General features: G+C 41.8%; 1 protein-coding gene and 1 non-coding gene across 3 annotated transcripts; both read left to right on the top strand.

Annotated features, from left to right (window-relative positions):
- Positions 1-27,414: 27,414 nt before the first annotated feature.
- Nedd1 (NEDD1 gamma-tubulin ring complex targeting factor) lies at positions 27,415-68,849 on the top strand. Of its 2 annotated transcripts, none has more exons than NM_001106779.2 (15): positions 27,415-27,451; positions 29,853-29,996; positions 33,242-33,336; positions 36,930-37,046; positions 39,855-39,995; positions 50,884-51,113; positions 52,575-52,776; positions 53,152-53,347; positions 58,277-58,405; positions 60,758-60,805; positions 61,646-61,845; positions 63,139-63,295; positions 64,064-64,220; positions 66,607-66,673; positions 67,070-68,849. In NM_001106779.2, the coding sequence occupies exons 2-15, from the start codon at positions 29,861-29,863 to the stop codon at positions 67,172-67,174; spliced, it is 1,980 nt and encodes a 659-aa protein (NP_001100249.2). In that variant the 5' UTR covers positions 27,415-27,451; positions 29,853-29,860; the 3' UTR covers positions 67,175-68,849. The 2 variants fall into 2 exon arrangements, with proteins under 2 accessions (NP_001100249.2, XP_038934621.1); XM_039078693.2 differs by having other exon boundaries at positions 27,448-27,564.
- On the top strand, positions 64,868-65,010 carry LOC120094015 (small nucleolar RNA SNORA79). Its single transcript, XR_005487708.1, has one exon. It is a non-coding gene; the product is annotated as a small nucleolar RNA SNORA79 (small nucleolar RNA).
- Positions 68,850-72,089: the final 3,240 nt, after the last annotated feature.

Below are 72,089 nucleotides of genomic sequence, written 5' to 3'. Positions count from 1 at the left end.
TGTAAGCTGAATAAACTCATTCCTCCCTCAAGGTTGTTATGATCAGTGTTTTATCACAGTGACAGAGAAGCAAGCTGGAACCATGTCATGGTTTCTTTTCTGGTTGCTTCCATTAAGTACACTGGCAAAAACATCCCCAGGAAGAGAGTGCTTCTTCTCTCTTAGTCATTCAAGAGCATAGTCCAGCTTGGCAGGGAAGTTAGGAACAGCAACTGGTCACACTGTGTCCCCCAAAATGAAAAGAGTATAATGAATGCACGACTGGCGTACTTTCTCTATTTCATACTGGCTAAGATCCACCATCTACAAAATGGTTCATCCCACAACAAAGATGGGTCATCTCACATCAATTGATATAATCTATGTAATCCTGTATACTTGTGCCCAAAAGCCTATCTCCTAGGTGATTCTAGATTCTGTCAAGTTGACAGTTAACTCATCTCAAGATTTTATGAGTGAGAAGACTGAAATTACATCTGTATTTTATAACTGTATTCATTAAGAGACTTTGAGATTTGTATAGTAGAAAATAGACCTCCATCTGACCAATGCAATAAAGGGTCTCTCTCAGGACTTAGAGGTCCAGAGGTAAGGGGACTTCTAGCTTCACTCAGTGCAGGGGTATCCAATCACATGTGAGCTCTGACCCACTTCTGAGAAAGTGGCTTAGTAGTCATCTTCCTTATGGACTCTCACCTGCATGCTGGTTTCCCTCACTGTACCTGATAACAGTGATGCCCATAGAGGCTCCAAGACTCTCAGGCTCACCAAACACCACACATCAGCTAACTTCTTCTACAAAAGACCAGATAGGAAATATCTCAGTGCCTCTGCCTGATGCATGAGAAGAAGTCCCATGGAACTGCTACCAAGACCATAGGGCCACACTGTAGTGAACCGATCAAGCAATCACAACACCCCACCCCCTTTTAATACATCCATGGGACAAATACAATGGAAATCAATCAAAAATTTGACATCAGACTGAGAAACTCCTCAGAGGCTTGTATCAGTCCTAGGAGCTGTGGTAGGAAGACACAATTATGTTCAGTGTCCTGTAGCAGAGAAGCTTCCAGATCAGACTTAGGTCTTGCCCCATCCAAATATGCATCCAGATTCTCCAGGCTTTGCTCTGAGTTTCTGTTGCTATTCAGCTGTAACCCTGTAACTTCGCAAGTGTTAGCTCCCAGGAAGGTGGCCTAACTACCTCTTTCCGTAGTATTTGGAGGTCTGTACATCTCTTCTGCTTGGCCTTAGTTTATTCGCCTGTTCTATTTTCTCCCTGCAATGGCTTGGCTTCCTAATACTCTCCTGTGTTTTGAAAAGAATAAATTTTCAAACAAATTAAAGCTTAGCTCTTATAAAAATAAGTCTGCATGAAGTGTTCAGACTTTCTTTCTCTGAGAGTTTCTTAGACATGCACTTTTTTTTTTTTTTTTTTTTTGGTTCTTTTTTTCGGAGCTGGGCATCGAACCCAGGGCCTTGCGCTTCCTAGGCAAGCGCTCTATCACTGAGCTAAATCCCCAACCCCCACTTTTTTTTTTTTTTTTTTTTTGAGCACTACTCCACACTAGACACAATGCTGGGCCCTAAAGAGATGAAGATCCGTATGCTGCAGCCCAGCATGCAGGATGTTCATAATGTATGAAGGGCGACCGATGCGTACATTTACAATTTACAACATAACCTTGTAGACAATAGAATAACCTGAACAGAATGTTAAAGGAAGAGAGGGACGTAGCAAAGATTCACAAAGGAGTTGACGGAGCAACTCCATTGGGAAAAGAAAACAGGGAGAAGGCAGAAAACACAAACAAGAATCCCTGGTCCAAAGTCTCCCGAGTTGAGTCACAAGATGATTACTTCCGGAAAGAAATATTGGGAAGATGGATTGGGTAGATGAAATGCCTAATGAGTCCATAAATGAGGAGAATTGCTTCTTACCGTGTATGAGAAGATAATTTTTATCAGATAATGAAATTGTTTTCAGTCTTCGGAATGAAAATGAATCCCTTGCTATGCAGATCACACTAATAAAGGGAGCGGGGGAGAATGTTGAAATTACACTTGGCTGGTCGTAGGCAGAAAGCAACCTAAATAGTCTAGGGGAAAAAAATGAAAGATAATGAAGTAATCAAAATAATTGCTTAATAGGGAATGTGAAAGATCTGCGGTGTTAAATTATAAATGTACATTTTTGAGAAAAATGAGGTGACCTTAAGGAACAGATTAGAAACTCAAACCCATGCCGGGGAAAAGAGATGCCTTTCATTAGCAGAGTGAAAGATTAATTAAATCTGGGCAAGCTCTTTGAAGTCTGCGAGTGCGAGTCACATTAGAACACAATGCAACCAGTATATTGGTATCATAATTAATGATTAAAACGGGGCTCGTTATTGAATGCATTCTGGCATAGTTCATTTGACAGATGTGAAACGAAGAGGATGAAAACATGCTTCTTAAAATGCAAACTGACTTTAGGACTTTAGTAGTATCTGCTGACAAGAATGTGTGGGTGTGTGTCTGTGTGTCTGTCCCTGTGTGCCTGTGTGTCTGTCCTGTGTGCCTGTGTCTGTCTCTGTGTGCCTGTGTCTGTCCCTGTGTGCCTGTGTCTGTCCCTGTGTGCCTGTGTCTGTCTCTGTATGCCTGTGTCTGTCCCTGTGTGCCTGTGTCTGTCCCTGTGTGCCTGTGTCTGTCTCTGTGTGCCTGTGTCTGTCCCTGTGTGCCTGTGTCTGTCTCTGTGTGCCTGTGTCTGTCCCTGTGTGCCTGTGTCTGTCTCTGTATGCCTGTGTCTGTCTCTGTGTGCCTGTGTCTGTCCCTGTGTGCCTGTGTCTGTCTCTGTGTGCCTGTGTCTGTCCCTGTGTGCCTGTGTCTGTCCCTGTGTGCCTGTGTCTGTCTCTGTATGCCTGTGTCTGTCTCTGTATGCCTGTGTCTGTCCCTGTGCACCTGTGTCTGTCTCTGTGTGCCTGTGTCTGTCTCTGTGTGCCTGTGTATATATCTGTGTGTGTGTGTGTGTGTGTGTGTGTGTGTGTGTGTGTGTAAGCCTGTGGACGTGCCTGTGTGAGCACTTGTATAGTGTATGTGTTTATGTGTGTACCTGTTTGTGTGCCTGTGTGTATGTCTATGTATGTACCTGTGTGTGTGTGTGTGTGTGTGTGTGTGTGTGTGTGTGTGTGTGTGTGTCTGCAGGGTAGTTTATCTAGGCTAAATACGTATTCCTTCCCTCTCAGAGGTTGCCTAGAGACACATCCTCACCACGATAAGGGTGATGCAATGTTGACCCTTTATCAACTTCTCAAAGGTATTAGGTGGGAGAGGGAAAAAGAGAAGGGGATGGTTTATCGATTATTTTCCTTTATTTCTGAATCTTTTGTTTCAGATGAATGATTTTCAAGATTGATGTCAGAGAAAGGAGAGAGAGGTTGAAATTAAGAGTCTCTACATTTCTGCTCAGGATAAGGAAGGAAGGATGATGATGATGATGGTGGTGGTGGTGGTGATGATGAAGGCCCATTTCTGACGGCATGTAGCATATAGGTAAACGGAAGCCTTGGGCAAGCAGGTGGTGATCCAAATGGGTTTTCTAGGACCAAGTAAAAGGTAAATTGGTTTCTCAAGGAAGACTGTGCAAGAAGAAAGGAGAGAAGGCAGAGCCTAGAGAGGGGAAGGTCAAGAAGCAAGAGGGATGTATAAAAGCCGCCCCTCCACCTCCCACCTTGGCATTCACGTCCTCCATGACATCATAAAAGGGGAAATCAGGGAAAGTGTCTGGTTGGCATCAGGATGAGGCAGGGCAGATCCTGCATGAGGAATGAAGACACATGCATGGAGGCAGATGCATGCAGGATCACAGGAGCTCTGAGCCTACAGGAGGTTAGCTAAGATGCTGGCCCAAGATACTCAAATGAGAGAGCAAGTTGCAGGAACTCTTGTTTCATGGAAGAGACTGCAGTCATACTCGCTATTTATCAGTGGGGTAACTCATGAAATACTATGTCCCGAAATGGGATTTTTCTTTTGAGTTTGGCTGTTACTCTGCCTCATGAATGTTTCAGGTTTGAGCTTGGTCCATGGTGCATCAACTTTCGACCATTTATAAATGCTGCTCTCAACTCATTTCAGAAAGGGATCTGAATCCCGTGACACACATGCCTTGTCTTGCCTTAAAAAATGAAACACAGCTTCCAGACTTTGTTCTGAAAAGTCCTAGTAGGAAGTAGGTGTCGTCTCACGTGTGATTTCAAAATGCATTTTCTCAATGCAATACAACGTTATCTTTTGACAACTTGGATGGGAAGTCTCAAAGTGATTTCATTGATGTGTTTTATTTCTCTCATTATCCCTTTGTTGCACAAATCCCCCAAAAGACATAACCAATCTTATTACATCGCCCTTTGGCCAAGCTCCCTTGGCAATCCCTTCCACTCCATGGATATATTCTTGCCAAGAAGGACACTATTTCCTTGTCATTGTGAATATTTGAACAAATCCTATATGAAAAGGTTGAGGTTTGCTGTCAGTTATTACAAGAGACAGCCCAGGATGCGTCATATTTTCAAACTTCCATCCAATTAAAAACCGTCTTTTCTCTACATGCTGAAGAAGCCTGGTGGCCTGCAGTGAGGAGGAAGCCAATCTTTCTTTCTCACTTCTTCCCAGTGCTTCATCTGGACACTTGTAGATGTTTCTGACACCTCATGTTTGGGGAGCCCTGGTAGAAGGCTGGTAAGGTAAGGGTTAAAATGTCACATGTTCTCTGCCCCTGTTGTTTGCCTCTGATGGCTGAGTAGCAGTACCCCCTTCCCCCAATGTGGAGTCCTCAGGCACCCTTATACTTGACTCATACCACACTTGCAGACACCGAACAGGGAGAAACAAGAGTCAGAGAGCTGGGGTTGAATGGATACTGCTCCATTCTCTGAAGCATCATTTCCCTGGGCAGTCTGAAGAACCTAATTGCTAAAAAACGTGTCTCTTCAAGGGTTATTATGAGGTCACGTGGTCAGTTCTCTAACACATTTAATGTCCTTTCCATTTTTTTTTAAACAGTGTCTTGCTTTCACATGCCTGCCCTCTCCAGGAATAAGCAGCACCGATCTCCTTCTGTATGCTCTGTTGTCTAGGAAACCTAGCTTATGACAACTTTTAAACTAAAACCGGTACTGAAGTAAGAAATGGCCTCCTGAAGATGGAAGATAATATTCTAAGTGCTGGGAATTCCGTGTTTGGAGGTCTTAAGGCAAATTGGCATGTGCCTTTATGGTTTGGTCTTACTCCAGAGAGTTATGTCATGAGTGTGTGGCTTATAAATAACAGGTATTTACCTTTCACAGCCGGGGAGGCTGGGAAGCCCAAGCCCAAGGTGCTAGGAAAATTGGCACCTCTTAAAGGCCCACACCCGGTTTCATGGATGGTAAGGTTTATCTCTGTCTGTATACACCAGAAGGGACTTCCATCCCCTTCTGGGTTTCTTCTAGTTATTTTTCCTTAAAGACACTGATTCAGATCTAATCTAATCACTTCTTAAATTCCCACTCCCTAGTCCCATAACCTCTGGAGTCAGGATTTCAACATATACTTTGGGAAGGGGCTGACTGGGCATCCAGCCCCTTCACTGACCTGGACTTTTCAAGATATGTGTCAGTCAGAGAACAACAGCTCTGTTCAGCTGGGATGATAGTGCAGAGATTGTAAGAGAGAGAGGCACATGGACAGATCCGTCTACTCATGAGTTATGGAATGGACTATGGTAAGGATTCTACAGAAGGACTCAGAATGGGAGGCTGATGGGAGATACGAGCAGACCAGGAAGTCATCTTTGCAAATGTTCACTACGACTGTGTCCTTCCTGTGGGTTTTATTCTAAAATACAAGTAGTCTCATATACGCAGTGTGTCATTTTTAATTAAGTAATATAACTTCAATGTCTTCTACCAAATCAAGTATACTAGCTGTTTCTGAAGTTACTATGGGCACGGCTCAGGAAGCAGAAATGGAGGCCAACTCTAGAGAGTTGGATAAGAACAGGAAAACATTATTTTGGACCAATTCTTGGGCTGGACCCTAGCAGACCAGACCAAGATTCAAGATGACTCGTTGATGCTAAAGTTCTGTGGTACCAAATCAAGCAATCACACTGGTTCTTTAACCTGTCAAGGTCACGAAACGAGGAGGCCAGAACTATTTTCCCCTTATGAGCTAGTTTTAGTCAGCAGAGTTATGGAGTACCTGTATTTTAATATTGATGCAAAAAATGGTGGCATTTGAACCAGTCAGTCACTCTCTCCTCTTTGTCTCTGTGACTTAAAAGTGACAAAACTGTGAGATGACCTACCTGTTTTTGTTTTCTGTTGTTGTTGTTGTTCTTTGTTTCTGTTCTTTTCCCCCTTTAGCTGATTTCTAACTTTAAAACCAAGCTCTCCTTGTTTTCTCTGAAATCTTATTCAACTTTATGGACTGAAGCATTGATTGAGTCTAACCCAAACTGAAAACTTATACAGTGTTGTAATTATTGTTTTTTTGACAGGTGTGAATGAATAATTAATGGAAATTTGTTAGAAATATACCTAACTGTATGGGTTATCTAGGGAAAAAATGACTTAAAATTGGAAATAGACAAATTAAACTATTAGAGCCCTTTCAGTTTTTAGTTCAGTGATGGGCAGTGCCAACTCAAGGCTTCTTAAGCTTTTTAACTTGTTACTACCCAAGAAATTTTACAAGCCACTGTGTGTGTGTGTGTGTGTGTGTGTGTGTGTGTGTGTGTGTGTGTGTGTGCATGTATAGGCATAAATATATATATTATATGTAACATAATATATAATAATTGTGCCATTTATTGAATATGAAACCATTTGAATACTAATGAGTAAATGTTCTTGTTTTACTCTATATAAAATATTAAATTCTGGCTGAATGATACTCAGGGTATAGAGCATTTTTAATGTTTTTTAGACTTGGTTGCTGTTTTAATTTATAATCACAAATCCTGAGAATGTCTCTTGCCATATACGATAGCAGAAACATGTTTAGCGTCACTTCAGACAGTACTGGGAATTCTGTCCTAATCCCAAGCTGAAATTTATTTAACATTTTTCATGGAGCTCAAATCAACACTCAACCATTTTAAAGGCCAGCCATTCTAACACAATACAATCCAAAGGTATACTAATTTGATACATGCCGAGGAATGATAGGGAGAGAATATTGTCTTTGTTTTCTGTAATTAAACAATAATGTTTCTTAAGAGGGGAAACCTTTGTATGTACAATAACAACGCAACAATTTAGAATACGCCGCAGTCTCAAACATGAGCCAAGCTGTGTCAGGCAGCACCAGTGTGTGTGGCATGCCTGGTACATCTGTGCTGGGAGTTCAGGTTTCAGGGAGGTTGTAGAATGCCACACCGGCAAGCATGCCAGAAACACTTGATCTAAATTCTGCTTGCTGAACATTTAGAACCGTTTACTGTTATCTAATACAGTGTGGTCCCCACATTCTGTTACTTGGCTCCAAATGGGATGATGTCTCCCGTTTTCAGAAGCTTGGGTCTACCTCGAGGCGTTGCAGCCAGAGTCCTCCAGAGAAATAGAACACAGGGGATATATGGGGGTGTGGATGAACTAGCTCACTAGGGGTGAAGCTTAAAACTCTGCAGAAGCAAGGACGAGAACTAATGTTGCAGCTCTAGCCATGGGCAGTCTGGGGCAGAGTCCCCTCTTCCTCTGAGCACCCCTAGTTGTCTCTCTTTGCACCCCCCTCTCTCTGTTTACATGTATGTGTAGGTTTGTATGTACATATGTACACACGTATATAGTAACCTGAGGTTTATGTCATGAGTCTTTTCCAACCATTCTCCACCTTATTCACTGAAACATGTCTCTCAGTTTAAGCCTGTATAGCTAGTCTTACAGCCAGTGTGCCTCTTGGATCCTCAGTGACTTAGGATTTTACTACTTGAACAGACACCATGAACAAGGAAAGTCTTGTAAAGGACAACGTTTAATTAGGGCTGGCTTATAGGTTGAGTCCATTATCATCAAGGTGGGAACATGGCAGCATCCAGGCAGGCATGGTGCAGGAGGAGCTGAGAGTTCTACATCTTCATCTGAAGGTTGCTAACACAATACTGACTTTCAGGCAGCTAGGATGAGGGTCTTAAAGCCACACCCACAGTGACACACCTACTCCAACAAGGCCACACCTCCAAACAGTGCCTCTCCCTGGGCCAAGCACAGACAAACCATCACATTTTATTCTCTGGCCCCCATAGGCTTGTTCAAACACATGAGTCTATGAGGGCCATACCTAGTCATAGCATAATGTAAAATATGTTTAGTCCTACATTAAAAGTCCTGCAGTCTATTACGATCTTAACAATATTAAAAGTCCAAAGTTCAAGGTCTCTTCTGAGATCCATCCAATCACTTAACTGTAATTCCCAAAGCCAGACAGGAAACCAGCTGGGCAAACTCCAAACTCTGCATCTCCATGTCTGATGCCAGAGCAGTTTTTGGATTTCCAACTCCTTTTTCATGTTTGTTAACTGCAACAACACTTCTTTCTGCTGGGCTGGTTTTAGTCCCTGTTATCAGTTTTCCTCAGCAGATGAGCCATGGCTCTGGCATCTTGAACATCTTGGGGTCTCCAAGGCAACTTCAATGTTATAGATTCTTGTTTCAATGTCTGGGATCCACACATAATCTTCTGTGCTCCTCCAATGGCAGACATAACTTCTCCAGCTCAGTTCTATGTAGCACTCTAAGCTTGGTTTGATCTACTCCACTGCCACTGCTGTTCTGTGGCATTTCCAACACACTGAGATCTTCTGCGGCAACTAGACTTCACCCATAGTCTCTCATCGGTTCTCTTCATGGTGCCAGGCCTCAAATCCTTTGCATGACTCCTTGAGTCCTAGGCCATCAACTGCAACTAGGGTTGCACCTTCACCAATGGCCCTCTATGGCCTCTCACAGCGCTGAGCATCAACTGTTCTCCATGACCCCTTGATGCCTTCAAAACCAGCACCACCTGGATGACTCTTACACATCACCAAGTACAGCTGCAGTACAACCTTGGTTATCTTTGGAACACAGCTTTGTGCTCTCAGAAAACACTTCCCAGAAGATTTCACCTCAGTGATGCTGGTCTCTTTTTAATCACCACTATTTCTTAGCTCCAACTATCCAGTATCAATTGTCCCAGTAGTCTCCTTCTCTTGAATATAAAGTGAGAGGCACATGGCTGAAGCTGCCAAGTGCTGGGGCTTGCAGGACCTGGAACATGTCCGTTGTTCTAGTACAGTATCACTAGCTTCCTCTTTTCCAGCTCTTTTCACTGCCTAAGCTTGACTGTCCTGGATCTCACTCTGTAGATTGATTGACCTTGAACTCAGAGATCTGCATGCCTGTCTCCATGCCTGGATTTAAGCTTTTTTCACTTAGAACTTGCTCTGTCTTAGCTGGCCTTGAACTCAGATATGGTTGACTTTATCCCCTGGGATGAAAGGTACCTACCACCATGCCTGAATCTAAATTTAGCTGGGTAGGATCTTGCCTCAAAGCCCCACTCCCTTAGTTTGTTACCTCCTTAAACACAGGATTCAGCTCCCTTTCACTTCCTCGTACCCCTTTAATACTTGAACCATACGTTTTATATTTTTCCTTTTCCAGCTTGCTATGCTTATATAAAATGTTCTTCATGAGAGTTAGCCATGAAAACGCAAAGTCTATGATAGGCATTTCTGAGACTTCCTTTGTCAATGCAATTCATATAAATTCGTTTACCTTTGCCTCATGTAAATTCTATAGATGAGGGCAAAAAGCAGTCACATTCTTCACCAAAATATCACAAGAACTGTCTCTCGGCCACATATTAAATTTTTTCTCCTCTGAAACCTCTAGAGCCAGGCTTCTGCAGTTCAAATCACCCTCAGCAACAAAGTCTTCCATATTCTTATGAGAATAGTCCATTAAACCCCACTTAAATGATTCCACTGCTTTCCAAATTAAAATTCCCCAATCCATATTCTTTCATACAAAAGCATGGTCAGACTGATCACCATAATACCCCAGTTCCTGGCACCAATTTCTTAGTTAGGGTTTTACTGCTGTGAACAGACACCATGACCAGGGTAAGTCTTATAAGGACAGCATTTAATCGGGGCTGGCTTACAGGTTCAGAGGTTCAGTCCATTATCATCAAGGCAGGAACATGGCAGCGTCCAGGCAGGCATGGTGCAGGAGGAGCTGAGAGTTCTACATCTTCATCTGAAGGCTGCTAGCAGAATACTGACTTCCAAGCAGTTAGGATGAGGGTCTTAAAGCCCACGTCCACAGTGACACACCTACTCCAACAGGGCCACACCTCCAACTCACGCCACTGTCTGGGCCAAGCATATTCGAACCATGACACTCAGTGTCTGCCTTTGGAGTGATGGAGTTGCATGGTGTCTGCCATGCCTACCTGATATTTACATGGGTTCTCAGGGTTCAAATTCTGGTCCTCATGCTTGCAGAAAGTGAGGTCTAAACCACTGAGCCATCTCCTCACCGTCTTGACCATCTCTTGAGGCTGTCAACTGATAGCACAGGTTAAACCATCACATGAAGTGATCAACACTACTCAGATGCTCCTGATATAATGTTAATGTAAAGAAAAGCACATTCCCAGGAGCATCCACACACACATTTGAATGAATGGCTGGGTACTGATAGAAGGTCTCACTGAGGAGCAAAATGGGTCAGAGGGAAGAACTTAGTGAAAGCAAGAAAGGATGTAGAAAGAACAACCCATCACTCCTAAGTCAGGCAGGATCTAGTCATGGGATCGGTAACTCTCAAACTGAGTTTCATGTTGAAAGTAATGGCTTCGACTTCCCATATCATATCCGACTTTCTAACCTGTACCTTGCAGGATAGGAAAAGGAAATAAAACATTCCTTATCAAATTGCCCCAGTCAGGGGGCTGGAGAGTTGGCTTGGTGGTTAGGAGTGCTTGCTGCTCTTGCAGAGGACCTAAGTTTGGTTCTTAAGAATTCCATGTCTGGTGGCTCACAATTGCCTGTAACTCCAGTACTAGGGGAACAGATGCCGTCTTCTGGCCTCCGTGGGCATCCACACACACTGCATGCACTCATGCACAAACACATTTATACGTATGAATAAAAATAAATCTTTAAAAAATCATATCTTAGTCAAAAATAACCTATATATCCCTAACTCTCTCTAGAAGCCTGTAATGTGAGACTCTTAAGAAGGCCCGCCCCCCTTCCATGTGTACTTTCACTAATAAGTAAAACATCCTTTTATGTGGCTACTGTTTCTTTCATCTGGCTCTGAATTCTTAGTGTGATGGTGACGTGAATCTGAAGGTACCATGCCAAGGGCTTCTCCCTTCTCCTTGTCGTCACATCCTCTGCAGCCTTCACTTACCTGCAGTGGTGCCATGGTCTAGCCAAGTGGAACCCCAAATAGAACTATCATGCTGTGTCCTCTGATTCCATAGAAACTTCTTGCTGGGCATCATGTTTACTCTTGATTAGGAAATTTAAAAACTGGTAGTGATTGGAATGATTTGTCTCCATTATGAATAAATTTTAACTCCAAAGGCTGAAACTATTGAGACATAGCCTAAATTTTGTCATTGGATATAACCAGTTTTGTATCTAGCTTACAATCCTATTAATTTTTACATGTATTTGTCTCATCATCATCATCATCATCATCATCATCATCATCATCATCATTATTTGTGTGTGTGTGTGTGTGTGTGTGTGTGTGTGTCCCTGTCTGTATACCATGCTACATGTGTGGTGATTAGAGGACCACTTACAGGAGTTGGTTCCTACAATGTGTGAGTGCCAGGGATCCAACTCAGGTAGTTAGGCTTGTCAACAGTTCTTTATCCACTGAGCCCCTTCACCAGTGGGTACCAACCTCACTCTAAGATTTGAAGAGTGCTATTGGGAGCACGTTTGCTGTCTTACTTTAGTGTGCATCCTTTTTAGTGTGTTGAATAACAACTCTTGACTCGCATTCATTTTGAATTTTCTGACTATGATGTTTTCAAGTTTTGAAGATTATGCTTTGACAGTGAACAAATGTGTACCATGCATATAGGATTCTCCAATATGAAATATTTACTTTCACAAGACAATATATGGAAATTAATAGATATTATCATCTCCCTCTCTTCATTGTTCTTGATTGACATGGTTATTAGGTTCAAGACATGCACAATAGCTCTCCAAACATCTCTTCAATTCCACTCACTCAAATCTCTTCTTTGAGGACTCCTGTAAAGCAACCTTTGGATTTCTTTTTGTATCCATTCTGTTTCTTAATGCTTCTCATGTTATCTGTCCCTCTCCACTAAGCCTTTCTGGACAATAACTCCATTTTGGTAATACTCCTTTTTAACTGTATCAGACTTTCTGGACAATGATTCCATTTTGGTAATACTCTTTTTAACTGTATCAAACCTCTTAACCTATTCATTTAGCCTTTAATTTCAAAACCTACACTTTCTCTCATTTGTAGGTTTTCTGGTTTGACTTTTACTAAGTCTTCCTGTTCTTGCCTCATACCATCTTGCTGTATGAGTGTGATTATTTTCTTTTTGTTGCTAGTTATTAAAAACTATAATTGTTATCCTTTCTCTGTGATACTTTCTCTAATACATTGTGCATTTGGTGTATCGATCTTGATGTTTGCTATGCCTGATCATTTTTGTCTTCTAGTGGGTTCTATTATTAAATCTCATTGGTCTCTGAGTTGAGAGGGAGAAAGGTGTGCAGAGACAGGACAGTGTACTGAGACCGGCAGACCTTCTTCTGAGGAGAGGAATAGCCAGAATGTAGTCTTTCCAAGCTCTGTATCGAGCAGTGCCTAGATTCCAGGATGGCTCCACAATCACTAAATATTTCAACCTTTCCTAAGAGGAGCACTTGTTTGAACTCACTTGCCATTCCAATCAGTGCTGGTTCCTGGTCGGTAGCTCCACAGAGTCACCATTGCCCATCAGTAAAGTCAGAGAACCTGGCTTCACAGATAAACCCAGCTGTTGATTAGCTGTTTGACTCTGATGAGACCTTTCAGAACTTCAGTGTGTCCAGAAAAATGGATTTCAAATTCCTGACTCACAGAAGCTAGGAAAGATAAGTGTTTATTTTTGTGTTAGTCCATTAAACCATTACACCTTGGAGTCATTTGTTACACATAAATATGTAACTAATATTTTATCACATAGCCCTGCTTTCCAAGTCAGGTTTCTAATTTCTATTATTTTACTGGGACTTTCTGAAAGCTATTAGGACAAAAAATAATAGTGATTTTTTTTTCTGGTTCTTTTTTTCGGAGCTGGGGACCGAACCCAGGGCCTTGCGCTTCCTAGGCAAGCGCTCTACCACTGAGCTAAATCCCCAGCCCCAATAGTGATGTTTTAAAGTGGAATTATCTTGAAACATTTTTCTTATTCTCTTCTATTCATTCTTCAAGAGTCTAAGCATAGTTTTTATTACAATTAAAATTGGAAGAAAAATTAAATGGACCAAATTGTACATATTCTTTTGGGCACATCGGCTTTCTCTGACTCTTATCATAACACAACGAAAGTTTACAACAATGCTTCTCAACCTTCACAATGCTGTGGTCCCTTAATACAGTTCCTCATGTTGTAGTGACCTCCAATCATACAATTATTTTTGTTGCTGCTTCATAATTGTAATTTTGCTACCATTATGAATCTTAATGTAAATATCTGATATGCAGGTAGTCTTAGTCGACTCCTCTGAAAGAGTTGAACATCTTCTGGGGGGTTATACCCACAGGTTGAGAACCACTGGTTTGCAACGTGGAGGAGAGGTGCTTTACTACACTTCGTACTGCAATCTTAAGCTTACTGTGGTGGTTTTAGTTTGTCTCCCAGATTTCATGTGTTGGCAACTATTAAAGCCAGACTTTAATAGTGTTTGAAGAAAAGAACTTTGGAGGGTATTTGGGTCATGGATGCTCTGTCTATGTGAGTGCTTTGACATATTAATGGGATTTCTCAGGACTGTTGTTTCATTTTTAATAAAGGTGAACTCTCTCTGGCTCACTCACTCGTGTCTTACCATGAGATAGATATTTTTGCTATGTCATGATTCATCTAGAAGATTCTTCTCAGATGTGCTGCAAGGCACATGAATCTTCCAAGCTTCCAGAAGCATGGGGCAAAATATACTTCTACTACCTAACAATTAGTCAACATCTACTATTTAATCTTTAACAAGAACCAATAAATCAAACACCTCCTCACAGAACCAACCAAACAAACAAACAAAAACCCAACAGCAAGACACCTCTTGTCTTACTCTACAGTATTCTAATTACAACATTTCAAAGACCATCTTGAAGTAACGGAGATCTTGTTCCTTCTGGAATATACTTGGTAATACCAAGGAATAGCCTGGTTTGCTTGGTCAAGTATTATATTTAGCCCTTACTGTGATTATGAGGTACAAACTCCCCATAGAACCTGGACATTGTATATGATAATCATGCACATTGTATATGATAATCATAAAACATAGATATGTTTTACAGAATAGAGGATTATGATTTACTATATTCCATTTGAGCCTATGTTCTTTAGTTGTATCATTTATTCACCTTCTAGCTCACTCCTTTATTCAGTCCATGCCTATCTAGTTTCTTCTGTGTGCTACCTCTGACATGGTGACTGCTGAAAAAGACATCAGCCCTGCTGACGAGAGTTTGAATTAAAGAAATAGAACTTAGTGTTTAATAGGAAAGAGACTTGAAACAAGCAAACAAACAGAAACAAAGCAAAACCAACTCCTTTTCAAGAAGGAAAAGTGCGCATGTGTGCAGGCATGCTTGTATGAATACAGGTGTGTATATTTTTAAGTTGGGAGGCAGGGTTTCCAATTCTATTATGTTCTAGTGCACTGAAGTATAGTATACCTACTGAACAAATTCCCAGCATACGGTCTACCGAAGTTACTAAAATTAGTTTACCTACTAAACAGCACTCATTAAAGAAACAGCATTTGCAGGAAAGCCTAAGATGCCCTTTATGTCCTGTAGTTGGGCAGGGCAGGGGGATAACTCTATTAAGCAACTTTCTTGTCTGTTTCAACAATCCACTAACGTAGCTCTTCCTGCATCGAGAGTTACCTCTGAACCACTACAGCTAGCCTTAAAGAACACTTTGCTTGAGTCCCTCCCCCTCCCCTGCAGATGAAATCCTTGATGAAAGCCAGGTGAGCCAGAGGGAAAGAAAAAAACTTCCAGCTGTCAAAATAACATCTCAGAAAACACCTCTCCCCATCACAAAGGACGTGTCCAGACTCATAGGAATTAGAAGGGGAAAACCCTTTTGGTCATCAGGTGAAGGATAATGCCTTCTGACATAGTTGGATTTTCCTCCAGTTTAAATGAGTTATTTCTACTCAAAATCAAGCCACATGCATTAAACACGCCTAATGCACCTTTTATCACAGGAGTGGAGAGGAAGCATGAGTGAAACCAATTAAGTACTATAACTTCATGATGTCGTGTTCAAAGCTTTGGGACGTTATTTGACATAGGTGGCACAAACACCTTTCTTTAGAAGCCTCGGGACTGCTTTCTGACCCACAGGCAATCCTCCCCAGTGCACGATGACATAACCTTCTCCATCTAGATAGAGCAGCCCAGAGCTATGGTGAGAGAGCTCCTGAAGTGTTAATATCAACCAGTAGCTACAAGAGATGCAAAGACGTCACTTTTCAGGTACAATCTTCCTTTCACCACTTGAATAGTTTTATCTCTGTTCAAACATAGCAAACATGAGTAAGAATGAGCAGTCTGAAGTAGGCAAAATCCCAGGCCAGAACCTCTCAGAACATCTATTCCATGCTCTTCTCCTATGAGATTTGAAAAGTAAACTCTATTGTTTATAATTTTGTTCAAGAAACTTGAAATCTACGTTCACCCAAGAAATCTGTGAACTTCCTTAGAGGGGAAAATAACCCAACAATCTGTCTGTCTGTCCATCTATGTACTTTACACTCTGATTGAAGCTCCCCTTCCTTCCACTCCTTCTGGTCCCACTCCTTCCCTCCATTACCCCTTCCCCTTCTCACCAGAGAAGGGAAAGCTCCCATGGGTACCAATCCCCCTGGCATGTCAACTAACCTGGACTGTGGAGGCCTACAAAGACTAAACTACCAACTGAAGAGTATGCATGGGCTGGACCTAGGCCTACTCATTTGTAGCAGATGTGCAGCTTGGTCTTCATGAGGGTCCCCTAACAATTGGAATGGGGGGGGGGCATCTCTGACTCTGTTGCCTGCCCTTGGAAAAGACTATTTAGTTTTGTTTTGTTGTCAGCCTCAATGACAGCTGCTACGAGCTCTTGGGGCAGAAGTAAATATTTAACATTGACTAAATGACTGTGTGGAAGTTTGCACTAAAAATGACAAAGGGCCACCAAAATATGTTCAAACAGGGACAGATGTGAATATGTTTGTTTTGTAGGATGGTCTGTCAGGCAGTAGCAGGGAGCATGCTAGGACAGGCCTAGAAGTGAGATGATGCATACGTTATCCCTTCAACTAGGGGAGATGTGTTAAGGGGAAAAGTAGCAGCTGGACTGAAGGAAAGTTAGAAAATGAAAGCCAACCTGTATGATCTAGTGATGGCTGGAATGTGGAAGGAAACCAGACAGGAGAGATTGGTTCCGTGGGTGGTATATAGGCCAGCTGGCTGAGGTGCAGAATACAGAAAGACGCAGTAGGAAAAATAGGCTTGGTGTCGGGAACAGAGATCATTGAAACCTTTCTGGGCCTGAGGTGCTTGTGGGATGTCAAGTTTAGAAGGGTAAAGCTAGAAGTTTGATGGCTTTCTCACAGGACGAGAGTTAGCATCGACACAGGAAGGGCTGAAGACAGCAGCACCAGGACAAGCAATATGTAGAAACTGAGGAAACTTTGATAGAAGGGACAGAATTGCCCCTCCCCACCCAAGTGCCCTGGGTATTTTATTCTAGGCTAACTAAACACCAAGCTTGATAATGCCAGGGGCTTAAGTGCTCTGATGCTCAGAGGGATTCACAAAACCAAGCTTTAGTTTGCTATTGGATGAACTGGAGGACCTACATACTAAGTAAGCTCTTTAGATACTGAGTAGCTGGCTCATCCTTGACTCCTCAGCGCATGGCTCAGACAGTAAGTTACACATAAAGTTGCTCTCCTTTATGATAATGCAACTGTTATTTGGTACGAGATAGGATTAGGAAAGAAATGGGTTAACAAATAGGAGGATGTTTTGGGGGTTCTTAGGTCAGGGAGACTTGCATTTATCCTAACAGAGATGCTATTACATAAGACACCCTTTTCTTCTTCTGAATTTGCTTCCAAGTGTGAAAGGCTAAACTTCTATGCATCTTTCAAGGGTCTACTTGAGTTCTGGAAACAATACAAGCTTTCATGTGGTAAAAACAGATGAGTGATTTTCACACTAGTAGTGATCTTCTCAATATTATATTTTTAATTGAGTGGCAAATGTCGAAATAATAGCATTCAGACATAATAGTTTAAGTATCTGTTTGGATTACAGTTTATCAGTTTCTCTTATTTTTTTCCCCACACATAGCTGCTAGAATGTTGAAAAATCACACATGCTGTTTACATCGTAGTAATACTGACAGTGTAAGCAATATGAATATTGCATATATGAACCTTTCTTATGCGCAAAGTACATCTGGATAAAATGTTGAGCCTGCACCAATAAAAGTCTTGCAAAATAAAAATCGTCCAAAAACAGAATATTATGAGGACAAGAGGAATAAGCACAGAATCTAGTAAAATAACACTGTTTCCCTTTTTTCCATTTTTATGTGTGTGTACATAAAAGTATGTGATATGTGTGTGTGTACATGCTGCATGCTTATGAGAACATATGTGTGTGAGTGCATATGTGTATACAAGCACATGGAGGGTCAAAGATGATGTCAGAAATTATCTTTCACTGGTCTTCTACTCTATTTCTTGAGGCAGGGTATCCCAATCAAACCCAGAGATTACTGATATGACTACTCTTATTTTAGGGAAACTGTCTCCACCTTCTGAAGTCAGCACCTCACTTCCTGAGTCAGGCCACCATGCCCACCTGGCTTTTACCTAGATTCTGAGCATCTGGTCCTTTCACTTACCTGACAAGCACTTTAGCCAGTGAGCAATCTTCTTAGCCACAAAATGATTAGCCACTGATTATATTTTGACACAGGAGAAAAGCAAAGCTCAGGATATGTGTAAACTAATGTTTGGGTTCTGTGTATTTGGGACAAACTTTGTAGTACATAAAATGTATAGTGTGTATAATATTTCTGAAGTATGCTCAAGAAACTATGCTGTTACTTTCTTAAAGCAAAGGAATTGTGACCCCACTATCAGGGATAAGCAAAGATTTGTTTCTCATTTAACCTTTTGATGTATGTAAGTTTTATAACACACAGTCATTTCCTACCCAGGAAAAAAATTGTTGCTAGCTTTTCCTCAAAGTGAGAAATTTCAAAGTCAGTCACGACAACACAATAATTCCCATTTCTTTGTTTGAAGGAGGGTATATGTATAGAGTCACGCAAACTCTGGTACCATACATACAATAGGCTCCTAGGCAAAATCCTTGACTTTTCTTTCCTCCCATTTTGGCCAACATCACAGATGCCATAGTGGAATTGTTCCATGTCTCAGGTATGTCTTAAAACCAATTACCATGCTATGAGTCGAGATATGTCAAATGTACAAAGGACAAACACATACTGAGCCTATGGCATGCCCTAGAAGTCAGTTATTTCCTTCAATAAATCCCAGAAACTTGTTTATTTTTATAACGGCTTTATCCAAATGGATGGAGGCTTGTCTAATGTAGAACTTCCTAGTCAACATCATGTCTTAGACTACCGGTAGGTTTTATTACACGATTAAAGACAAAAGCCACCTCTTCCAGTTCTTAGATTCTTTGCACTAAAATCTTCACTCTCCTGACAGCCTCTTGACTCTTCCATGGTTAAGACCCTTTCATTTCACCATCAGGAAGTCTGTGCTCCTCTCTAATCTCTTTGTCCGCTTCAGTCATTTCCTCTCACCTTCATGAAGTTGGGTGATTGATTGCTTCTTACAGGGATGTCTAGCTTTCTAGCCCTTTGTCTACACTGAAAATATCAGAGCCGTCCTTCAGAAAGCATACTGGTGTCAATCAGTTGTGTTTGTTCATAAAATAGCATTTTAAAAAAAACAAAATTCTCTTGATTTTGATTCATTTCCATTCCCAATGCCTCTGTCTGAGTCCAGACCTCCTTCATCTTGCCTGCAATATGTCGATTAGCTCTTAACTAATCCATGTGCTTCTGGACTCCCCACTGGTAGTTCCTGTTCCTCTCTATTGCTAGAATCTTAAAATAGATTTTCAAAAGCAGATTTATGCAAGTGTGTATGAGTTCATCCCTTCATCAATCATTCATTAACCTCCTTTGTTTTGAGAATCCTGCTAGACACGGGGGCACAAAAACTTACTTCATTGTCACTCATGGTACTAGAGTTTCAGGTTTAGAACAGAAGGCCAATAAGTGACCTGTACTCGTAACCATGGCTGTGCATACAGGAGTCTCTCATAGTACCCAAGTTTCCAGGATTCCTCGCTGTAAGAGCTGGTTGGAAAGGGCCAGGTAAAGAGTCATGGAGCCATGCTGTATTAGGATCAAGCAGAAAAGGCAGTGACTGCACAGTGTGATGTTATATCTGGTCCCTAAGGCTGTCCAGTGGCCACAGATAGAGCCATGAGACAGTGGAAATGGTCTCAAGGGTCCACGCAAAGGAGTTTGACGCAACTTTAAGAGGAATAGTCACGGGATCAGATTTGCATTTTTATGAAGACTATTATGGGGATTTATGGAGGATAGCAGAAAGGTGAAAGCCTGAGTCTGGGAAGAATACAAAGAGGGGAGGCTGCTCCAAATCAATATAGTCCTGAGAGCAACTGAGAGAAGTAGACAGTTGGGAGACAGTCAGCAAAGAATTGAGTGGATCTGATGTCCCCTTGGAAGTTTGTGGGTGGGAAGATTTAGATATTGATATGCAGATATCCGAAGAGCCCATGGGGTGTCAGCAGCAGAAGGGAGGCAGTTTGGGCAGCTTGTAGTAGCACTTGGGTGTATGGGCTGGCACTCAGCTGAGGGATTCCAATGGATGGATTTACCTATCTCATCAGTGGATAGGTATTGTGTCCACACTGTATGGCAGGGAACACTGTAAGTACTTGGGTACAATGAGAATCAACCAATACAAAGACTATGTTCCTGTGGCATCCTCAAACATGTAAATGAATAATGGAAGGTCAGTCACATATATGCTTTGAGGACAAAGTTAGGAGTGTGAATGAATGTAGGGAAAATTTTTGTAAGTCTGTAAGGCAGAAACATCTTTGAAGAGATTGTATATGATCACATACCTGAACCAAGACCCAGAGGGAGCTAGAGCAAAGTTCAGGGAATAGCACACAAGGAAGAACCTCGTGGGGGCAAACAGTTTGCTAAATAACGTGTGGGGAAAGCTATAGGGAAAAGGAAAAAGGTAACAGATGTAGCTAGCCACGAAATAGGGCTTCTAACAGTACCAGAAAGCACCTACAGCAGCTTCCATGAACCATGCTTCTATTCTTTTCACAGTTTTGTTGCCTGCAATTAAGTGTGGCCTGAGAATGTAAAGAAGCAAGCAATTCATACATTTAAAGTTGTGCGCTCTTCTGAGCAGCATGACAGAACCTTGCTTTGTTCTGCCCCATCGCATGCTGGGGGTAGAGCTTTCCTTTTTCAAGAGCGAACTCACTGTATATGCTACCCCACTTGGGAGACACTCGGTAGACATGTTGGCCGTTAGATTACCTTATCTTAGTATTTGAACTTAACCTTTTATGTGATTCCAAATGTTCCAAATGCACGAGGGAAGTGAAGCTGACAGCCCATGCAGAGGCTGAAAGAGAAGCAAAGTGCTCCCTTTCACAAGAGGAAGTGTAAGTACACTACACATAGCACACTATTCGTGGTGAGAGAAGGTGACAGAACACATTCATGTTACTCTTATTACTGTTGTAATTGTTCTGTCTTATTATCACTAACATGGGGCTCTTATGGGGCCTAATTATGAACCTTAATTATCGGCCTGCTCGTGTAGGAGAAAACAGAACGTACACGGCTTGATACCAACCACAGTCATGCATTAACCCAAGTCTCATTTGTACTCTCTGCAGATAAGGGGGAGCCACTGTGAATCTTGAAAGCCTATCACCTTGTTTCCCCTTGAAGCCCTCCTTAACTCCAGAAGCAATGCTAATTCCTTCCTTTGCTGTCTGGCATTGTGTTTTGTTCAATGCCACAGAAGTTCGTCGTCACCTGTGCACAATCTGAACTTCTTCAAGTTAAGAATGCTATTCATCTTAGTGATCGCCTCTCCCTTCCCTGGGGAATCAGTGGACTGGCTGCTTTCTAGCCACACACTTGGAAACACATGGACACTTGGCTAGGCATCCAGGGAATCATGGTTCCCCTCATGTTTGCTAGGAACTTAAGAGCGTTCACAGATTCATGATGACAGTGCAGTGACAGCATGACAGACTGAAGGTGCAGTTTACTTCTGGGAAGTGGATGGGGACACATAGGTATGAGGAACTCACTTTACTTTTTTTTTTTCTTTATTAACTTGAGACTTTACTTTTAATTACATATTGTATAGGTCTGTGGTCATATGCACATCCCTTTAATGCTCTTTGATATTCAGTTCCAGATCTCTGAATAACTGCTTTTATTTTAATTTCAATTTTAGGCTTTACTCACTGACTTTCCACCATAGAAGATTAGGAATCAATTTTCTCATTTCCCTCTTCTATCCCAACCACACATGTGTTCATACACACACACACACACACACACACACACACACACACACACACACACACACACACACACACACACCCCTATACTCATGCACTCACTTTGGCACATATGCATGCATGCGCACACATACTTCCTATTCTGGTTTCAAACCAATATCAGCGTGTTGGTAGCCGCCCGTACCAGCTGTTGTCTGTGAGTAGCCACCTGTACCGCGCCCAACGTGGGGCCGATTTCCTGTGAGTGAGTCAACAGGGCACAACTGTTGTCCACCCCGAAGGACGCAGTGCGCATGAGCCAAGCACGTCACAGCCCGCTATCGGGGGCATGCAAATTGGGCATTGGGGCTTGCACCAAATGGGTAGCGACACGAGTCTCCCAAGCATATATAAGCAGTGCCTTTTCCTCCTCGGGGTCCCCTGTCCCTGTTCAAGAGAGCTGTACAATAAAGGCTTGTTCGCAAAAGAATCCTGTTGCCGTGCGTTGTTCTTGCTGGTGAGACGTTGGGCGCGAGACATCAGTGAATTATAACTTTGGTTCAATTGACGTTCCATATGCACATTGTAATACGTATAGTTATTACAATCTTTGAATATGTGGTATGCTGTAGTTTTCTGCAGTCATTTCCTCCGTCACATGTTTTTGCACAACCTTTCCATTCAGTATCCTTTAGTTTTTTAGTAGGTTGTTGAGTTGTCTAGTTTGCTTTTGGCTCTGTCAGGAATTAAAGTCAGTAGGCCTGACTTCTCCACGAGCTTGCAGGATCAAGCCCAGGTCATGCTCACACAGTAGGCACTTTAGAGAGTGAAGTATCTCCTCAGACTCTGTGTGGACTTTCTTACACTTTGAACCAACTGATGGGGTTCTTTTCTCCCTTTTTTCCCTAGTTTTCTGAGTACTTTTAATCAGTCAGGAATATTGCCCACTTCAAATGCTTTTGCTATGTGTTTATTAAATTATAAGCATTTTCTAACTTTTCAATTAATTGGTGTTTTTTCTTTTTTTAATTGAAAATAGATTCCTCTCTCATATAACAAATCTAGACCAGAGTTTCCCCTCCGTCCAGTCCTCCCAGCTCCCCCCACTACCGCCTCTCTCCCTCAGATCCACTCCCTTCCTTTTCCACTTCAGAAAAGAACAGGTCTACAAGAGATAACAGCCAAGCAGGACAAACCAAGATGCAATAAGACAAGGCAAACAGCCCTGTTATTGAGGCAATCCAATAGGGGAAAACAGTCTCAGGAGCGGACAAGAGTCAGACACAGAGTCCCACAAAGACCAAGCTGACAGCCCTAATGTGTATGTGTAGACCCACACAGGCCTGGTGCTTGTGCCTTCGGTCTCTTTGAGCCCATATGATACCTGCTTTGTTGACTTTGTAGGCCATCTTTCCTTCCCCTCTTCTGTGGGGTTCCTCAGTCTCTGAGGGGAGAGACCCAATGGAGACCTCCAGCTCAGACTTTCTCTCCTCATAACATCGGGCTGTACGTCTCTTCACCTGCTCTTTTCTGCTGCAGTGGAAGCCTTTTTGGTGAGAACTGGACAAGGCACCAGCTGATGGATATGGGGGAATATTAAGAATCATCTCAATGGTTTTGTTTTCTTTTTCTTTTACTTTTTTCTTTTTCTCCTTTTCTCTCCTCCCCTCCCTTCTCTTCTCTTCTCTTCTCTTCTCTTCTCTCTCTCTCTCTCTCTCTCTCTCTCTCTCTCTCTCTCTCTCTTTTGCTTGTTGTGCTTGAGGTCTCTGGACCATCCCATCTCCTGTTTTTAGGTATTGTTTCCCTGACTATTTCTAGGCTTGTTTGTCACTGTTTGTCATATGGGGACTAATACCTTTTTCTAAGTTAATGGCTCATTTCCAACCATTTTGCTGAAAGTGCTAATCAGCTGGAGGGGCTCCCTAGTGGAATTTTTAGGGTCAGTTTTATATACCATCATATCATCTGCAAATAATGATACTTTGACATCTTCCTTTCCAATTTGTATCCCCTTGCTCACCTACAGCTGTTTTACCGCACAAGCTAAAAAGTTCAAGTACTATCTTGACTAGAGATGGAGAAAAGTGGACAACCTTGTCTTGTTCCTAATTTTAGTGAAAACGCTTTCAGTTTCTCTCTATTTAATTTGCTGTTGTTTATAGGCTTGCTGTAAATTGCCTATATTATGTTTAGGCGTGGTCCTTGTATCCTTAATTTCTCCAGAGTTTTATCATAAAGGGGTGTTGGATTTTCTCAAAGACTTTTTTTTTGGCATCTAATAAGATGATCGTGTGTTTTTTTTCTCTTTCAGTTTATGTATATTGTGGATTACATTTATTGATTTCTGTATCCTAAACCATCCCTGCATCTCTAGGAGGAAGGCTACCGGATTATGGTGGATGATCTTTTTGATGTGTTCTTAGATTCAGTTTGCAAGTATTCTGTTGAGTATTTTGCAACTCTGTCCATAGGGCAATTCTTCCTGACGGTTGTGTCTATTGGTATCACTTCTTATGTCTTTGATAGAACTCAACAGTTGCTTAGGCTAGCCTCGAGCTTCAACTCTCGAGCCTGCCATCCTCCTGACCCAGCCACTAGCATACTGAAATTACAGATATACTTTGCCAAACATACCTTGATTTTTATGCTGCATTTTTTGGTCATCTAGTTAAATGTTTTCTATCTTTTTGAATTTATTATTAGCTTGATCCAGGGCTGTCTAGAAGTTAAAGTTGTTTAATTCTCAGATGTTTGGAACTTTTCTATTTTCTCTATTGTATTCTATTTATGTCCAGCATTATTAGGATCAGAAAACCTGGTCTGTGGGGCTGGGGATTTAGCTCAGTGGTAGAGCGCTTACCTAGGAAGCGCAAGGCCCTGGGTTCGGTCCCCAGCTCCGAAAAAAAGAACAAAAAAAAAAAAAAAAAAAAAAAAAAAAAAGAAAACCTGGTCTGTAAGATACATTCTTTTCAAAACCTATTAAAACTTGTTTAATTTTTCATCCTTTTGATTATTCTTATAGATATGTTGTTGAAGAGAATGGTAATCTTGCAAGAGTTGGGGGGAGGGCTGGAGAGATGGCTCAGCGGTTAAGAGCACCCGACTACTCTTCCAGAGGTCCTGAGTTCAATTCCCAGCAACCACATGGTGGCTCACAACCATCTGTAAAGAGACCCGATGCCCTCTTCTGGTGTATCTGGAGACAGCTACAGTGTACTTAAATATAATAAATGAATAAATCTTTAAAAAAAAAAGAGTTGGGGGGAGGGTAGAGTCCTCTGTGAATGCAGCAGATAGATATCTTAATATTCTACAGCACCCATGTGGTTCCCCCCAACCCCCCCAGATAAGAGTGAATTCTGTTAAAATTTTCAACAAGAACCACAGATAGGCCCCTGTTATGACTACTGGCTGTTAACTTGACTGTATCTGGTATGGACTAAAAATCCAAGCCATTTGGGCACATCTACGAGGGATTTTTAGTTAATTGGATTATTTGAAGTAGGAAGACCTACCTTTAAATCCAGATCACTTGAGGCCACAAGACCACCTTAAATCAGAATCACTAGATCTCAGAGAACACGCCCTAAGTCTGTGCCACACCTTCTCCTGGAATCCCATTCAAGGACCAAGAGCTTTTGCTCTTTTCCTGCTTGCTCTCACTTCCATTGGCAAGTTCATTCCGTCACTGGTAATACAGCCTACTTCTTCGGGATTCTGATATATATTCAAGACCGGCTGAGACATCCAGCAGTGTGAACTAAACAGCTACTGTATTCTTGGACTTTTCACTGTTGGACTATCTGGACCATGGCCTGAAAGCCATTCTAATATATATGTATATGTATATGTATATGTATATGTATATGTATATGTATATGTATATGTATATGTATATGATATATGTATGTGTATATGTATGTGTATGTGATGTATATGTATATGTATTTTATCACTTCTGTTCCTCTAAGAGTCCTTGTTGAAAAGAAACTCTTCTTATTTGCTTTTATTATGAAATATCTCACTTTTAATACAGGAATAGTCTTGGTGTCTACATTTCCCCCTACCACATGATCCGGTTTTAAGTTTCATTGCTGGTTTCAGTGTTAGAAATGTGTGTTTTCTGCTCGAAGCGTTCTTTTTTACGTTCCAGTTCTACCTTACTCTACTTTCTCGGCTCTCAACATTTGGGGCCAAATCCCAGGCAAAAATCAGATAATAACATCAAAAGAAGCTGCAGATTCCCCAAGGCAATACCATTTGCTGTCTTCATTTTTATGGTTGCTCCCCACCAGCCTCCAGAGGCTGGATAGAGAACTTCCTTTTCTCCTGAGAGTGGGGATTGGCATATCTTAGGTTTCCAGTTGCTTGTGATATGAGTTTAGGTGATCGGGACATTATGTATGCAGTTCAGAAACACATCCTGTGTACACCTGGGACCAAGGAGTGACATTTTCCATAGAAACCCCCTATCAGTGATGGAAGTAATCACTGTCAACACTGTAAACATTGTGAACACTGTCAACGGAGCAACCTTTTAGCAAGACTTTTGGAAAACTCAGTTCATCGGCCCCTTTCTACCATGAGACAAATTCCCTCAAAAGAATAACCACTGAGCTGGTGTTCATGTAACTGATCGCAGCATGTGACGTTTGGCATTTGAAGACGGCTAGCTCAGAGGCTTACGTCACCGTTGGGTTTATTCTCAGAGTTAGGGTTCGTTTTGGGTTAGATGATCCTCTCCTCTCCTCCGCTTCCCTCCCCTCCCTTTCTCCCGCCTCCCTTCCTTTCCTTCTCCCACTCCTACCCCACTTCCCTCCCCCATGTCTTCCCCTCTTTCTTTTTTGAAACTGGGTTTCTCTGTATAACTGCCTGGAACTCATTCTGTAGACCAGGATGGCTTCAAACCCACATAGATCCCAATGCCTCCCGGGAGTGTTGGGATTAAAGACACGTACCACTACACCTCTTTTAAATCAGATGTTTAATCCATGGTTTTCCATGGCTCCCTCTTCTATATATCCTCTCTTAAACCAACATCCATGTTAACTGCCTTTATTAAGAGTGTTCTTGTGATAAAACTGTGACACCTTTTTGTGGGAACTGAGAGTAGCCAGCATTCGTCTCGAACTCCCCCGTCTTTTGTCTTCCCTTTCTCTATAGAATTGTTAATACTAATTTCCTACACTAGACTGTAATCTCCATCAGGCCAGAGACCTGCATATTGACTGATCTCTTGTCCCTTCAAGCTAAACCCAGCAGTGCACACCCACAGCCTAACTAGGTGCCTGGCACACAGTAGACAACAAACAAATGAGCGACAAAGGAGTAGTAGCTACAGGTTAGGAAAACTTCTTTGCACCACCCCGGCGTGGGCTGCCACCCAGCAAGCGCTGGTGGAGCGCCCGCGGCACCGCCTCTCCGTGACGTCATGTGAGGCGGGACTTCCGGCCGCCTAAGTTTAACAGTCCAGGCGGGAGCCGGAAGCGCAGCGAAAGAGCGGGTGGAGCCGGGCCCCCCTGTGGTCCCACGCTTGAGAGGTGAGGTTCCGCCTGACAGGGGGTCTCTGTGAGCAAGCACCGCAGCCCTAGGCGGGGGACCCCGAAGTCAGCGTCCTCCGTCCTGCGCTGGGCGGCTGCGGGCGCGCGCGGTGGTGAGTGGCCCGGGACGGGATAGGACCAGGTCGCGGGCCCGGGACCTACGGGCCGAGCTATCCCGGGCTGCTCGCTCACCCCGACACTCGGGTCTGACTCTCCTGCGTAGCGCAGCCGCCCTGGGCTAGGGGTGCGACCCCAGAGAACTCTTCTTTAGCAGAGTGTGCAGTTGGTCGCTGTCGCTCTTCTTTCACGGGATCGTCTCGGGGGACTGATGTCAGATCCCAGAAGCCAAGCGAGGGAACTGAGACGACTTTGTGAAGTCAGCATCACTGAAGCTGTGTGGGTCGCTTAACTCAGCTTTCGGGGGAACCTTGATCCACCCATTGCACCACACTGGGTTATGGTAGCAACATCTTGCAGTTGTGTTTACTGCTCTTAAGAGTTCGACTTTTCTACCCTGTGTTTTTCCGTGAGTCCGGGAACAAGAGGCATAGTGTACATGCTTCAGTCACCAAATAGAAACATTGTCTACAACTCAACAGGTGACTCTACACGTTTTTTAGCAGCACCTACTAGGGGCCGTTCTAACATGGAACCACCACACGACTGTATCCCAAAATATGAACAACAAATCATAGGAGTTTCTGGCTAAACGTTTTATCCTTTCCTTAAACTTTAGGTTTTTTTGTTTTTTGTTTTTCCCTCCTGAGAATCTATGGTACCTTTTTAGTTTGTCCTCTGGAACCCATTAGAGATATGTGTGGTGCATTGTTGATAATATAGGGGCGTGTCTGTGACCGCTGTTGGCCTGTAACATTGGTGGATAAATTCAGCCCCCATATGTCACCACATGGCATCAGTTCAGTATGCTGGAGCAACAGGAACATCCCATTTTAAAAGAAAGTAACCACTTTTTATTAGACTTCAAGTATCAATGAAACTGTTGACCTATAAAAATATATTTAAACACACAGACACACACACAGGAACATACATTAAAAAATAGTACATCTGCTTGCGCCTTGGCTTTATCCATTGATTTTATGTATATATAAAGATTGGTTGCAACTCACTTCATTCAAACTCGTTGTATACTAATTAGTTTTTTAGACATAGGCAATAGGATAAATTGTATTATCAACAGTTTAATTGGATAATACTATAGTACTTTTTTTTTTTTTTTTTTTTTTTGCTTGCTTGCTTGTTTGTTTTGTTTCTGAGACAGGATTTTTTTCTGTGTAGCCCCTGGCTGGCTGGAACCAGCTCCACAGACTGGGTTGGCCTCAAACTCACAGGTCCACCTGCCTCTTTCTGGGATTAAAGGCCTGCACCACCACCACTGCCAGTCTTATAATAACAGGCTCTTGTACCACCCCTCCAGGGTGTGGGAATATCTTTCTCTGCCTTCTTCTCTCCTGTGTATGTTTAAGTACTCTGTCCTCCACAGTACCTGCTGCCCTCCCTTCAGAGTTCTTGGAGCAGCCTCTCTGCTTTCTGTCTAGACTACTTTGGCTTTGGCATCACTCTTGTCAGATGTATGTGTTGGAACGTCACACTGCATAAAACTGAGGCCCCGGACCAAGACTTGGTATTAGGATATGCAGTGGCAGCTTCCTTTGTTGTTAATTTTAGAGTTTGGAAAACTTGGCACAACAGGATTCAGACTTCTAGGCAGGCTCATACATTAAAAAAAATACATGAGAACATCACTTAGTAGATTTCTCTGCGAAGTACTTAGTATGGGTCAGGAATATTTCATGAGGAGGCAGGCATCGTTATGGGAACAATGAAGACAACAGAAGTTCTGCTAATGAAATTGAATCGGGTAGCATATTGAATAAGAGTAGCACTGATAAAGGGCTGTTTTTGCCGCAGTCCCTGGGGAGCCCACCTTTTAGAAGCAGAGAGTTTTGAACTGAGGACCGAATGATTAGGAGATGGTTTGGGGGGGGGGGACGTAGGGGGTGGCTTTCCAGGTAGAGTAGGGCAGCAGGTGCAGAGACACTAAGACGAGGATGAGCTTGGCTTGGTTCATAGACATGAAGAAAGCCAGTGTCAGATCTGGCGGCCTCAGGCAAGAGAGGTAGGAGAGCCATGCAGGCATTCCTGTCCTGTAAGGCAGGCGGAGGAGGTTGGGTTTATGGAGGTTGCCGAGGGGATTCTAGGAAGGATGAGCTAAGCGTATGTGATTGGCTGTTGTTTAAATCATCTTATACTACTGTGCATGCTGTTTGACAGAAAAGGACAAGTAACACCCCTTGCCTTTAGATCAGGCACATTTCAGCTTTTAAAATTTGCTTTTCCCTAACTGCGTTTTAAATACGTTGTTCTAAACTTTTTATAGGCTCAGCCATGCAGGAAAACCTCAGATTTGCCTCATCAGGAGATGATGTTAAAATATGGGATGCTTCGTTTCTGACATTGGTGGATAAATTCAACCCCCACACGTCACCGCATGGAATCAGTTCAATCTGTTGGAGCAGCAATAGTATCCTTTAAAAAAAAAGTACTTTTTATTAGTTTTCAATGATCAGTGAAACTGTGTTGGCCCATAAAGATATTTGTGTAGCTACCTATGTTTTAAAAAAAAAAAGAAACTTGATAAAAACAGTATATATGCATGTACTGTAGTTTTCTCTGTTGATTTGCTTTAAAAAATTTTTTTAGTTGCAACCCACTTCAACCTCATTCAAACTTGCCGAATAGTATTGTCTTTAGGTACAGGCGGTAGAATTAGTTGTATTTGTCCACAGTTACTGAATCTGTGGAATTAGTTAGGTAAGAATAGCAGCGCACCTGGAAGACTTTACAGTGGCCTTTTTCATCGCCATTTGGATATTTCTTAATCTGATTGTGGAAATCAGTGAGCAGGACGGGGAGGAGGTTAAAAAGTCACTGTGTGTCATTCACATCTTACTAATGATTCCCTTGGGTTTGTCTCTTTGATCCGGGATGAAAACATCATGGTTTTGCAATAGACAAAATGGGTTGAGCTTTCCTGCCCTTTGCCTCTTGGTATACTCCCTGTGTTGGGGAGCTTCAGATGGGGAATGAGGGGAACATGAAAGTTAGGGTTTATCATACATCGTTGATATTTGGGGCGAGGGGGGGGTTCATCGTTGTGGGGGCTTTCCTAGGCATCATAGGATGCTAGGAAGTGTTCCTGGGCTCTACTGCCCAACCACTAAATGCCGTGCTCTTAGTTTTCTCGATGTGGAGATACTCTGACACTGGTATGCTAGAAATGAATCTTCTGTGAAACACACACTGTTTTGAAACAACCATCAAGTGTTAAGAATTGTCTGGTTTTTACCAGTATCAAAGTATTAATATTCCCCCCGATGAAAGGGAATCTGACAGGGCTTTAAAATATGACCGATTTATGAACAAACATATTAGGGTTTTTTAATCTCAAATGCCTGTTCTTACACATACATAACAAATGACAACTTTTCTTATTGAATTACATTTTCCCCTTGATCATTCCTCAGTTTTTGCATTAGAGCAGTAAAACCAATTACTTGGATGCTCTATTAATCAGACGGTGAAGGACTCCCCAGCCTGTCATGTGGAAACTATTTTAAGGAGAGTGGCAAGTGTCTGAAGCTGGTCCTCACTATTTTTAGGTTTTAATTGTGTTTACAGCTTCACTTTTTTTTTTTTTTTTTTCTGGGTCCCTTGAAGAAAAGAAAGAATTCTTAATAGGATGTGTTTTTTTTTTTCTGCCTAATTTTGTTTTGGGAATTGTTACCAGTAGCTGGCTGGTGTTGACGAGTACATTCCTTAATGGTTGGTGTGGCAATGAGGTAGTGCTGTGTGACTTTGAGAAGCTGTCTCATTTCTGTGCAGAGAGCCTCATGGTATCTGCACTCCCAATGAGGCTGTGGTTCAGACGTTACTGAGAAACAAGAGTTCCAGACACAGCAAGTCAGGGTCCCAGTGTATAAATTCCAAGAACAGCATCAGCATGTGCCAGGGAAGTTAGTTTTCTTTATTCTTTTGGTTTCCATACTTCTTATGCCTTCTAAAATTACAAGAAACTGGTTTCTCCTTTCTTAACTTTCTGAGGTTCTTTTTCTTCGGTAAACAGAAGAAGAAGCCAGTGGCTTCTCACTGTGACACTGTGTTGGGAGAGGTGATTTTATTTCCCCTAGAAATGTTGTGTGTAGATTGCTCTCCAGTTGATAGAGGAGCTCCACTCAACACTTGCCAGGGCCTGCTCAGTTCAGAGATAGGCAATACCTGGAATGCAAAAGCAAGCCTGTGGTTGCATTAGGCGACTAGCTCTGGATTTCGGCACTGTGCTGATTCACTTGATAGTCCACAAGCTGGCGAGACTTGGACTCTGTTCTTACGACATCGGTTCCTGTTGATTGGCTTAAGTGCTCCTTGGAGACGTCATTCTTAGGGTAGAAGATGGTACTGTATCCTTGACTCCAGTGGAGTTCAGACATCCTTCAAACTAGATAAACTGGTTTATCCTTTTAATAATATTTTGTCTGGGGATGTTGCTCCATTGGTTGAAGCTCGCCTAGCATGGGTGAAGCCCTAGGTTTGATTGTAAGCACGGTTTTAAGTTAGGTACAGTGGTACACACCTCTAATCTTAGCATTGGAAGTGGAAGCAGGAGGGTCAGAGTTTGAAGGTCGTTCTAGGATACAGAAGCTCCCAAGAATTTTTTCCAGTGCATGGTCATAAAATATCAGAATATTCCACACAATGTCAAAATAATAGAGTAAGGATTATCTAGATGCTTCCATTGTTTCCATGCACAGACTCTGCTTACTAAAAGTTGAAAGTTTAAAATCCTATGTTCTGGAGACAGGAAGATGGGTCAAAGGGTAAGGAAGCTCTTACCTGGACCCCATGAGCTGAAGTCCCTGAGCCCTGTTTGTTGGTGGAAGGAGAGAATGGCTTCTGTGAGTTGTCCTCTGACTTCCATATTTGAAGTGTGATGTGTGGGTGTGCGCACACACATACAAATAAAGGTTAAGCACTCTGATATTGTAACATGCTATGGCTTTCAAAACCGGACTCTTATTCTTGATTAAATTATTTAATCATTTTGGTTTGAGATACATTGTTTTGTATTTACTTATTGCTCATGTATAATTTATAGAGAGTAAAATAATTAAAAGTTTAGGTTGAGATTAACTTAAAATAGTTTACATTTGCATAACATACATAGTTTTTATTTAACCTCACTCAATCATGTTTACCGTATGCTCTGTAATACTCACTCATAATATAGTCATGGCTGATCACCACAACAGTGGTTCTAGTCCTGAGAAAATAGCAGTCTTCATTTTTCAGTCGGAAGAAGTAGGAAAGTGTTGTGGATACTGGCTTTTAACTGAAGCAGATACTGAGCACTTGATCAATAAGTAGTCCCTCAGCGTATTTGTGTATGAGAAAGCGGATTACTATTTGTCTGCTGCTTTTCTCACGTTCTCCCATCTGCAAGGGTAAAAGCAGACCTGGCCTACTCTGGGAAGCCAGTAGTGTTTCTCATGGCTAAGTATCTTTCAGATGATAGCATACTCAGAAGGGCGGTTCTTTCCTGCGGTCCTGGGAAAGGAATTAGTCATTGGTAGCCGGTGTATTTTGAAAGCTGGTATATGAGCCGCATTAGTGTGCTTGTCTCCATGCTGGCCTGCGTGACTGTTCCTGGGACTGTAGTTGGGTGCTATGGATGCCCATGGACTGTTTGATGCTTCCTAACTCTTCATTTAGATAACTTCCTAGTGACTGCGTCTTCTGGTGGTGACAAAATAGTGGTGTCAAGTTGCAAATGTAAGCCCGTTCCACTTTTGGAGCTTGCGGAAGGGGTAAGTTACTTTCTTTTTAAACTGTTTAAAATCTCAGTTTGCTTATGTGACTGTGACTTACTTGTTATGGTTCTTTGTGTTTAAAAACATTTTCATCCAAACTCTGAATAGTACAGTGACAGGTGGGGTGCGTGTGCCTACCAAATGGTTGTTAGGTGAGATTTTAGTGAACTCACAGAGAGCAGTTTAGGTCTTAGATTTCGTTAAGAAGGCACTCTCTCTGTTTTCCCCTTTGCCCATGCAGGACTAGGTCACTAGGTTGACTTGACCTTGTGAACCCTCATGATGTAACTGTTCCTGTTGACCCCGGGTGCAGGCTCAGCAGCAGAGACTAGTTCTGAAGGGAGCCTTCTGCTTCAGATGCTGAGCGCCCAGCCCTCAGGGATCTGGTCTGCCTTCCTTAAGGCTGGGGGAGATAGAAGTTTTCAGGGAGGCTTGGGGCCACAGCACGCAGTGACAGTGATGAGTGAAGCTCTCGCTGGATATTTCTTCATTCTTTTGTTTTGTGAGTTTATTCAGGACAGTATTGGTCTCCTCATTTCCATCCCCACATTCAGAAAGCTACTCTTCAAAGAGAATGTAGAGAATGACAGTTAATGACAAGGTCGCTCCTTTTTGCTGCTGTTGCCTTTTCCCTTTTTTTATTCTCTTTTTTCTTTTGTAAACTTAAATTTCACTTCCAGCCCAGGTGTGAAAGCTTAGAGAATGTCTGACAAAGGTACAGTGGGAGTTTGAGGCAGTCTGGGCTAAGGAAAGTTGAGGAAGAGACTGCCCCTGGTCAGTAGACTGAACTCTTCAAGAGAGCAGTGACAGCGATCTTGGGACTTTTGGGTCCTTTCCGGAGTGGCCAGCAAGCTGCTGTTGAATATCATATTAAAGTCAGATCAGTTCTTTCTTTCACAACTGGCTGACTGGCTTTCATGCATTAAGTTTTCAGATCAGTGTTTAGCACCTCTGCCCACTTGTGTTTTGATTTGTCCGTTTAAACTTATTTGATTATGTGTTTGTTTATTTGGACATTGTCTCCTGTGTAGTCCTGGCTGCTATTTAGTACCTGGAACTTGGTTTTTAGACTAGGCTGGTCTGGAAGCCATGGAGGTCCACCTGCCTTTGCTTCTTTAGTATTTGGATTAAAGGCATGAGCTAACCAAACCAAGCCCAACTCCTCCCATTAAAGAAAAATAGTACACTGGGTACTTTTATACCTCAAATTCTATTTTATACTTTAATACTTTATCAGGTGATTTATACAGATGTGAGTCATTCTGAGGACTTGGTGAATATCCCCATTCAGTTGTATAATTTTGGCCCTTCCCACTTTAAGGCATTAAATTATAAAGCGGGTGAAGAAATGCACACCAGAGTTCTAATTTTGAATGTGCTGCATTATAAAAGCTTTTTGCAGGGAGATTTTTAATGAAGGAATTTATTAGGAATTTCTTGTGACATGTTAGGGCTCTAGTCTTTATTTTGTTGGGATCCCAGCTCTGTTAACTTACATGCCACTCAGCTATTGGGCCTTTATAGTTGGGGAAAGAAATTTCCACCAGTCTTATTTTAAAATTATTTTTACAATGAAATTTTAGGTTCCTGGTTTTGTTTTTAATTTTGTGTATTTCCTCTTTGAAGTGGACAGATTGGTATTAATGATATTATCATGGTTATGGTGGGCTACAAAATTACTTTGAAATTTAACCACCTCGTTTTTAGATTTAAAAAAAATCATGCTTTAATATTTTTGTGGGTACAGAATTCCTATAATTCCATACAATTTCTATTAATTATTTAAGTTCATTAGATGCATTAAAATACATTAAAATAAAAGGTCTTCTATCAATAAGGTAAGCTAGTCTTAAGTATGGGTTTTATTCTGAACCCTTAACAATAATTGCACCTATGACAGCTAGCACCCAACTATATCAATCTTTGGTGGAAACCATCCTTAACTATTTCTTTTAAAAGTAATTTTAATGGTTATTAGGAAACTTGGATTTGCAGTGCAAGTAGATTCTAAAGTAAATGGTGCTGATCCCTTCAGACATGCTCATTCCTGGGATGGTGCCCACCAGAGCATTAATAGCTGCTCTGGCTGTGTTTGATAGTTGATTCTGTTGGTCCAGTGCTGACATCCTGATTGGTGCAGTGGGCCTGAGGCAAGGGGACAGACAGACTGTAAGTGTTCTTTGGAGCAGAGCATGGTCTGGGGATGCCGGATTCTCTGGTAGGAAAGTACTTCCAGTCTGTTCTCATCTGGTGCTCAGCTCTGCTGCTCGCTTATGTTCAATGTGCAGGGACTTGCCTCAGCCTACACAGCTTGCGTCTTTCCTTTGAGCTTCGTGTCGCCTGTCTTGTGTGTGTGTGTATGTTTGTTTTTCATGGCATTCAGCTGAATGTAAGAACAGTTCGTGTAGCTCCGTTCTGCTTCAGTTAAATGAAGCACTGCCAAGGCGCCCAGCTCCCAAGTTACTCGTGGCACCAGGGTGACACATACTTACTGTGAGACTAGCTTGGTAACCGTTGAATTTAGCCATTGCTCTGTAATGTTGGTGAATATAGTTGTAATCTTTAAGAAACTGACTTTCTGATTTCAAGCACACTGTAAATTGAGCAAAGATTGCCTAGATATTGGAAAGTTATTTTGCAGAGTACTAAGTAGAATACTGTTTCAGAAAGCTACACTAAGTGGCCAAGGGAGGTTGCTTCACAAGTAACATGTGTTGTCTGTTGACCAGGTAGAGCCATCAGTACTGGTTCAGTGACGTTTGGGTCTGGACAAGGAGAACGGCTATTTAGAAGCCTTGAGGCAGTTAGAAGATTGCTATGTTAGGAATGCAAGGTCATTACTGGTGGAGAATCAGTGCATGAGAAAGAAGAGGACAAGTTATGGAGTAGGGCAGGGCCCAGACTGCCTGCAGGTTGATGGGTTTGGGTTTCTTGTAGGTATGCCTGGGAGCCATTGAAAACCTTCATACCCAGCTCTGGCTTGCTTTCTTTTTTTAATAATTATTTTTATCCTCTATTTATGGAGGATGGGCTTTTAGGAACCAGGAGTGGAAACAGGAAAACTAGCCAGGAGGTTGCTGCTACCATTGGGCAAAGTTTGGGTCAGTGGTAATAATATATTTAGGTGAAGGGAGGCATGTGAATTTCTTGTAGGGTTTATAGGCCTTGTTGATAGGCTGGACCAGGGTAACAAGGAACTGAAGGTTATTCAGCAGCTTACCCTTGATCAGTTGTGCCCAGGCTCAACTGTCTGAGGTCAGGGCGCTTTGCTCATTTGCTATGAATGCATTTGTATTTGGTGGTGGATTCCCCACAGACTCACTCTTGCTCCGCATCAGCCACTGAGCCACAGCCCTAGCCCCTGAGGCTGGGATTGGGTCATTCTTGAGACTCACTGGGTGAGGTTTGCTGTTTTCTTGACATCTGAAAATGAATAAGCTTTGGATCCATGAGGGTGACCAGAGGTGAAATACTTGGTTGCAAGTGTAAGCATCTTGATGGCCGTGACTCAGCAGATTTGCTGTTCTGCTAAAGGTCGGTCCTCTCTGGGCTCTGTTAACCTAATTTTGTTTGTTTGTTTGTTTAAATAGCAAAAGCAGACATGTGTCGATTTAAATTCTACATCAATGTATTTGGCAAGTGGAGGCCTAAATAACACTGTTAATATTTGGGATTTAAAGTCAAAACGACTTCATCGGTCTCTTAAGGTAAGCGAATATATTTTATCTATTTACAGAATGGGCAGCTCACACCCTGTTTGGAACGTTTTCCAAGCTTTGTCCTCATAATTGAAGTGCTTTAGAATCAAAGTGGGGTGTACTGGGGAATGTAGGTACTGTCTAGCTGAAACTTTCCACATAAAGACTCGTGACTCGTGTTGCCTTTTCCTTAATTTTTTCATGTGTTCCTGTTGTTTTGAATGAAGTAGTCTTCGAGGGTTTTCTTTTTCAAGTGTAGTTTTGTCATCAGGGATTTTTTTTTAAAGGGCTTTGGGTAAATGTGTGTGGTTCAGGAATTCAGTAACCAGAGCTGACGGCTCAGCCTCTTAGTTCTGCAGTGTTTGGCTGCCACTATTGATGATATTTTTGCTTGCATATTTTTAAACTTGGTAATGAAATAGTAATTAAAATAACTTACTATTTAAAATCAGTGTTCCCTTAGGTAGCTCTTTGTAGTTTCAGAAAATAAACATATTTGTCTCAGGAAAGTGTGGTCAGGACTTCCTTAACTCTACTTTTAGCTTTTTTAATATTTAGAAGGTGCTACCAAGTTTGCTATTTGCTATTTGTCATTTACAAGTATTTAATAGAAAGTTTTAAATAGTTTTATATATATGTTCTCTTCTGTATACACAGAGAAGAACTCCCTTTAACTGTTAACCATGTTACTCATTACCTGACACTTGTGGGCATTTTGTGGCCAGTAATGTTTTATTTGTGTCCTTACTCCCTCTGTAGTCATCCCGTCCCTGGACTGCTTTGTGGTAAATACCAGACACATACACACTCTGTCATTCTGTCTCTCTGTCTTTGTCTCTCTGTCTCTGTCATAGCTAAACTGAAACGGGATCCTATAGTAGCTTTGTGGTACCTTTGGAAATGTATTGTTTTATGCTTAGCTAAACTTTGAAGCGTCTTTAAACTCTGCTTAGGATAAAACAGGTAACTAAAGAGTTGCGGTTAGTGAAATAGCTTTTGTCTCCTCCCTTACTATGCCCACTTGTTGAGTGCTTACTGTTTATTTCAGTAACTGCAAAGCAGCAGATGCAGGCGGAGAAACTGAGTTAGATGTTAAAGAATGTATTCTGTCCACTCCACAGGGTCAGTGCACATGCACACCGTGCTCTTTGTTCCGTCTTTCAGATGTGCACTATTTGAATCACACGCTTAGGGGGATGTGCCTACTTTGTATAGGGAGTGTTTTACTGAGAGGTGAGTCTTGGCCCCGATTGTCAGAGTTTTTGGCTTTCACCTACTCCCTTCCTGTTTGGAGACATTCTACTCATTTCCTCTCCTCGGTCTGCAGATAACCCTTATTTTCACATCCTTTAGATCTTAGAATGCTTTATTGTCTGTTTTAGAAGCAGTTCCCCATCTATGAAACGTTTTCTTTTGCCTTGAGTTCCTTATCTATGCTCTCATCCCCAGTGATGTATACAATTTCTGGCGTTGGTTAGTGCATAGTCAGTGTTTCCGGGTGATGTGTTTTCCACAGCTGAATTGGGGAGACAGTGCTCCTTTACAGAGTCACAGATGTTCGGTTGAGTGGCGCACTCCTCATCCCTGGGGCAGCGGTACACACGATGGTGCTTACTCTTCACGTTGGTTTCCCCACAGGCAACTGTGCTGGGGTAGAAGTTGGGGTCATCTGATGGAGTTGTACTGCAGTGAGATGTCCATTCACTGTCTTGTATCAAGTTTAGGATATTTATCTCAGTAAATGACAGAACACTGCATTGTTCAAAAAAACAAAACAAAACAAAACCCCACCCTTATAACTCCCATGAGGCTTGCATGTTCCTGTTAAACATCTCTAATTTGATGCTTGGAAACAAACCTTGTGAGCTCGGTTTAGTCAAAGTCTTGGACTTCCATTCCCTCATGAGATTCTGTTCGCGTTTGGGAGGCAGTCTGTTTTGGGAAGGCCAAGGGCTTTGGGGTTTGTCTTAGAGCTGTATCCTAGTCTGTCACTTAGCAGAGATGGGAGATACACCAGCGTCTTAAGCTTTCTCGTCTCGTGCGCCTCATCTGTAGATGGGGAAAATGGCATTGCCTCTTAGGATTGACTAGTCAGTGAAGCCCCAGTGGAGAAGGTGTTCAGCCAGTGGGAATGAATAGCTGCTGTCTGATGTCTCAGGCTTAGTCATTGCTTTTTCTCCCACTTCCTTTCCTGTCTGTAACTTACCTATGATCTCTTCTTTATTTGCTTGTCTTTTGAGATAAGACCTCACTATATTAGCTCAGGCTAACCTAAAATTCTAGGTGGTACAGGATAGTCTTGAACTCGTGATCCTCCTTAGTGTAGGGACTACAAGTGTGTACTGCTACTCCCCACTCTCATCCTTTCTTTAATGTTGGATTCAGTTGTATGTCTCTCTCAGTCAGTCAGTTGAGAGTGATACCTGTTTCTCCCTTTTGTTCCCTTGATGCCACTGTTCCTTTACCATTCGCTGTCATTTTGGTGCTAATTTTAGTGTCTTGTAGTTGAACAGTAATACTTGAGAGCAGACATTTAGCTTAGAATAAATGTTATCAACATCAGTGGAAGGCAGGCAGTTCTAGAAGATGAGCATTAAGTTAGGTACCCTTCTAGACTGTTTAGTGTTTCAGAGTCTGTGGACATGTAGTATGGGTCTCAAAAATTGTCTCTCGAGACTCCATGTTTATTCTGTGGTGTCTAATCAGCTCAGTGGTGTTAGTCGGAAGGAAACTGTTAGCTCAGGTATCGATAGACAGCCATACTCTTCATCAAATATGGGGGCTAACGGCTGCTGTTCTTCACTGCGTTTCTTTCAGGACCATAAACGGGAAGTAACTTGTGTGGCGTACAATTGGAATGATTGTTACATTGCTTCCGGGTCTCTCAGTGGTGAGATTATCTTACACAGCGTAACCACTAATACCTCCAGTACGCCTTTCGGCCATGGGAGTAAGCAGGTATGGTGTTTGTGTTTGTTTGTTTGTTTTTTTAAATAAAGTTAATAACTTATATTTTGAATTATTTTACATAAGAAAGTAAATTTAAATTTTTTAATATTTAAAAGCTTTTTTTTTTTTTTTTTTTGGTTCTTTTTTTCGGAGCTGGGGACCGAACCCAGGGCCTTGCGCTTCCTAGGCAAGCGCTCCTCCACTGAGCTAAATCCCCAACCCCATATTTAAAAGTTTTATTTAGCTTTCTGGAAAACTAGCTAGTTTGTCATGGCAGTTTTTGAGAAAGATAAGTAAGCTAATTCATCCTAGAGCGCTTGGATGAATTCACTCAGACAGTTAAATATTTGGTCTTCCACACTCCGTCTGTTTTCTAACAAAACGCAGGTATTTGTACATAGCGCCGTCCTGAGCCCGGGGTTTTAATGTCTCCATGGCATTTCTGTTACAGAAGTCCTAAGACTGATGTGTACATTCATTCATACCGTGTGTGGACAGGAAATCATTGTGTTTAGGTAGAGGCAAGTACATTTTGAAAAAACAAAACCGTTTTGGTTTTTGTTGTTTTGAAAAGTATGTGGTAGTTAAAATAATCAAAGCCGACTCATACATTTCAGGTTAGTACAGAAATCTTTATAGAAACCTTTTAAAAGAAAAATTAGTCAGTTAGATATTTTTCTTGGTTAAAAAATTGTTTTGTTTTGTTTTTTTTTCATAAAAGAATGAGAAGTGCCTTAATGAGTCTTCCTTGGCTGACATTCTTTGAACATCTCTAGAGATGATTCCAGTAGGTAGATAAAGTGGATATGGTATAGGGGCTGTAGCAAATTGAAGAACTTTAGCCTGGCTTTTTAGTAATTCACAAGTTAGTTACACCCATGCATCTCATCTTTCTGCTCTCCCGGGTTCTGCTAGAGTCTGTTTCACAGCCCGTGACTTACACTGCATCCTCCTCAGTTAGGCTCAGCTACTAGTTAGTTAGTCAGTCAGTCTCAGTTGACAGTTGAGGGCGTGTGGCTCTACACTTAGAGTTCCCAGAACGGACTGACTGTGAGCTCAGCTGCTCTGGTGGCCTTCCTTCCTCTGCACTGGCTTTCTAGCTTGGTGGAAGTTGTGAGTGATTCAGACTGTCTGAAGCTTCTGGGTACAGTTGCAAGATCATTAATGTAAGGAAGTGGCAGTAGTAGGGTCCCCTCTAGCACCTGTGACCACTCCAACCATGGGGTCGTGGCCAGGTTTACCATATTAGGCACGAGCTCCCTCCTATCGAGTGGGCCTTAAGTCCAATGACACAGCTACTGGTTTCCTCCCCAAATACATGTCACTGTTCCCCTGTCGCGGTCTCCTGTATTATGGTTCACAGAGGAGAACTTGGATAACTTTTCTCCCTTGGCAGCTTGCAGGACTGTGTGAGCTGGTCCTCAGGGAGGGCCGTCACTTCCTGTCAGTGCTGTCTTGACCGCTCAGATCCTGAGGCCAGAATGTGTGCTGTCGTCAGCAGTCGTCTCACCTGTCGGAAGGCAGCAAAGGCAGTGGCACAGACTGTAGTTGGGGTTTGGACTTCCCTGCCCAGTGATCAAATGGAACTTTCTCATGCTTAGTACTGGGGTTTTGTTTAGCTAGATAGTCTGGCAGTGCTTCTCGCCCGTCCTAATGCTGTCCCTTTAATACAGTCTCTCATGTTGTGGTGACCCCAACCATAAAGTTATTTTGTTGCTACTTCATAACTCTAATTTTGCTACTGTTATATCTGTGGTTTTTGATAGTCCTAAGTGACTCCCTATGAAAAGGTCATTTGAACCCTAAAGGGATCGGGACCCACAGGTTGAGAACCACTGGTCTGTGGCTCTTGGAAGCATTATCACTTCAAGTGGTATAACTTTATTTTTTGTGTGTGTATACATACATATATATGTAATTTTAGGTAAACATAAAATAATCCAATTCCCCATTGCTTTTCAAGCATCTTAGAGTTACTATCCTTGGCTCCGTCTCCCTTTGTGTTATCCTTCTTCCTCCGTTACAGCTCTCCACTTCAGTTTTTCCCTCCAAAGTTCTGGGTCCCCAGCTCCTCACTCCTTCCCTGTGGACACAGCTTGTGGCAGATAAGACACATCAATGCCTCGAGGTGTGAGGTGCGTAGGGATCTCTGTTTATCATATCCCTTTCTCACATGAAAAAAAAAAAACCTTAAAATCTTAGGTGATGGATTGCAGCAATTCTAATGCTCAAAGAATTTTTTAAAAGAGATTTATTATATATAAGTACACTGTCGCTGTCTTCAGACACTCCAGAAGAGGGCATCGGATCCCATTACAGATGGTTGTGAGCCACCATGTGGTTGCTGGGATTTGAACTCAGGACCTCTGGAAGAGCGTCAGTGTTCTTAACCACTGAGCCATCTCTCTAGTCCCAAAGAATTTTAATTTTTTGTATCAGAAAACTAATTTTTATTAGTTTGTATCAGAAAACTAATTTTAATTGATTAGTTTGTATCAGAAAACTAATCTTCTAGTTTAGGAAAACAGTGTGCGAGCTCATCTCCAGTGTTCTCAGTCTGCCAGACCTCCAACTCTGCAAGACTTTTGGTATTAGGCTGGGAGATCAATGAGTATTAGCCGCTGTTGGGAGCTTTTAACGGCTCCTTAGATGAAGACATTAACGTCACCTTTCTGGTTTCCTCCTCAGCCTGCTTTGGACATCCTTAGTATGCACTCCCTTCCACCCCGTGCTAGCTTACCAGCTATAACTTACCCTCAGGAGTTACTTTTCTGATAAGGGCCCACCTCTAGAGGCAGAGCCCCAGGTTGTTAGTGTTCTCTCCAGGAAGGAGACCCCTTGTAGGTTTCTCAGGACTTAAGTGTGCAGCCTTAAACTTATGCATATACAGGCAATACTAACTGAACTCCATAGGGTGTGTGTGCGATGTGTGTGCATGTGTAAACACATACATGTGTGTGATAATAAGGTAAAGAACAAAATTAAAGTGCACTTTTCCCTCTGCCTGGAACAAATAGTTATTTTTTTATACAATATATTATTTCATGTGCTTTGATAAGTTATACCATTAAAGGCAGGGAAGTAGAAGTTGGCTTCTCTTATTAGAAAGATCAGTTCTAGATCTCTTAGGAAAGTCAGCGTAATGACTCTGCACACTCAGGCTTTACTGTATATAATTGAAATACTTGAAGGCAGTTTTACATTAGTTCTTTTCTACAATTTAATTGCCATTTACCTACCTATCATTACCAGAATTGCCACTTGAGTGTACATTAAAAAATTGTAAAAATTCATTTAAGATTTCACATATATTAAATATTCATTTAAAACTGCCAGCAGTTCATAATTCTCAAGTGTGTCAGACATTGACATTTTAAAATTCAGATATACTGTTGTTTGGCTCAGTTTTGCCTTGATTGATTTTACTGTACCTGGGGTTTGGGTTATTGAGAAAAAAGTATTAGTTAGGACCTATCTATGATTAAGTTGAAAATGTTAGTTTTGTTTCTATAAACAATTGAGGATTTGAGGTTGTAAGAATCATAAAATTGACTTCCTAGACAAAGTGACAAAACCCTTGTCATTTTACTGAGTCTACATCCGACTGGGATTCATGTCAGAAATGAGGTTGCCTGGGTATAGTCTTACTTTCAGTTGAATTGAGGCTATTAGTTTTTGTCTTTCTCCAAGAGAAAAAAGAGCTGCCCAGCCTCTGCAGAGCTCCTGGCTGCTGGCTGCTGGCTGCTGGCTGCTGGCTTCATGTCAGCACTGGGCGCTTCAGCAGCTTGGGATCATTGAGAGTTGCCTTCTCCCAAGCAGTTAAAAATGTTGATCTGTATTACGGATGTCTTAGATTAAAAAGGGAATTTTAGGTAAAGCAGGTGAGATTTTTAAACATACCACAGTACATTTAAACACATTTGTTTTCCTTAAGTGACTACATTTTGTTTTATATGTAGAGTTTGTAAGTATTAATAAGCCTGCTTGAGTACAGAAACCTGAGAAATGTAAGTAGTTATGAATTACCTTTTTTAACGTTAATTATTTTGTAAACAATGAGTTTATGGCTGGGATATAGCTCAGCTATAGAGACTCTACGAGGCCCTGGGTTCTATTTCTGGCATGACAGATTTTACATTGTAATTTGCTTTATGTTCTACATGGATTCATACTCAGAAAGTTTGACTGCAGAGCCTTATTTCTAGACTAGTGATCTTCACGTTTATAGGGGCATTAGCATAATTTATATCGGGGAAAATATTTGGCACAATAGCATTTCCTTAATAATCTCAGTGTTATTTCTTTAACATTTGTTATGTCCTTGCTTAGCCCCTGTATTATGTTCTCAAGTAGTTTTATTAATGTGAGCATAAAATAAATTGACACTTTATGCCAGTTTTCAAAGATACTATTAGATGTTTTTCTCTTCCTAATAATAATGGAAAATATGTGTAAAATACTATCTTATGTGTTTCCATATACAGCGTTGTCTTTCTTTTGCATCATTTTCTTCTTGTAAACTTGTCTTCTGTCTTCTGTCTGTCTGTCTTCTGTCACTGTGCTGTGTCCGAGGCATGATAACACTAGCCCTCCTAATCTTCAGTGATTGCGTGCATTTTAATACTTAGTATCACTGTTACCTAAAGGTTCTCCTGTTCTAGATAGTTTCCAAATTTTTATAATCACAGCAAGCACTATATTTTAATAGTGTTATGAAAATTACTTCTGATCTTGACTTTTTAAAATAACATTGAGGAACAGGTTCACTGTGGAGCTGATATTTTTAGCCATTGACATTAAGTGGGACCAGAGCAGGTGTTAGTCCTGAGGTATCTGTTTATTTTACTTATTCTGATGGTATCGATAGGCAGCAGATGTTCTGGGCTCTGTAATCTAGATAAAGATTGGTGAGTAGGAGTTCTAATAAATGGTATTTCTCCTGTTCCTCTCTTAATCAGTTAGGTGCATCTTTCCTTTAGACTGTAAGGTACCTGGCAAAGGGAAGGAAGACAGGAGAAGTTAAGTTTGCAAAGGGCAGATTAACCCAGCAGACGGCTGCACTGTGTGTTCTCTGTAGTTAGGAATTGAGTCTCCCAGAAAGAACTGGCAGTAGGTCAGAGAGAGAAATGGCGTGCTTGCTCATTGCATGCAAGTGCACGGGACATTGCAAGGATGAAAGGTGAATCTCCAAGCTGTGGGAGCCCACGGTCCCCAGCAACATATTAATGGACAGCCACAAGTCACCACGCAGCAGCCTGCTCATGCACATGCATGGTCAGGAACTTTAACTGCGTCCATGCTGTTCCCGACTCCAAGGAAAAGCAACCATTGTGGCAGTGAGTCTTATTTAAGCCATGCACTCCACTGTTAGATGAGTAACTCAGAACTGCTGTGAGTGCTTGCGTCTCTGGGCTCTGTCCATTCTGAGGCCGATGAACCTGCAGCCGAACCACAAACCCACAAGCTGGAGCCGGCAGAGAGCAGTCAGCAGTGCTGCTGGTGTTTAGCTGTTTAGAATCCCGAGGGAGCACCAGAGAGAAAACACTTAAAACACTGAAAAACGTGTTTTATGAAAATGGCAAGTAGAAAATACATTTTAAAAAGAACATAATCTTTGATACTTTTATATCCAGCAAATGCCGGGTATAGCAAACTATGATATTCTTCAATCTTTGATTTAAAAACCTCAAAGATATAAAAAAAATAGTAAAATACAAAAACAAATGAATGTTTTATAGGCAGGTTCATTTCCTCTGGGAAAAATTTCAACAAAGAACTAACATTTAAAGCAGCAGTTCTCAGCCTGTGCCTCACAACCCCACATATCAGATACTTATATTATGATTTATAATAGTAGTAAAATTAAAGTTTTGAAGTAATGACAACATGTTATGGTTGGGGGTCACCATAACGTGAGGAACTGTATTAAAGGATCACAACATTAGGAAGGTTGAAAACCACTGATTTTAAAGCATTCCTTTCTGTGGTTTTGTAATTTTTTACCATGGAATATCTTAAGATGTCAGTTCTTCTTAAAGTGACATAGTTGATAGTGGAAGGGTTTGTCCAGAAGTCTTGAGACTATCTCTGTAGACTAGCACTCTGACAGAAAAGAATCAACAGAGAAGGAAATGGAGAAAGTATGTGCAGTCTATATGAGCATTTACGGCCTTACTTGAAGAAGTTAGTTGCAAATTAGCACTAAAAAATTCATAATATCCGAATAGAAAATAGGCAAGATATATTAATAGACAATCCATAAGAACAAAAATAGATAAATGCTGACTTAGTGTTCTCAACTTTGTATCTCTGAAGAGCACTGGGCACAGAAATAGGAATTATCTCAAGTCAGCAACTTTAGGAAATGGTAGATTTGTTGGAACCTCGAGGAGATAAATTGATATGATCCAGCTGTCATAGAAGACATTTTGCTGACATGACTGTGTCACAGTAGAATGTAATCCCAAGTACCAGTTCTAGTCCACTCATCACACATGCATGTACAGAAAGGTACTTAAGAGGTTCCTCCAAAGATGGTAATCAGTTTTCTGTAGTTGCTTAGATTACAGATGAATTTACTCTTCGTTATTTCAGTTTACTTCTAAATATTCATGGTGGAATAAGAATTTCTTAGCCCATGGAATTCTTACATATTTTTATAAGTTTTGTAAATGAAGTTTACACAGTTATGATCATTCATTGATGTCATGTCTTCACCTACTTATAGTAATAGTATGTTTCATATTTATAAACAACCTTTTAACAAAAACAAAAACATTCTAACAAAGCAATAATGTGTTGTAAGAAAAAATATCAATTCTGAAAGTGCTAAACAAAATAATTGCTTAATAAGTTTGGTGCTGCTGATACAAAAACGCATTAATATTCATTTTGCACAGTTTAGCAGATTAGTACTTTGCTTATATTGTGTCATGGCTAATGTCTTGATATTCTAAGAATATGATGGTTTAATATATGTGGAACAATCAGAAATGACATTCTATTAATATCAGAAGATTAAAGAGTAGATGTTTAAACATATTTATGGGTCTTAAACTGTGCTATACATGGAAATCATTGATCATTGAGTTGAAGATCCATACATAAATCTAGATGCCTGTTTTGAATACCAAATTTTTGATAAAGAAGCCTGAAATGCACACTGGAAAAACAGACAGCATCTTCCACAAGTGGTGCCGGTAAGGCCAGATAGCTGCACGGAGAAGAGTGCAGACAGATCCGTGCATGTCACTCTGCACAAAGCCTAACTCCAAAAGGATCAAAGACCTCAACAGAAGGCCAGATACAAGAAAATGGGGAAGAGCTTGAACTGATTGCTACAGGGAAAGACTTTCTAAATAAACCACCATTAGCACAGACACTAAGATAGAAAATAAATGGAATCTCATGAAACTGAAAAGTTTCTGTTATACAAAGACACCATCATTTGGACAAAGTGGCAGCCTACAGAATGGGAAAAGATTTTTACCAATTTATATATCCAATAAAGGAATAATGTCCAAAATATATGAAGAACTCAAAAAACTGGATATCAAGAAAGGGAATAACCCAATTAATAAATGAAGTACAGATCTATAAACAGAATTCTCAAAAAAAAAAAAAAAGGAATCTCAAATGGCTGAAAAACACTTAAATGTTCAAAATCCTTAGTTGTCAGGGAAATGCAAATTATCTTACACGCCAGTCAGAATGGCCCAAGATCAATAAAACAAACTACAGCTCGTGCTGGCGAGGTTGTGGAACAAAGAAAACACTCCTCCATTGCTGGGGGGAGTACAGTGTACGCAACCACTATGGAAATCGGTGTGGCGGTTCCTTGGGAAGATAGTTGATTTTCCTCAAGGTTCAGCTGTGCTGGCCTTGGCCATACACCCAAAGAATGTTTCATCCTACTACAGAGACACTTGCTCAGCCTTTGTTCTGTTCACGAGAGTCAGAATTGACAGTAACCTAGGTGTCAGCAGATGCTGGAGAAAGAAAATGTGCTGCATTTACACCAGGGAATATACTCCATCATTAAAGAAAGTGAAGTCATGAACTTGGCAGGTAAATGGGTAGAACTAGAGAAAAAAATCATCCTGAGTGAGGTAGCACAGACCAGTATGTGTTCACGTATAGGTGGATGTCAGTTGTTAAATCAAAGATAAGCAAACTGTTTTAGAATCACAGAAGTGACTCCCAGCCATAAGATTATTTTCATTACTACTTTGTAACTGTAATTTGGCTACTGTTGTGAATGTAATGTAAATATCTGATATCCAGGATGGTCTTAGGTGACCCCTGTGAAAGGGTTTGTTGACTCTCAAAGGGCTTGTGTCCCCCAGATTCAGAACCACTGGTATAGAGTAAGTGACTAGGAAATAATACATTTCCCCAGGACCAGGAAATGGAGTAGATAGTTATGAATAATGGGTGGATGGCGGTGGGGTAGGGATTAGAACAGGAAGACAAATAGGGAGGGGAAGAAAAGAGGGGAACGAGGAAGGGAAGATGAGGAGGAGAGGGCCAGTAAAATTGAGGGTCATTTGAGGGGTTGTATGGAAACCTAATACAATAGCTTTCTAAAGTGATTGAGTGTGTGTTTGTGTGTGTGTGTGTGTGTGTGTTCTAAGTGTAATTGCTAAATAACAGTGTAGACAGTGACCTTTCATCACCAACTGAAGCACACTAGTACCAGCACACTAGTGCAGAGGAGGCACAAAGACTGGGGAGTAACTTACTGATATCCGGGACTTAAGGCCTGCTCCATGAGAAGGAGCCATACCCAACACTGTCTGGGTGACCATGAAACTGAGACTAGATAGCGTAGGGACCTGGGGAAAAATAAATACTACTGTTCTACAAAAGGAGTGTAGCAGTACAATGGCTCCTAATTACTTTGTGCTGTACTCATAGACCGGTGTCTTGCTCAACCATCATGTGAGAAGCTTCCTCCTGCAGCAGATGGGTATAAACACAGAGACTCACTGTGCAGAGACACTGCAGAGAGAGACCCTGGACCACTCCACCCTAATTGGGAGGTCTCCATCAAATCCCTCCCTGTCAGGGCTCAGAGAGCTCTGGTGGAAAGAAGAAAGGAGGTAGAAAGAGTTTAAGAGGCTCTAAGCATAGAACGTATGTGCTCAGGCAGAGGCAGCATCCATGAGGCCTGTGTGTGGCTGATCCAGTGAGTTCTCAGAGCTGAAGTAGATGGACACATATCCCCAGCTTTAGCCCAGAAGCCATCACCAGTTGATAACCACTTGTGGTTCCTTCAGTCTCACTTGGGGATCCATCCCATATACAGACACCAAACCCAGACACTATTGTAGATGCCAAGAAGTGCATGCTGACAGGAGGCTGATATAGCTGTCTCCCGAGAGGCTCTGCCAGAGCTTGACCAATATAAATGGGGATTCTCGCATTCCAACCATTGGACTGAGCACTGAGACCCTAATGGAGGAGTTAGGGAAAGGACTGAAGGAACTGAAGGGGTTTGCAACCCCATAGGAAGAACAACAATATCAACCAACCAACCCCCCCAGAGCTCCCATCCCAAGAGTACACATGGAGGGACCCATGGCTCCAGCTGCATATGTAGCAGAGGATGGCCTTGTTGGGCATTAATGGAAGAAGAGGCCTTTGGTCCTGAAAAGGCTTGATGCCCCAGTGTAGGGGAATGCCAGGGTGGTGAGGCGAGAGTGGGTGGGTAGGAGGAGAATCACCCTTATAGAAGTAGGGGGAGGAGGGATGAGATAGGGGTGTTCTGGAGGGGAAATGGGGAAAGAGGATAACATTTGAAATGTAAATATATAAAATATATTCTCCAAGAGAGTCTCAGCACAGAAACAAACTACTCCTAAGCATAGACTATGTGCCCAGCCACAGATGACCAGCTGAAAGCAGACTCAGTGGCCTCTTTTGAGGTCCCTGTCTCATAATGTCTTGTCAAGGCTTTCACTTTTTTTAATTTTTACTTTTACGTTTTTATTTTTTCACCCTACAGGTTTTGCTGTATTATATATTATAACTTCCAGTTCTGTGGTTTTGTGACGTTCCTGAATGTGCAGTCAAGTGTTTCTCTGTATCTCGTCTGTTTCTTGGGTCCCTTTTCTTCTGTCTGTTTTGTAGTGTTCTGACATTTTTTAGTGTTATTTTATTTTATTATTAGCATAGTTAATTAGGATGCCAATAGAAATCCGGACAGAATATTTTAGGAAAAGTAGGTATAATTCAATCAATTTTAATCAAGTCGTATTTATTCAGCCTGAATTTTCTGGTCCAGATAAACTAGACAGGAAGCCTGTCTTCTGGTGGGGATTAGTGTTTAGAGCGGGTCCTGCACTGCCCTCAGGCTGCTCTGTTTTCAAAGGAGGTTTAGCCCCTCCTCTGTAGAGGGTCCCATCCGTCCTTAGTACCTGTGCTTTACTGTGCCGGTTAATGTGCTGGAGTGTCAGCGCCACAGGCCGCACACAGATTAGTGCATCCCAGAGTCTAAGGGCTGTAGGAGTGAGTGCCAAGTTACTTCACCCTCTCCCAGGGTTCTCCTGTGATTTGACTGTGCTTGGGCCCTGTGTTTATGGTGACTGTTCTAATCGCTTGGTTAATGTAGTCAATGCAGATGTGTTATATTAAAAGTTTTTCTCTTTAAACGGAAGAGACTGAAGAAGTTGTGTCATCTAAGATAATCAAATCATGACAGATATTCAACTAACAGAATATTGAAATGTTTCAGGGTCATCTTCTAATGCACTAAGTAACATGGTGGAGGTTGTCCTCAAAACCCGTCTGTCTTTGAATCAGAGAGTACCTAACTCTGCAGGATTGGTAGGATTGAGTCATGTTTATGAATGCTTCTGAATGTTTGCAGTCACGTCAGTGTGTTCTTTATCTGCAGCCTGTCCGGCACATCAAGTACTCGTTGTTTAGGAAGTCTCTCTTGGGCAGCGTTTCGGATAATGGAGTAGTGACCCTCTGGGATGTGAACAGTCAGAGTGCATACCACAGCTTTGACAGTACACACAAAGCCCCAGCTTCAGGCCTCTGCTTCTCTCCTGTCAACGAACTGCTGTTTGTGACCATAGGCCTGGATAAAAGAATCATCCTGTATGACACTTCAAGTAAGAAGTAAGTGTGATGTTATCCCGAGTACTTGTTTTGAGACATAGCAAAGGCAGGCCTCAGACTTGTCAGTTAGCTAGAGATGACCTTGACCTGCTGATGCTCTTGGCGAATGGTGGGATTACGGGTGTGTGCCACCACACCCACGTCCTGTGCTGCTTTGGATCCAGCCTGGAGTTTGGAGTGTACTGGGCAAGCACTCTCCCCTGAATTCCATCACCAGGCATAGCATGTCCATTTAGTGACAGATCTCTCATTAACAGACATGTTTGTGACTCACACAGGCATCTGATCACTGTAGGGGGATCTTGATGTATTTAGTATGATAACTTTCCTTGTTTTTTTACACAGAAAAGAGTGGATGCTGAATAAACATTAGGGTACTTTTAGACCATGAGAGTTGAGAGAGCAAGAGAGAGCAAGAGCGAGAGCGAAAGAGAGAGAGAGAGAGAGAGAGAGAGAGAGAGAGAGAGAGAGAGAGAGCGATTGACTTCATTATACATCTTTATTTCAGCAGTCTAAAGATTCTTTTGTAAAATACAACCAAATATACTTTTTAACAACAGTTTTGTTTTAAGTTAATTTATTTTCTGTATCAGAATTTCTAAACTAATTATATATATTCTGGTCTGGTGTTTCTCTTATGGAGTGTTGTCCTGAGCACTGTAATGTATTTCAGCACTGGCCTTGATCTCTCCCACTAAGCCCAGTGACATTTGCTGAGTTATGATACTCCAGACATTACCAGATATCCCTAAAAATGTTACCCCTGCTTGGGTAGATGATCTTTGAACCATTCAAACTCTTCTTATGTGTTAACTGTGCGTAATTTAGAAGGAGGCAGTATTTAAAGATCACAAAGAATGCTAAGGTTACTGTTGGTAGAGATACCGGAATTGGGCCTTGCTCCAGTAGTTACTGTGACCTCTTCTCACTCTGTTCTGTTTAAAACAGTTCACTGACAGCCGGTGTGAGCAGTAAGCCTCTAGTGCCAGAGAGACCAGCAAAGAGCAAGTCAGTATCCGTTGCCTGGCTGTGGTCTGGCCGCATGAACTGTGCTGGGTTTAGCCTTTTGGTCAAGAGATGTACAACTTAGAACAGAGTAGCATCTGCTCATGTGAAAGGTCACAGCCCCGGCAGAGACAGGCGGGCCACTAAGTAGAAACTGGATATGTAGCGCCCGCCCAGCCCTGAGGCTGGTTCCTGTTGCCACATGTTGCCAGAGAGTGCTTAATCCAGGAAACGGAGGTCCACATGGAAAATGTAGGCTGCACAGTTGTGGTGTGAATGTTCATTCTTTACAGGTTGTTCTATAGGATGAGTCTATAAGACATAGTCTGCACTGCTTTAAACAAGTATTTGGGATATGCATTGTTGGCCTCGTTCTAAGTGTTCTTGATAAGCACACGTGTCGCGTAAGCTTATACTCCTGCATATACTAATGTATTTGCACATTCTCCTCCAAAGGCTGGTGAAAACTTTAGTGGCTGACACTCCTCTGACTGCTGTAGATTTTATGCCAGATGGAGCCAGTTTGGCTATTGGATCCTCCCGTGGGAAAATATATCAGTATGACTTAAGGATGCTGAAATCTCCCGTGAAAACCATCAGCGCCCACAAGACATCTGTGCAGTGTATAGCATTTCAGTACTCCACATCTCTGACGAAGGTGAGATACTCTCTTTTTAACATTTTCTATTTTCCTAGAAAGTCCTAGCTCAGAAAGTGAAAATTATCTCTTGTCAACTAAACACAGCAGTGTACTGCTTCAGAGTTGTTTTATACAGTGACATTGTACATTGTTTGAATATAAAGCCATTGGAGATTTGATTTTAAAGTTGTTTAGTATTTAATTCTTCTATAACCCCTCATCATAAGTATTTTAAAATACATTGTTGTTTAGAGCAAAATTCAGATATAGCAGCAAGCTTCAGATTTATAAGAAGAGAAATTAAGTTTTTAATTTAGCGGGGTACTTATAAAATATTAATGTTTATTATGACACATTAGTAACCTGAGCTTTTAAATATTCTATTCCATTTAGGCAAGTTTAAATAAAGGCTGCTCAAATAAGGCCACAGCAGCGAACAAACGGAGTGTTCCTGTGGGCAGCAGCAGTGGGGCTGCCCAGAATTCTGGAATTGTCAGAGAAGCACCCAGCCCTTCCATTGCCACAGTTCTCCCACAGCCCGTGACGACAGCTGTGGGCAAAGGAGCAGGGGCTGCTCAGGACGAAGCAGGTAACGTCGCTTGTGTCAGAGTGAGCTGGGGGCCTTGTCTTTCCTTCACCATTAGCCCTTTCTTTTAGAACCTAGGACTAATTTGAGTACTTAGGTAGGCAAAACTGATTCGTAGATACCGTTGAAGAAATGAAACGTATTAACTTTGCCTTGTTAAGGAGCCCTTGAGAGCACTTATTCTCTTCAGCTGAATTTCTATTGTGAGAGAGAGTGGGTGATTTTAGCCATTTGTCTTTAATATTCCCTCAGCCTGGCTGATCTTCCCTTACATCATAAGCAGAGTGGGAACCCAGTGCTGTCTGTTTGGTTTGACCTTATAGTCAAAGAGCAAAATGCACAAGACAAGATGAAGACCACTCACGGTTCTTAACGTTTCCTATCTCAGAGTGGAAGTAAGTCAGGCGGCAGAATAAATGTTTTGAAATGCTGTCGTTGCCTGGCTCACGCTGACGTGTAGTTTTGTTAGCCGGAAGTTAGAGTTCGAGTGTCTAGGTCTGAGATAATCTTGACTCCAGTGGTCACAGGAAGGTCCAGTGTGGTGTAGTGGCGGCTTCTCTGCTCTTTGCTTGTAACAAGAGCGCAGTCTGTGAATTCTCAAAAACAGCCTGCACTCAGCGGTGATGCAGGTACACTGACGCTGACTGTGCAGGTCAAGTCCTGTTCCTCAGCGTGAAGTTACTCCTTCCAAATGACAGAGCTTTGATGCGTTGACTCTGATAGTGTGGAAGAACTGTTTTCATCATCAGTTTCCTATGACGTTCTGTGTCGCTCTTTTTTTTTTTTTGTAAATTTATTAGCCATATAGATCAAGTTATATTTTTTAAATGAACCGAAAGCTCAGCACATAATAACCACTTAAAAATGCTGTTTTCCTTTTAAATGGATGTTTTTCAGTAGATAAATATAAAATAATAAAAAACAATTCTGTTGAGTCGAGCTTTCTCCTGGAAATTTTTTTTTAATGTTATTTTTCTTGGATATTTTATGGATTTACATTTCAAATGCTATCCCCTTCCCCCTCTCCCATACCCACTCCCTCTGCTTCTATGAGGATGCTCCCACTCCCACCTCAAAGCGCTGGCATTCCCCTACATTGGGGAAACGAGCCTTCACAGGACCAAGGGCTTTTCCTCCTATTGATGCTGGACAATGCCATCCTCTGCTACATGTGTGGCTGGAGCCATGGGTCTGTCCATGTGTACTCACTGGTTGGTAGTTTAGTCCCTGGGAGCTCTGGTGGGGTCGGGTGGTTGATATTGTTGTTCTTCCTATAGGGTTGCAAACCCCTTCAGCTCCTTCAGTCTTTTCTCTAACTCCTCCATTGGACTCCCCTTGTTCAGTCCAATGGTTAGCTGCAACCGTCCTCATCTGTATCAGTAGGGCTCTGGCAGAGCCTCTCAGGGGACACCATATCAGGCTCCTGTCAGCAAGCACTTCTTGGCATCAGCAATAGTGACTGGGTTTGGTAGCTGCAAATGGGATGGGTCCCCAGGTGAGGCAGTCTCTGGGTGACCTTTTCTTCAGTCTCTGCTCCACTCTCTGTCCTGTATTTCCTCCCATGAGTATTCTATTCTCCCTTCTAAGAAGGAATGAAGCATCCTCATTTTGGTCTTCCTTCTTGAGCGTCATATAATATGTGAATATTTTCTTAGGTATCCCAAGCTTTTAGGCTAATATTCACTTATGAATGAGTGCATGCCTTGTGGTGTTCTTTTGTGACTTGGTTACCTCACTAGGGATATTTTTTAGTTCCATCCTTTTGAATAAGAATTTCATGTAGTCATTGTTTTTAATAGCTGAGTAGTACTCCATTGTGTAGATGTACCACATTTTCTGTATCCATTCCTCTGTTGAAGGGCATCTGGGTTCTTCCAGCTTCTGGCTATTATAAATAAGGCTGCTATGAACATGGGGAGCATTTGTTATATGTTGGAGCATCTTTTGTGTATATGCCCAGGAGTCATATAGCTGGGTCCTCAGGTAGTACTATGTCCAGTTTTCTGAGGAGTCGACAGACTGATTTTCAGAGTGGTTGTACCAGCTTGCAATCCCACCAACAATGGATGTTATCTCCACATCCTCGCCAGCATCTGTTGTCACCTGAGTTTGTGATCTGACTAGTGTGAGGTGGAATCTCAGGGTTGTTTTGATTTGCATTTCCCCCATGGCTAAGGATGTTGAAGTTTTCTTTTGATGCTTCTTAGCCATTCGATATTCCTCAGTTGAGAATTCTTTGTTTAGCTCTGTACTCCATTTTTCAATAGGGTTATTTGGCTCTTTGGAGCCTAACTTCTTGAGTTCTTTGTATATATTAGATATTAGCCTTCTATTGGATGTAGGATTGGTAAAGACCTTTTCCCACTCTATTGATTGCCATTTTGTCCTGTTGACAGTGTCCTTTGCAGAAGCTTTGCAATTTTCTGGTTTCCCATTTGTTGATTCTTGATCTTAGAGCATAAGCCATTGGTGTTCTGGTCAGGAAATTTTCCCCTGTGCCCATGTGTTCGAGGCTCTTCCCCACTTTATTAGTTTCAGTGGTCTGGTTTTATGTGGAGGTCTTTCTTAGTCACAACATACAGAAAAAATAACTATGTCCAGTTTTAAGGAGACAAACACTGTGGCTGTTTACTTAGAAGAAATTGTTTTTTAAATATAACTGAGTAATGTCTCCTAAAATGCTTAATTAACTGTATTATGACATTTGCCATGATTTTCATGACTAATTCTGCAATTCTTTTCTTTTTCATGATTTTAAAAGATTGAAATGGTGGTTTACAAACTGGGAAATAGAGTGTCAGTTTCTAATAAACTGCTCTTCCTTAAGGATCACCACACTTACTAGCAAAGAGGGCCTGGGTTTGCTGTGTCACTTTCAGTGTCAGCTCTCTACAGTCTAAACAGTTCTGACAAAAAGAACCTTTGCTTTGTCCCCACAAACAGATTTCTGTTTATTTTGAAGCAACAGTCAGCTCAGAGAGGTTTAGTCACAGTGGTGAGTTCTTGAGCTTTGGCAAACTCAGACTTCCGTGAGCTTGTTCCCAGTTGTTTCCTTACTCCCTGTTGCTTTACATACACAGGCCCCTCTTTGCTTAGCCTACTTGCTGTGTGTGTGTGTGTGTGTGTGTGTGTGTGTGTGTGTGTCTATTGTGTGTGTGTGTGTCTGTCTGTCTGTCTGTGTATATGTGTGTGTGTCTGTGTATGTGTGTCTGTGCATGTATGCTGTGTGTATGTGTCTGTATGAGTGTGTCTATGTGAACATGCTTCTGTGCGGGTGATTGTGTATCTGTGCAGGTGCATGTGTGTTTGTGTGTGTGTGTGTGTGTGTGTGTGTGTGTGTGTGCATGTGTCTGTCTGTCTGTACAGGTCCATGTGTGTTGTGTGTGCCTGACAGCAGCTTCAGGTGTCACATTCCTTACGGACTGTCTGGTTTACTTTTGGAGTCAAGGTTTCTCACTGGCGTGGAACTTGCCAAGGTAGCTGGCCAGGAAGCCACAGAGCTCCCTGTACTACCTCTGCCTCGCCATTGCTGGGACTGCAAACACTTGCTTTCTTTTCCTTGTGGGGTCTGCAGGTCCTCTTCATATTCTGCTGCTTTTAGGGCAAGCACCTTCCTCACTGAGCCATCTCCAGGCCACTTCTGTCTTATTGTTTTCTGCTTATACTCTAAGCCGTTAACATTTAAGACAGTTACAGCAATCAGAGAAAATGTATCTGAAGTGTCTGTCACATGGGACAATAATGATAGAGTAGTGATACTGCGGTCATCCTCATAACCAGGATGCTGATTTTGAGATTAATCTACAGTTAATCTAAAGTTTTAAAAATTCCTGTTTCTATTCAAGTTAACCGATTGAGTAATTGAAAAGAACCTCTGATTTGTTACTGATCCTCAGTTTAAGTGGGAAACAGCAATTTAAGAAGTGAAAAGTAAGGCTTCAGTGCTATGTTTTTATGATACTAACCCTCTGCTTTATTCATTCAAACATGTGAAAACCTAGACGAGGGAGGCGAGCCCCTCCCTCCTCCCCTCTGATCTGCTTTCAGCCCTGTCCCTGTGTAACAGAGTTAACCCCAAGTCCTTAGCCCCCAGTGCTCCTTCCCAGAGGTGTGTCGCTGCCAGGCTGGGCCCCTGCTGGAAGCACCCGTCAGGCTGTGATACACAGACACTCTGGTGCGTTTTAAGTTCCTTTCCTCAGCCCTGCGAGCTTCAGAAATCCAGTGGCCTGTTCCTCCTTTCCATCTCTGGCTTCCCAGCTTCCGTTTGAGACTGAGAGGCCACACCAAGCTCCGTTAAAGTGTACGGCAGCTCTGCCAGTCGGAAGCTGGAGCTCAGCACTAACACGGGCAAGATGGCCCTCATCCCGTGCTCTCCCGCAGAGCCTCAGCCCAAAAGCCAGGGGCAGCAAGCCCTTTGCTCTCACCTCCTGCACTCTACAGTCTGGCGCTCGCCTCTCCTCCTTGCTAGGGACATACTGAGTACTTGTCCTCTAGCTGCCTGCGTAATGCTGGCAGTAAGGAGAGGTAAGCGTCCACTATCAATGGAAGAAGACTTTAGCTGGGGATATGAGGCCTGCTTTCTACAGGTTGGAGAGCAAATGTTTGTTGTCTCTTGTAGTCTGGTAGGCATCATGCTGTCTGCCCTGTGGACTTGTCTTAGTCGGTTGTAGGCGGTCATAGGCACAAGAAGCATAGATTGCATCTAGTGTGCGTTAAGAGGGTAGCAGAAGCATGCTAACGATATTAGAACCTTCCAGTGAAGTGACGTGTGAGCACATGACTGGAGAAGCCCTTCACTGACATGCTCTGCTGCTCTTTCTTGATGCTTAATTATAAACGTGCACCAGGGTGGGTAATGAACAGTTTGCAGTCAAGTTAGCAGCTATTTACATGAATGTAATAACACCGACTCTTGTGTCTCCTTCTTCCAAGGTTTGCCTCGAAGCAAAAATACAGATATCTTATCTAAGGAAACTGATGCTGGAAAAAGTCAAGACTTCTCCAGCTTTGATGACACGGGGAAGAGTAGTTTAGGGGACATGTTTTCACCAATTAGAGATGGTAAGTGTGTTCAGGCAGGGCTGGGCTATACGGCTGGTAGATGAGGGTCTGAATCGTACAGTGGTCTGTCCATGTTCTCAGTGTCTGTACCCGATAGGTGAGAAGTTGCCCTGTCCAAGCGAATGCTGCTCATTGTGCGCGGTTCCAGTCCCACCACTAGGAGGGAGGCCTCCTCCCGGTCTCTTGTGTGTTCAGCCAGCACTCAGCCTCTGAGCTTAGGGGCCAACAGTGTCTTAACGGAGTTCACCATTATAGACAGTCTTTGACTTACAGCTGCTTCAAATAAACCCCTAAAATCTTGGTTGTTTGCTATGCAAAAATAAGGATTAGGTATTTATTTGGTATTTACTTCATTTTCCCATGGCTAGGTAACTGACTGCCTCTTCCTGTGCACTTGTATATGACAGTTTCATGTGTGTTATATCATCTCTGCCACTCCCCTGTAGAAGTCACCTCGTCACCTTGATGCATGGACACAGTGTATATCCTTGTCCAGCTGGGCCTTTTCCGTTCTTCCAAGGCTCAGGTTCCTTAATGGGATGGTCTCACTGCTAATAGCAGTGTCAGTACCGAGGCCACTATCTGGAGAGCAGTGTGACAGTTAAATTATTCATGTTTTCTGCCTTATTAATTCCATTTCTACTAATTTACCTCAGAAAATATTCACACACATCTGTAAGATTTGTGTGTTTACAGTTTTATTTGTAATATTGAAAAACCAGACAGTCTCTAAATGTCTGTAGTAGAGGATTCACACACACACAACACAACACAACACACACACACACACACACACACACACACACACACACACCACGTTGCAGCTTTTATATATTTAAGACTCAAGGAGGGGCTGTTTTGCAAGATTGAATTAATGAACAGCCTGGCTTCCCCTTTGGTTGCTGCACTGTTTTTCAGAAGTAAAATTTGAGGTGTGTGTCTCCCCTCACTGAGGCTTCATCCAGTTTTTTGTTTTGTTTTGAGACAGGATTTCTCTGTGTAGTGGCCCTAGCCATACTAGAACTCTCTTTGTCGATGAGGCTGGCCTTGAACTCAGAGATTGGCCTGCCTCTGCCTCCTGAGAGCTGGGATTAAAGTCCTGGGCCTCTACCACCTGGCTACGAGGCTTCTTAATTTTAGGAGAACATGGACAAATATAATGTTGGTTTTGTTGACTAGAAATTGGTTTTAATTTCAAGGGTGAAATTCTCTAGGGAAAAGGTTTAATCTTTGTGCCTCAGTTTCTTCATCTGTTAGATAAAAATAATTTTTATATTAAGACAAATCCAAGAATTTTGTGTGTTAGGGGTATTGGCATCTAAGATCAGCTGAGCAGTTGCCTAACATACAACTAACACAAAAATCTGGTACATTCAAGAGAGGGGTGGAGGGCTGGAGAGATGGCTCAGGGGTTAAGAACACTGACTGCTCTTCCAGAGGTCCTGAGTTCAATTCCCAGCAACCACATGGTGGCTCACAACCATCTGTAATGGGATCTGATGCCCTCTTCTGGTGTGTCTGAAGACAGCTACAGTGTACTTATATACATAAAATAATAAATCTTAAAAAAAAGAGAGAGGGGTGGAGAAGAGGAAGGGGAGGTAGAGAGAGAGAGAGAATATGAATGAATGAATGAATGAATGAATGAATGAACGAATGAACATGCAGATAGGGAAGATTTCTGACCAGGTATTTATGTGCTTATTGGCTGTTTGGATTTCTGGTGTATTTGTTAGTGGCTTTTTCCCATTCTTCTGTTAATATGTTAATGTTCAGTTCACAATTTTTGTTATGTATTGGTAAATGAATAATTATAGCAATAGTCTATGGTTGAAGTTAATATCAAAAAAGCCATATGCCTTTATAACATTGTATTACTTGTAAAATATTCATATTTTGATTAATTACCCAATTTTATGAGGCATTTTATCGAGGCATTATCTCTAGTGTAAACATACAAAAATTGAAGTTTAACTGTATTGGAAGTTTGCCCAAATCAGAAAGATACCAAACAGAATGAGGGAAACTGGCTTGTGGGCTGCCAGCACCTACTTCTGGGCTTATTCCTGCAATGCTGTCCCCTTAGATGACCGTGGGATTCTGCAGGAAATAAAAGAATGAAAGGGACTCCTGAATGGGTCTGGTGTTGATTTCTGGCCTTACTCACGCTCAGGAGTGTTGGTGTCAGTCCCTGCCCCTGCCCTCTTGGGAGAGCAAGTAGGAAGCCCAAGTTGCCTCAGCTTCTTTTTTTTTTTTTTTTTTTTTTTTTTTTTCCAATTTTTAAAAAATTTAAAAGGTCGTGTAAAAATGTTGCAATAAGGAAGTTACTTTGATTTTCTTATTTTACTGTAGATGCTGTAGTCAACAAAGGAGGTGACGAGTCTGTAGGCAAAGGAGATGGTAAGACATCCTGAGAAGTGTCTTCATGAAGATAAGCAGTACTGCTGCTCTCGCTGCTGGGACCCCCGCTCCTTCAGCTTTAGGGAGCACACATGGCGGCACACTGTGTGGAGTTCCACAGCACTGGCCGGGTGCTCACTGGCTCCTGACCTCTCCTGTCTTGATGCTTCAGTTAAGGAATGGCCAGAGCTGCGTTCCGCTCTGCCTCCTTCGTGTGGCATTGGCTGGAGAGACCAGTTTCTTGCGTCCTTGGCCATCTGAGCTGAGCTGAGAACAGGGCAGGCAGCTGCTTCCCTCCTAGTGGGCAGTGAGATGGAGGGCAGCCGAGAGGCTCGCCAACTGATCTTGGAAGACAGCACACCCTTTAGCCACACTCCTTTCCTCAGTCCAACTCTGCACACCGAGAGGGATGCGCTCAGCGCGGGAACCTAAGGCCGGGGTCCTCGGGTCATCTTAGGGGCTGTCACAGACACGTACAAATCACAGCTCTCCGTTACCCAGAGCTAGCTGCCTCATTGGCTGTGGTTTGTAGTGTTCAGAGTTCCACAAGGAAAGAAAAAAGCTTGTTAAGACGTTCTTGCCAGGTAGCACAGGCTGTCCTCTGCAACTCTCTGAGCACACCAGTGCTCATTTCCACACTTCCACATAGGAAGTGGTGTCAGGATTAAAGGATTTACCCCACGAGTCCACATCATCTTAGCTGAGAAATAAGCCAGCCCTCCGAGTCCAGATCCACCCCCTTTTGCCCATTTTTTGGCCGTTATTTTAAGAAAGTGCTTATACCAAGAGTTTACAGGTGGGAAACATCTTATGAATGTGGCATTTCTTTTCCTGTTCCAGGCCTTGACTTTCTACCACAGCTAAACTCGGTGTTCCCCCTGAGGAAGAATGCAGGCTCCTCCAGCACTCTGGTGCTGCACTCCAGCCCTTTTAATGTCCTTATGGGGACAGGGAAGGAAGAGCATGAGAGTCACGAGCTGTCAGCCGAGTCTAAGAAGGCACACCTTGGGAAGCCGGAGCCTAAGGACTCCTTGAAGCAGGTATCCACCCAAAAGGAATACCCGAACTTAAACTTTGGAGTTTATCACTCAAAAGGGCGGCCGCCAGTATCTGTGTCTTAATTATTAATGCTGTGTACTTACTAGGCAGGAACATAGGTTTAAATCTTGATGCCAGTTTTTAATAACTGAAGAACAGTTCTGAAACCTGTCAAACCTTGTCTGGGCTACAGATAACCACATATCTGCAAGAGAATACCTTATAACTGAATTTTTTTTTTTTTTTGAGGAGAAATAATTTTTATTCTCATGAAGGCAAGGGAAAGACTGAACCTCATGTTTAAATAGAGAAAAATCAAATTAAAATAATGTATATTATCACCCTATATCTGTGTGCGTTCTTCATTCTTATTGAAGAAAAGAAATTTCCAATTAATTCTTACTTCTGAAAAGTAAAGCTAAAATACTGGTGGATGTGTTTTTATGCATATTTTTCAGTTCACTGGGTCTGCCTGAGTAAAATCCTGATTTCTTAAGGAGACGTAAAAGAAAGGAGATATGTGTGTGGGAGGGTGGGGGTTGGGGGAATGTATGTGAGATTCTTTTAAAACATATTTCTACTGCAGCCTAAAGCAAGCTGGTGATCAAGTGGTTCTTAGTGGTAGAGCAAATCTGAGGGTGCTAAGAATGACTAAAGTATTAGCACCTTGGGTCTCAGGTTATAGGAAGGTCAACCTATAGGTATTCAAATAGCTGTGTTTTTTTTCTTATTTACACTTAAAAGTACAAGACAAAAGAGAATCAAGCCAGAAGTACAAAAAATGTCTTTAGTTTGCAGTATTTCCATCTAGATACTACATGAAAGGCCAGAGTTCTCTTCTCTCCCCTCCTTCTTCTCCCAGGGATTTGCATTATCGTGTGTAGTCAGCAAGTGCTTAGTAGATTAGCTTGTTGTAAAATGCACATTTTGATTAACATGCTTGCTGTGCTGCTAGCACTGGCTTCTTCTCAGTCTCTCTCTGTCTCTCATTTTCCTGACCCTGCCTGTGGGGAGAGCAGTGAGAACCAGATACAAAGTTTGTGGGTAATAGGATAAAATAAGAAATGGCATATTAGGGCTGGAGAGATGGCTCAGTGGTTAAGAGCACTGACTGCTCTTCCTGAGGTCCTGAGTTCAATTCCCAGCAACCACATGGTGGCTCACAACCATCTGTAAAGAGATCTGATGCCCTCTTCTGGTGTGTCTGAAGACAGCTACAGTGTACTCATATATAATAAATGAATAAAAAAAAAAAGAAATGGCATATTAAAGTGACTGTTTGTTTTAAATACAAGTTTACAAAGTTGATCTCCTCTGGTGCTGAACCTGGAATTCTAAACACCTGTCCATCATCTAACCAAGCAAGAAATCTTGAAAAGTTTGAAAAGCCAGAAAAAGATATTGAAGTCCAGTTGATGCACGAACCCTCAGTCAATGGACCCTCAACCCCAGGTAAGCACAGTGAAGGGCCTCAGGTTTGAAATGTGCAGTTGGAAAGGTCCCTGGCTTTTCTGCTTTTAAGGGATGAACAGAACAACCATGGGCCAGATAACACCAAAGGAATGCGTTATAGACCGCTGAGCTTCTTGTTAGAAGGCACGAGAGTTTGTTAAATCCATCAACCCTGATTTCATCGTTTGACATGAGCCTCTCTCTCAGTCTAATATACAAGGGCTTGGTTTAACTCCGCGTGCATAATGAAGAAAGGCTTTTTGGAAGGGCTTGAATTCTGTAGAAAATTTGTATTAGGTTTTATAGTTAGAGTTTATGCTGTAGACACATAAGACCCAGTTGCATTTAAGGGAGCTCAGCTGGCCTCTAAGAGAAGATGTCTAAGAGAGGCTTTGCCAGTGGCGCTGCTTCAAGCCTGCGTCCCTCCTGTTTGTTTTCAGTCGTCCTGGTTTATCTGGTTTGTGCTGCAACTTGTCACAGACATCTTTTATAAGGGAAAATGGTTCAGGGATTCTTCAAGATTAATCCCTCTGTCATGTGTTACGACATTAGACAGTTGGCAGTTTATATATACAGATAAATGACTGTTAGAAATAATGTCATAGAAAGTTTCTAAAATTTGGACTCCAGACAGTGGGTTTTTCTAAATGTCATAGGAACACTGTTCTTTTTGCAGTTTCCCAAGTCTTTCTTTACCAAATCTTATTTAGAAATGCTTGATGTCTTTTAGTCCAAGCTAACTATCAATATTTTCTCCATTTGTTCTAGTACCAAAGGCAGCCTCCTCCGTCACTGCTGGAGTAGCCAGTTCACTCTCAGAAAAAATAGTCGACACCCTTGGGAACAGTCGGCCGGCCGCGCCACTTACCTCTGTCCAGATCCGCTTCATTCAGAACATGATACAAGAAACCCTGGATGACTTCAGGTAGCACTGAGACTGCTCACCTCAGTCACTCAGTTTGTCTCTACCTGGGTGAAACCAGAGCCAGAGCTCATCTTGGTAACTCACACGTGTCTAGGTTATGATGACCACAAAAACGGAAAACATGAGTTTTGATCTTTGTGTACTGTGGAAAGGCGCATTGCCAAGCCTGCAGTCTGGTGTGCAGCATGACCTTGTGGATTCTGAGTCTTCACATGTGGGCAGATGTTTACATACTCAAATGTCCTCTCACATCCAGTACTTAAAGACCACCTTTAAGTGCTCTACAGCAGGGCACGTGGGAAACAGACCTTTTGTGCTTGTTGTATATTTTGTGTGGGAGTAGGGCAGGGAGTATTTGCCTCTGCACCCACGTGGAGGTTGGGGTCAGATTGCAGCGTCAGTTCTGCTGCTGTCTGGGTTCTGGCGATGAAATTTCAGTCTTCAGGCTTGGCAGCGAGTGCCTGTAGCCAGTGCAGCCCCTCACCAGGCCCGAAAGGCACCTTTAAATGTACTTCTAAATGGTTTTACATGGGTGACTTCAGGATCTTACAGGTGTGTGTGTGTGTGTGTGTGTGTGTGTGTGTGAATCTTTCTGTAACTTGACTTTGTTCTTTCTATCATTTGAATTTTCATTATAAAGTTCTGTTTGATGACTGTTCCTCCTGTTGCCTTTAGGTATGGCACTAGGATTTTAGGTCATCATAAATTAAAATAGATTTTTTTCACTCAGAGAATATTAAGATATTGAGATTATCTGTATATTCTCTGAAATTTTCAGAATCAAACAAAAAATGTTAACATGTTCTAGAACATCACCACTTCATTTTCATGGCTATTTCAGGCCTTAGAAGTTATTTTCAGTTGCTAACTGTTTTATGAGATCCCCCCCCCTTCTAACTTATAATTACTGGGATTTTAATGAGAAGAAAATTGAAGATGTATAGTTTTTAACTGGTGCAAATTTTTTAATGTTTAAAATATTTAAAATACATTTTAAGTATTAGAGATTCTCTCTTTGAAAGATCATCTTTTTGGTAATTCTGGTGTACCTAGTTTATATGTATCAGATATTAATGCAGAAGTGGGAATCTTCCCACGGTGGCCATAGTTTCTTTAGAATAAGTACATCATATCCTGGAAGGACGTGTGTGTGTGTGTGTGTGTGTGTGTGTGTGTGTGTGTGTGTGTGTGTGTGTGTGTTCATGATTGGCAAATAGGGTACTGTAGACAGTGTGACAGGAGTTTTGTCATGTAACAACTGGACTAAAGTGCATGTATGAGCGCAGTGAGTCTGGCTGTCTCCTGCTTTCTCGTACGTAGCTTGCTGTGGCGGTTGGTCTGTCCTAAAAGCATTTGTTGTGTGATTGTTCCTGTCTTGGGGCATGTTGCCTTTTCATCTCTTAACGTCACATCCTCAATCTGTCCTGTCCCTTCCATTAAGTGACCATCAGTTTCTCTCAGTAAGAAGTATTTCTCAGTATGTGTGTATTGGACTTTTTAAATTATGCTGGTGTTTTTATTAGGACTTGTTTGTACTGAGACAGTTGCACAGCTCATGAGCAGTCCAGTTCTTTCTCTCTGTGTCTCCTTCTTTTCAGTGCATGGTTTTAAAAGATGTAAGAGTTTCTGAGGACACCATAAATATTTATGGCCTGATGGGAAAACTGTCCGGGTAACAGCTAAGTCTAATGCAAGTGAAAGGATGCTGGAAACAGAAGGGAGCAGTTTTCTCAGGCAAATTTAGGAAGGTATCGCTGAAGAGAGGTTTATTTTCCAGTAAAGTGTATGGGAATAGCATGAGAAGAGACATGGTTATAAACTCTAGCAGTGTCCACGGAGAGGAGGGATGGTGCCACACACGAGAGCAGAGGGGAGTGTTTATGAAGGCCTAAACAGAGTTAATACTAATAGAACATGTAGTACTTACTGCCTGATTATTATACAGGCATCCGAGTGTCAGCTCACTGGTGTCTGCTGATTCTAGAGAGGTGGGCTCAGGCCTTCCCTTCCCTTCCCTTCAGCAGTGGAGGCTCTGAGTCCTAGATGGAGCCTGCCTCACAGCTCGTCTCTCCAGTGAGCTTGTCTCTAAGAAGGGCGCAGCACAGTGAGAGATACAGAGGACAGCCAGGGCTCGCAGTCTGTTAGCCCTCTGTGTGACATGAATTAATGAATTAGAACTGCTCTGTCGTCATCGCAGAATGCCTTTATCATTGTAGAGATTAACAGGTTCCTAATTTTCAAGTAAAGGAGTCACTGTACTGCCTGGCACATCCCTGGTAAACCTGTGAGTAATCCCTAATCACTTAAACAGTGGAAATGCTTTGTGAGGGGATGATCTAAGCTGTAACATTGTTCCAGTTCTAACAGGGATTTACTTTCTTTCTAGGGAAGCTTGCCATAGGGACATTGTGAATCTGCAAGTGGAAATGATTAAACAGTTTCATATGCAACTGGTATGTATAGCAGTGTCCTAAAGAATGTGGAAGGGTGAGGGTCTGAGGAGAATCCACGAGAAAACAATCTGTTTTTAATTCAGTTGTTACATCTAGTCGCTAATATAAGTCAGTAGAGATGGGGATGTTTTAAGCAAAGCAGATGTCAGCTACATATGTGCATTTTAACTTGTGAAAGTTGAGGCTTCTATCAAAGAACAGGTTTGTTTCTTGATAACAGAGATCCCCAGAAGTGTGACTGTAAACCCCCTCATATTTAATTTCTCTTGCCATCTTCCTGGTTGGGTCCACGGCATGCCATTCAGCTAGCTAATTGAGCATCGGAGCTCAGCTCGTGTGACAGCTCGCTGGGTAGTGTGGTGAGCCGTCATTTACCATGCATGTCCCCTTTTCCAGAATGAAATGCACTCTTTGCTGGAAAGATACTCAGTGAATGAAGGCTTAGTGGCTGAGATCGAAAGGCTGCGAGAAGAAAACAAAAGGCTGCGGGCCCACTTCTGAAGCCTCTGGACACCTTGATTTGTTATGAGTTAGGTTTCTGGCAACTGAAATACACAGAACCAGTATTGTTCGCATGGCCTTGAAAACGGATTCTGCAGCGCGCACTATTCCATCTCTGTCAGACATATTATATTTTTATATTAAAACTGCACGGAATACCATCTTCCTAGTGGGGAAGTCAACAGGATCTTTATTTTCTGATCGCCTTAGCTATACACTAAGTGCCCTTTTCCTAAAAGAAAAAAAAATGTTCATATAAGAATGGGTTTATGTTTTGTAAATGACTTTTTAAAACAGATATATTTTTGATGGACAAATTGTATTCCAAATTTTTTTAGGTAGCCAATGTTTAAAACCCTGGTATACCTTCTATTTTATAAAGAAATAATTTTAAAGTGGCAATTGGATTTTTTCACAGTTTCGTAATTATTTTGTTAACATGACGACATCAGGTATGACTTATTTATTTAGTATATATGTAATACATTTTGTGTTGTACAGATACATGGTAACTTTGTTCTGGTTACCTAACTTTATATAGGAAAAACTTTTAAGAGTTTGGAAGATTCAAGGGCTATGTATATCTGCTGATTGTCTAATGAATTAACGAAATGCAAAATCATACTCTCAGATTTTCATTACCATGACTCAACTTAGGATCAGTGAAATTTTCTTATAAGATACTAAATATTACATATTGTTGCCATTTTTTTCCTCACAACTGAAAGGGATAGATTATTTCTTCTGTGTTGTTTACCATTAACTTTTTCTAATTACAATGTGCTGTGAACAGCACTTTCTCTCTTTAGCCTTACCATAATATTATTTATAAAGATTCATCATGCAAAGAATTTACACGTTGGCAGCACTGACCATGTTCCTCTGCCTGCTGTGACCCACACTTTGATGGTGTTGGATGCCTCTTGCCCAAAGATTTCATCTGTGTACTTTATACAGAGATCTGCTACCCACTTTTGCTTTCCAGGATCAAGATGTTTACTAAAATGTAGCTTAGATTACTAACTGGGTTTCTAAAGAGGTGGAAGCTGTTAGGGTGTATTTAATAAATATAAACTTATGAATAATTATCTCCAAAAGTGGATCAGGAGCAGGACTTTTCCCAAGCTTCTCAGAAAGTCTATTTGTGTATCAAGTGTCCGTGGCCTTTACTTAGCAGATATGGTGACACTATGACTTGTAACAAGTCCCCTTATATGTCACTCAAACAATGTTAGAATGCAGAAGTCCTTTGTCTATATACTACATTTTAATCTATTAATATTTTCCTACTTCTTTTTTCTATAGGTGTATATATTGTGTATTAAGGGGGATCTGATAGAACATGTGTATAGGTGAACACTTGTCATGGATTTAAGCACTGAGGACAATAAATTTTGTATTCAAAATGTAGACGGTCTGAGCATGAACCTTTCACCCCTAGCTGAAATGGAGTAATACTGAGGGGACTTGACCTTCCCTCTAGGAATTTGAAAACAATAGACAAGATTGTTATTAATGCATAGCAACAAAACAGTACTCTCTCCTCCCCTTCTGCTCCCTCCCCTTCCCTTCCCTTTCCCCTCCCTTTCCCTCCCCTCTCCTCCCCTTCTCTCTCTGTCATCCCCATCTGCTCTTCCTCTTATATGATTAAATAAATCCTTAAAATTTGTGCAAACCACTCCGTGTGTTATTTGTAGATGAATGTATAGCATCAAAGTGTATCTGAGAAAAGGGAAGACCCCTGTAGTTAGTGACCTTGGCTTCTACCTGCAAGTAGAAGAATATGTATGCCCCAGTAAGAAGAAGAAAGAATGCAGTGGAAAACAAAATTAGTCAACGAAGATAGTGAAGTGTGCAGTAGTTCCTAGCAATAAAACTGATAAGCCAGCCACACTATTGAGAAAACCAGACATGAATGATCGATATTGGAAGTGAAAGAAATCACCTATTCTACAAGTATTTCTCGTGTGTGTGTGTGTGTGTGTGTGTGTGTGTGTGTGTGTGTGTGTATGTATGCGTGTGTGCATGCAACGCAGCACAGTGCGTGCACACATGCACACACACAGCCAAGTATGAAAACTAATGAATCCTTTCAAATATTTAAAGAAAACACCCTGTGCTGAACAAGTGCTTGCAGTATTTTGAAATCAGGGTAAGATGCCCATCTCACAAAAGCCAGCAACACTCTGCTACTCAAAGGTGACAGCATCCTGATGATCCTACATCACATTTTAATAGTTCAAATCCAGCAGCCTATTAAATGATATAGCCAAAGGAAACCTCCCAAAGATGCAAACTTGGGATAACGAGGCAGTCTAAGAAAAGACTATCACAAAGCAAATATTCTTTTTGAATGTTGTTTGACAAAGCTAGCATTCACTCCTGATTTAAAACCCAGGTGCAGGTGAATATACAAAAGCCTCATTTCTGTGTGAGCAGCATTTAATGAGAAAGTTAGATGCCACTTGGAATAGTATAAAAACATGAGTTTGTGAGGGATGGATTTGATAAAAGACCCATGCACTGTGCTCTCCAAGAAGAAGGCAAACTTAACAAGTGTGGCATGCACATCAGGGGTTGAAAGCCTCAGTACTATGAAACATCTAGATATGTGAAAATATTTGAGTAACCAAGCAATCTAGGAAAAATAGCACATTAGTGTTTACATTTCATAATTCCTCACTAAAAGGTACAACTAGCCAAGATAAGAGATACATGTAAATATAATCACATCAATATTGTATAATAAAGTCCAGAAGTAGATTCTCATTCTGGCATACACACTCATATAACATCAATATTGTATAATAAAGTCCAGAAGAAGATTCTCATCCTGCTACACACACTCATGCATATGTTAGGGGCAGCCCACCAGAAATGACACAAATTTATAGCCAATTGAGAGTCATTGTTACAATTGGCTGGGACCACACCTGGGCTTTTGGAACCCAAGTGTAGCATTGGGCATTTAAAGTAAGGGGTTTAAAAAGGCAAAAACCATATCCTGTCATCAGCTGTAGGAGGAGGTTTTGCATAAGCAAGCAGTTTAACAGAAGCTAGCTGAAGGGGGAGGTTTTGCTCAAGCAGACGGTTGAAGCTAAGTAAGCTGGGGCATCTTAACTTTGGACTTCTAGAATAGAGTTGGGTGATTTTCTATGGGGCTTCCCATCAAAGAGACCAAATTCTAGTTAAACCTAAAATGGCCCTCAGAAGTATATAAGATGAGAGAACCTCAGCACTGTCTTGCCCTGTCATACATACCTATCAACTGATTTTTGACATAAAAATAAAAACCAACCAGTAGAGAAAGTTTATACTTGTTTTGTTGGAATAAGTAGAAAACTGGGATAATAAGGTTAACTAAAATCAGTCAACCTATATACAAATTTTTAGTTAAGGTTCTAGAAGACAGTATCAGGTGGAAATATTGAGCTTACCAGTTTTGTATATGTCAACGGATAAAACTTTGAAAGAAAAATTGTTAACTTGAACTCGGGCAAATAACTGATAATGTTTTTCAAAAAATACTGCGAAAGAGATTCAAAAGACAAGCATGATGGGGAAAAAAGTGCCATTTAGTATCTTGCACTCCAGACATAGGATGCTATCTCAGTAGAAAAGTAACATGTTTTAAAGTGGGCAAATGATTTAGATAGGCACTTTGACAGTGATGGTGGGAAGGCTGTGAGTGGGAAAAACTGTATAATCTCAGTCCTCAGAGAAATTCACACCAAGCCAGGAGATGCCAGTGTATGTTAAATTAACTACTGAGAGCTAGAAATATGGCTTTATCCTGGGTTGGTGTCTTAGTAAGGGTTCTATTGCTATGAAGAGACAGCAGTGTCCATGGTAACTCTTATAAAGGAAAACATTTAATTGGGGCTGACTTAACAGGTTGGTTCAGAGATTTAGTTCATTATCGTCATGGCTGGAAGCACGGCAGTGTGCAGGCAGACATGGTGCTGGAAGAGCCGCGAGTTCTACATCTTGATCCGTCTTGTACCCAGCAGAGGGAAACTGTGTCACACTCAGTGTAGCTTGAGACTAGAAACTTCAAAACTTGCCCCCACAGGGAAATACTTCCTCCAACAAGGCTACACCTCCTAATAGTGCCACTTCCTATGGGCCAGCATTCAAACATAGGATTCTATATAAGCCATACCCATTCAAATCACCACAGTTGGCGAGGAAGTGGAACAACTGAGTTTTACACTCAATGTAGAATAGTACAGTCATTCTAGGGAACATTTTTAACCGTTTCTCCCATCATTCACCAGTCATGTGCCTCAGCCATTCTACTCCAGACACTTAAACAAAACTTGCCCAGGAATGATCACAACAGTTCTATTGTAGTATCCCAAATCTGGAAGCCATCCAAACACTTTACAATAAGTAAATGTATAAACAAATCATAGTACGTGAAACCGAGCTCTACCAGCTATATGAAGGGAAGAACCTTTAACACAGAGTAACGTGATTTAGACAAAATGTATGGGTACAAACCAGTGCTAGGTGGCCATGTGAAGTTCTAGAACTTGCAAATATACTCTGGCATTAGTCAGTGTTTGTAAACAGTAGGGAGTAGGGTCAGAGGATGCCAAACAGTCACAGGAAGGCTTTTGTCACTGATGTCTGCTTAGTCTAGGTTTGATGATGTTTCTGATATGGATAATTTATTTTAATATCAGCTGTTTCAACTTTTAGAGACAGTTTTCATAGCCCAGTTAGCCTCAGACTCCATATGTAGCCAAGATTGACCTTGACCTTTGATCCCTCTGTCTTTACCCTTACATATACCCCCCCAGAAAGGGATCGCTTCCTTTTTTTTTTTTTTTTTGTATTTTTATTGGATATTATGTATTGACATTTCAAATGTTATCCCCTTTCCAGGTTCCCTTTCTCCCATCCCTCCTCC

Source organism: Rattus norvegicus, chromosome 7, assembly GCF_036323735.1.
Source record: "Rattus norvegicus strain BN/NHsdMcwi chromosome 7, GRCr8, whole genome shotgun sequence".
NCBI lineage: Eukaryota > Metazoa > Chordata > Mammalia > Rodentia > Muridae > Rattus > Rattus norvegicus.
The sequence above is the reverse complement of the archived record's forward strand: the minus strand, read 5'-3'. Positions and strand labels throughout refer to the sequence as shown.

Coding starts and splice junctions, on each gene's coding strand:
- Nedd1 (NM_001106779.2), top strand. CDS start 29,861: ATGCAGGAAAACCTCAGATTTGCCTCATCAGGAGATGATGTTAAAATA. Junction 37,047..39,854: donor GACTTCATCGGTCTCTTAAG/GTAAGCGAATAT, acceptor CGTTTCTTTCAG/GACCATAAACGGGAAGTAAC. Junction 61,846..63,138: donor CTAAGGACTCCTTGAAGCAG/GTATCCACCCAA, acceptor TTTAAATACAAG/TTTACAAAGTTGATCTCCTC.